Source organism: Centroberyx affinis, unplaced genomic scaffold (genome assembly GCF_046629955.1).
Source record: "Centroberyx affinis isolate AG114_WGS23_722 - 3 ecotype Tasmania unplaced genomic scaffold, CSIRO-AGI_Caff_v1 ptg001125l_1, whole genome shotgun sequence".
NCBI classification, from domain to species: Eukaryota; Metazoa; Chordata; class Actinopteri; order Beryciformes; family Berycidae; genus Centroberyx; species Centroberyx affinis.
In genome coordinates this window covers 1-59418 of record NW_027279664.1, presented here as the reverse complement: position 1 = coordinate 59418, position 59418 = coordinate 1, and the positions used below count along the sequence as shown (strand labels likewise).

Genomic DNA, 59418 nt, shown 5'->3' with positions numbered 1-59418 from the left:
AATTTGCTGTTGAATATGGCAATTTCAGTTTACCTTTGTTGCCACATAGACTTAATAAATTTGATAGTTTTTCCTTGGTCCACATTAATGTGATAAAGCGGGCACTAAAACTGTTTGGTAAAGATTAGGTCTAACAATTTGTAACAAATTACAATCAAAGAGACTTCATGAAGAGGCTCCAATCAACTTCATGAAGCGGGTATACAATAGTAAACTTTACAACACTTGTAGGCCTATCCATTACCACTCAGGGGAAATAGGTACTGAAGATGTGTTGTGGTCTTCAATAGGCCAATGAGATGCAGGAATTCTTACTTAAAGCAATATTTCAACTGCCTCCAGTATTAGCTGCCCATGAATCTGTATTCACCACCAGTGTTCAGCCTTTATTGATAGCTGCAGATATTAAAGATAATAGCTATCTTTAGAAACACTATTTACTTTGTATATAGGTATAGTTTTCAGACTAACAGAGGAAAAATTAAAGTGAATGACAGCAGCTAATATTGACAACTGGACTAACGAGGGCAGATAGGTGCCACAAACTACAATTATTATAGCAAAGCGAAATATCACTTTAAAGCTAAGAGCTTCAGCTCTGTTTTATCTATCATTTCAGCTCCGGGAAATCCTATAGACACTTACTTGTTTTTCCTTATCTCAGTTAGACAGATAAGGTAAATAGGCACATAAACAGACTGGAGGAAAGAGGATCCAGGTTGTGTTAAACACTCCTCTAACGCGACCAGAACAAGAGCTGAACCCAACCATAGATGCAGTCATAGCAAGTCTTTTCTCACTTCTGAATCTGACTAGCTAGTTGCATTATCAAAATGCCAATTTATAGTCAGATATGTACAGTACAAGGTAGCTGGCTAGCTTTGTTGGCTTAGCAAGTAACAAGTAACAAGAAACAATAGACCTTACATAAACGAAAGGAGCAAAAACATTGTAATTGACATATCCAAGAAACATATTTTTTGCCTGTGGTATCTGGCTTTAAGTTTAGGCAACAACAGTGAATAGCTAAAAAAAAAAGCGTGTGGCCCAATTTTCATCCAAGGTTGGGAACATGTTCTGGACATTTGGGTTCTATGCTGTTAAAACTTCTGACAACCATGACAACCCCATATAATGATTTCTATTATTTATAATTTTTGAATAGTCGTGAAAATGCTGCCAGAAAATCCAATTCACTTATGGTTGCATGGTTCAGTAGACCTTTCTTCCAACACACTTGGATGATAGTTACATGACAACTGTTCAAGCTGCAGCACATCTCAGAGTCAAAGGGCTAATGGTGTATGGCAGAGATGAAGGAAGGGGAGAGAGCCAGGCTGAGGGGAGAGGGGTTCAGGATGAGGAGTTTAGGATAAGGAGATCAGGATGAGGGGTTCAAGAGGAGGGGTTTAGGGGATGGGGTTTGGGATAAAGGGTTCAGCATGAGGATTTCAGGATGGGGAGTTCAGGATGAGGACTTTAGGAGAAGGATTTCAGGATGGGAGGTTTAGGGGATGAGGGGTTTGGGGGTGAGGAGACCGAGATGAGGGGTTCAGGATGAGGGGTTCAGGGGATGAGGGGCTCAAAATGAGGGGTTTGGGATGAGGATTACAGAATGGGGAGTTCAGAATGAGAAGTCAAAGATGAGGGGTTCAGGATGAATTTTGGACGAGGGGTTCAGAGGATGAGGAATTCAGGATGAGAAGATCGGGGGTTCAGAATGAGGGGTTCAGGATGAGTTTTGGATGAGGGGTTCAGGGTTCAGGGGATGAGGAATTTGGGATGAGGGGTTCAGGATGGGGGGATCAGCATGAAGGCTTTGGGATGCGGGGTTCAGAATGAGTTTTGGATGAGGGGTTCAGGGTTCAGGGGATAAGGAATTTGGGGTGAGGGGTTCAGGATCAGCAATTCAGGATGAGGGGTTCAAGATGAGGGGTTCAGGATGGGGAGATCAGGATGAGTTTTGGATGAGGGGTTCAGGGGATGAGGAATTCAGGATGAGGGGTTCAGGATGACTTTTGGATGAGGGGTTCAGGATGAGAAGTTCAGAATGAGAGGTTCAGCATGAGGGGCTCAGCATGAGGAGTCTTGGTTGAGGATTTCAGGATGAGGGGTTCAAGATGAGGAGCTTAGAATAAGGGGTTCAAGATGGGTTTAGGATGAGGAGTTTAGGGTGAGCTCAGGATGAAGGGTTTCAGGATGAGGCGTTCAGGGGAACACAGCCAAACCTGAACTGAGACCTGGACTGTGAGTATAATGCTAATTGAAAGACTTGACATGAGCAGAACAATTCATTTTTTGGCATAATTTCAGCAGTGAGCCCCATATCCATTTCCTGGCTGTGTTGCATTGTATTTCACCCTGACCATTTATTTACATTAAACACAAACATCTTTGTGCTGTTTTTTTATTACCTAAGACTCAGTGTATCCTGAGGGAATGGCTGGGGTTTGGGGCCTCTGACTTTAACCACTGGGATAGTATCAGCCATCTGAATTGCTAGGCCTGCTCCTCTCCTGTACCCTGTATTTCTTGCATAACAGATCCTAATTGAAAATGCTTGACATGAAAAACTGACATAACATGGGAGAAGCTTATTCTTATCTTTTCCTGCTATGAGAGTCCTTGTATGAGCAAAGGCGTCTGTTTTAAAATGGACCCCGGAACCTTGCAGTCACTGAGCCTTCTGCTGCTTTACGGGCGCTGTCCATTTCAGCACCACACACACACACACACACACACACGCGCGCGCGCGCGCGCACACACACACGAGCCTGGACAGCAGCAGAAGAGGATCAAATAACAAACATCACAGTCACTCTCTCGTCGGCGTACCATTACACCAGCAAGACACACACACGCACGCACACACACACACACACACACACACACACACACACACACATTGTGCAAAAACGCATACGCACAGTTCATAGCAAAAAAGAATAATCCATTATCCCAGAAAGAAGAATCCATTATCCGATCGGCTTGCCTCGGTCTGGAAAACCGTCCGTCCTGGTCGTGATTTTTTAGGTCTAATGCAGGCTAATAATACAGCAGCTGTTTCCACAGGCCCACTTGATAAGGTCCCTTCTCGACACCTAGGCCTATATCCTTCAATTCTGCAAGTGGAGGACGGTAGTCAATGTTATTAAGTCAAGACAACACTCTTCTTATTGTGTCTCGGTCTCCTGGGTTGCAGATTTCTTACAGGCAGGCTTCGCAATGCAACACCAGTTTCCACAGAAAAGACAGGCACACGCTGACATTTTCTCCTGTTTCCAGAGACGCAGTAAGAAACAGACTTGTTTACTCAACCTGCCGATGAAGCTGGGCCCAAACGCGATTCCATGCGTTTTCTAAAGGGCTAAAACATACATGTTCGTGAACAGAAACGCCTGCTTACCCACAGTAAGAAGCTAGAGGTTATATTGCGCATATAAGTGGCCCGCTACAACCAAATTGGCCAAACCAATTGCTGCAGTGGGTGGTTTCTATGTTGAAAATGTCACGCTGTGATTTGCAACCGTGGATTTATCAAAGTCACATGTATGATGTCAATATATCGCACAGTCCGTGCAAAATGTTATTCCTAATATTTCGCAAATGGGTCGATTGAGGGTTTTTTTTCCCCCCAGGATATTCTGTGCGTTTTGCGCGTAGCCTTGAAGGATCTGCACCACACCCGTGAAGCCATGTCGACTGCCAAATCAATAAGGGCTATATCTGTGCACAGATACATATCTAGACAGAAGCCTAATAATCACACACAGTCGTCAATATGAAGACAAAACTGAAAAAATAAGATGAACAGTCGATGATGATGCCACACGAAAAGCACCTAGAGGGATGTAAATTTCTTGGCTATTGATGATGGAGGAAGGAATAGGCTATACTCACATAGCTTCAACATATTCGAAACGTTATGTTGTATCATCCTGTAATCCGATGGATATAATAGTCGAAAAGAGTAAAAAATTACATGATAAATGTTGAGGTTTTTGGCTATCTCGTCCTGAAGCGGTCGAACGGCACCCTGCCTTTAGCCTAGCCTACAAGGCATTTTCTCGCGCAAGGTCTAATCAATGTCCTGGATGATCACCGAAATAATTAATCGAGTAATACCCAGCAATCACGATCTATTGATTGATGGATAGTTTTTGCTCTGATACAGCCGGATAGCCGAGATGTTCAGCACACGCAGGCATCCTCTTCAGTCCCCCCCCAAAAAAAGATGCAGGGCAGTGTGCGGCTCTGCGACATTTATGCAAGGGTACCGACAGGGCGAAAATTTACCTTTACCTACAAACATACGCTCTTTTCACAAAGAAATGTAATTTACTTACTTTGTAAGCGTTACAAGGAATCCAGAAAGGCGTTGCTGGACTGCAGATGTGGAAAAGATTGGGGAGAAACTGCGGTTGTCGCCATATTGTTGCTGGTATCTTCCCCCTCAGTGCGTGCAGTTTCCCTGCATAATTGATGACTCTCAGCAAAATGTAAGGGAGTGTCGGCAAGTGCGTTTCGTAAAATCACAGGTCATTTGGGCCTGTAGCCTATGAGCTCCAGTATTTGGTTCACAAAATATAGGGCTTGATCGACTTCCAAAAGACTCGCCGAGGCTATATGAGATTCTGCACAGACAACCTGGCCAAGGTTTATCTGACCTATGCTGAAATCGCATTGGCTCGCTGTGAGCTCAGTATTGTGAGTTTGTAGTGCAGGAATTTATTGGCTATCAGGCTATGGGGATTTAGTCAGAGACACCTTCGATTAAGGCCACTGCATGGCTGAGATGTAAAAAAAATAAATAAATAAAAAATGAATAGCATGGGTGAGCCCATACAGCAAAATTAAATTTCACATATGTTTAAAGATATGTTTCAAACCATACAGGAATTAGCCAAAAAATCAATTTGTGCATACTTGACATTTATTCCAAATATATGTTGGACTCTGTAAATAGGCCTACATTTCTTTCTATGCACTGATGAAAACATAGGCCTACATCCTATATCTATGGATAAGTACACTTACATATCCATACATTCTACATTTTGACCCCTCAAATTTTAATTCCAGTGAATGCCATCTACATGTATCAATACATTTTGGCCAATTTGTGCAAATTTTGAAACATATCTCGCCTCGTCGTGAGGTTTCCAGCACTGGACAATTGTAAACTATTATAATTTCAGTTGACCCAGTCTGCACACACTCTGCACTTCAATAGCACACACATGCAAACTGTCTGTTACTCTGGTAACCTGTTCTGTCCTGTCTCTTGTTATATGATGTGTGTATTCTATGTCTTGTTTTTAATGATTTGAATAGGCCCATGTGGGATAGGCTAAATACAGTTTTATGAAGTGTGATGTGAAATGTGATAACATGTAAACTATTGTAGACTTTCATAGGGGAGATTATTTAGGCTACAATCAAGCGATACGAGTTACATTGATTTGATATGGTATTTAATTATAAACCCATATAATATCTTACACAGTTTCTGCTTTCATTTATCTTATTTAGGCCAGTGGTTCTCAACGAGGGGCCCGGGGACCACCAGGGGTCCTTGAGGGGGTTCCAGGGGGTCCCCAGCAAATTGATGAATTGTTAAACTTCACCATTATTTCATTTACAACAAGTTAACACAATTAGAGAATGTAGAAGAATGACTGTTCTGATCATAGCTTCAGTTATTTCTCTACCTACAATACAGACAGTCATGGAATTCTGGACAAAATCATATCTAGCAATAAAAGATATCATCAGATTTGGGTCCGAGAGACAAAATCTCATCAAATGGGGGTCCATTGCCCTAATGTGGACTAAATTAGGGGTCCTTGATATGAGCCTACTTTTTCCCGGTGACGTCATAGAGTTCTAGTGTTTACTTTTGTTTGTTTACGGCCAAAATCCTTTCAGAAGTTAAAACTAAATGGATTGTAAAGCACTTCTGCTTTTTATAACTGCACTGCGTGTATTTTCAGAAGTTTCATTGCTCCACAGTGAGTAAAACCAAGGCAAAGACTGATAAAACTCCAGAACTTAGCTAACTAACTAAACTTAGAGAATGCTCAGCTATCAGTTAATCGCCATTAAAATATCTAACGTTAGCATGGCCGCTCACACACAGTTTCCCCCCTTTACCTCAACAGTAGGACTCACCTGCTCACTTACTGTCACACCACTGGCTCTAACAACGTCAATGACTGTTTCAAAAAAGGATGTGAAAGCAGAAGCCGTTTTCACTCTTTTGTTTTGCTAGCTTGCGGGCAGCGGCGCCTGGCCGGCCCCCCGGGCGGCTCTCGGGTCGTAGGAGGCCGGGAGGCTGGTGAGGGCGCCTGGCCCTGGCAGGTCAGCATCCAGCGGCAGTCCAGGCATCACTGCGGCGGGACGATCCTCAGCAGCCTGTGGGTGCTCACAGCCACACACTGCTTCCGAAAACACCCGTGAGTCACTTACACTCTAACTTCATGTGACTTACCTGCACCCATAACACCTGGTATAGAGTAGCGTTAGGTTACTCACGGTCAAACTTTATTTAGATATTCCAATGTTCACTCAACTTCCTATCAAGTGACTATAATGTGTCACTAAAAAGTCTACTGATGATTTTCAGGTGATAGGCTACTTGTAATTGTGTGAAAAGCAGTCTATAGATTCAATGTCTGGGTTAGGGTTAATTTTAGGGTTGGGGTTAATGCTAGACATAGGGACTGGGTTAGGGTTAGTGTTGGGATTAGACTGTAAAGTCAGGTTTTTGGGTTACATAGTCTGTGGAGATGCAGCAAATAGGCAAGTGGCACTTTGTTGAACATCTACTTTTTATCACCTGATAGTAAGTTGAGTATCAACATTGGACTATCCAAATAAAGTGTTATCTTACTCACTCCTTGCAGAGATCAATTTGATATATACCCCCTCTCTCTCTCCCTCTCTCTCTCTTTGTGTATGTGTGTGTGTGTGTGTGTCCAAGCTTTATAAATCTGTAACAACAAATGGTAGATAACATGGAGATATAAGGTACACAGATATGGACAAATATCAGTTGAGGCTGCTTTTCATCTCCTAACGTGCACACACACACACACACACACACACACACACACACATTAGAGAAGATGGGTAAATGTACACGCCAACTCCAGTTACCCACACCTGATATTTGCGCTATTTAGGAGGATGAGCTAATGTGGAAACCTGATTTGGACTGTAGAGGAAAAGGAGAGCTGGGTGAGAGTGGACAAGAAACTGAAAACCACAATGAGTCCAAGTCACTAAACAGTTTTATTTATCCTTGTGGCTAATCACTGCCTCTCTGCTTTGCTTCCAGTAAGCTCGGCAGGATCTATTTTCACGTGGTGGCAGGACTTCATGTGTTGTCAGCACCAGGAAAACACTCCCAGACTCGCTCCATCCATGAACTCAGAATCCATGAGAACTTTGATGCAGCAAATTTCAACAACGATGTGGCACTTCTGCGCCTCAGTTCTCCTTTGCACTTCGGCGACCATGTCCAACCTATCTGCACTATTGATAACGTGACCCATGAGTTTATCCTGAACCTCAGCCACTGTTTCATCACTGGATGGGGGAGCACCTTTTATAAAGGTTGGTATTAAAACACAGCTCCTGTTTAGCTATTGATTCTCTACAGCACTGTTATGAAATGCATGATCATGTTTTTTTAGCAGAGCCTGTGCTCTGAATTTACCTATTAGGATCAATACAGTATCACATAAGGCTGGGCGATAACTCAATATTATCGTTTATCGTCTTTCAGTGGAATCATATGGTGATGATATGGTGATTTTGGGATAACGTGACACAATTCTGCTGTCTAAATTGATGATAACAAGCAAATTTTACTTAAAAACTCTGACAAAATGAGGTATGATAGGAATATTATTTGAAAATTTCAGTTTCGTTTGACCTCACATTACTATTTGGTTCAGTTTAACATGTGATTTTTGCATATGTGAGCCATATCGTGATATATATCGATATCGAAAAATGATAATCGCGATATTGATTTCAGCCATATCACCCAGCCCTAGTGTCACATTATTATTCTTATCATTGTGCAACATGGTGGGTGTTGTCTAATTACTGCAGGTGCGGGTGTCACCAGGTTGCAGGAAGCTGAGGTGGAAATCATCGACACACAAAAATGTAACCTGATCAGCTGGTACAACGACTCCATCACCGATAGCATGATCTGTGCTGGATTAGAGAGCGGGGCTGCTGATGCTTGCCAGGTGATCATTTTTAAACTCCCTCCTCTGACTTTTACATTCACAGGCTATACAAGTCTCATTTCCATAAGACTTGGTCTGTGTCTGTTTTAGGGAGACAGCGGCGGCCCCCTGCAGTGCTACAGCGAAGATGAGGAGCGCTTCTTTGTGCTCGGAGTGACAAGTTTTGGGGAGCAGTGCGGACAGCCTCACAGGCCGGGGGTGTACGCTCGGACCAGCAAGTTCGCAGCCTGGCTGAAGACGACTCAGGCCGGATCCGTGTCTGCTGCACACCGCCTGAGCGCGAGAATCACCTCAGTGCTTTTCAGTGCTGTTTTGATGCTGATCTGAAAAAGCCAGACAGTGTCTCATCATTAAACGAGTGTGGGGGATTGTCCTGTAGTCCAGAAATAAGCCATGGTGTTGGGCTTTATCACAGGGGGGATATGCATGGCTACAAGGAAAACTGTTACACATCCTACATTTTTATAGCTGCCCTACAAAGATATCCTAAGTACTACACAAAAAATTAGATCTGAATGAGATATTTCAATTTACAGAGCTCAATCCCAAGCAGTCCTGGCTCTGTATAGTTCCTGCACTGTATAAGAAACAGCATCATTTGCACACAATATTTTAGTCTAGTTAAGGGACATTTTTTGCACTTTACATCCCCACCAGTGGTGAGAAATTATCAATAATCTAATCCCTCCATAGGGCCCCTACTCTATTATCGACAGTTGACTTTATTTGGATTCTCAGCTCGTGGAGACCTGAGGAAAAGTATCACTGATTAAATAATTTAACATTTTCAGAATAGGATGTGAGAAGTGAAAATGATTTGTTATTTTTAATGTTATTAGAATATGTATCAGAACACAGCACATTTACCAACTGCTAGATAGCAGGAAGATGTGGCCAAAATTGTCAGAAACTGGGCCGTGACGTCATCACGGAGCAAACGTCTTTCATTTCCACATAAGGAAGTAGATTGACTGACACCTGGTGGAAAGAAGACGCCACTTTGTCTTCACAGTAGAGCTGAATCCCGAAGCTTCCAGAGACATTCGCAAGAAAGAGCACAAGAAACTCTGACAAAGCCTTTTTTATTTTGCATGAAACACATCCAATGACAGTGTGACAGTGTTTTGCCAAGTAAGACATGTATGCCTGTTCTGAGTTAGAAGTTATCGCACCATTGACTATTTGAGAATGTCTTCGCTGCAGCTCGGCTATGCATAGTGTACAGACAGTTGTTGAGGTATACATTTTGGGCCCTTGAGTTTTGTGTGAAAGATCCTAATTTCATTACCTCACAGATACAATACATATTGTGCTTAGAATAATAACTTTAGAGGTTAGAAATATATGCCATTCTCCACAACACTACAACTTGAAAATTGAAATAAATATACAATGGAAATGGTGGGTATGTCAACTTGCAATGTCCATGTCAATTTGCTCAAGGATAGATTTTTGATAAGATCACAGAGTTGATGAAAATTAAGTGATGTCTAACAAATTAAACACAGAGTTGAGTAGTGAGTCAAACTATGAAAATGTTAGCATTGAAAAATAATGAGAAAATGACTTAGTTTTCACACAAAAGGGCAACCAGGAAGAAATCTCAAACTTTTTTTGTAATGACATTGGAGGACAAAAGTCTGTCAGTGTCATTTCTTATCTGAAACTCAAACTTTCTCTTATAGATAGCACCAATGTCTATTGAAAAGGCTTGAAGGCCAACACAAAATTATAAACCTTTATTAAAACTTGGAGTGAAACAGTAGCAACAAAGCAATTACCACATAATAGCTCAAAAGCTTCACTTGGAGTTATTTATGAGTAATTCAACCTTGCCCAAAAGACTGGCTTGCATACATGTCAATGTCCGTCACTGAATGGAAATATTGGTATATCAGTCTGTAGTATGTCAAACTACTTCTAAATCAAAGCAATCGTTTGCAGAAGTTGTGCAGTTTCAAAGAAAGATAACATCAGGAAATATTGATGAAACCCCTATAAAATATATTAAGTTCCAATTTGGATGGAAAGAATTCAAATACAGTGGAGGCGACATAAAAAAATGCAGATAACAAAGAAGCGTGCATTCGGAATAAAAATGGTTCAATAGTTTGGGATCGTTTTTGAAGGATAAACTTGTGCCAGAATAGCCGAATGTCACTATTAACCTGGACAAACACACTCACACAACCAGGTGGACACACTCACACATGTAAAATGATATTGGGAAAGTGCACATTGTTACTTCCTGCCAAAATAATTTGAAACATTTCTTCTTTTGCAATGTGATACCGTTAAATTAATGATGCAGAAAAATGCTGTCAAGTATGAAAGATCAGTCAAGTTTTATCAACAAAGTTCATTTCAATGTACACATTAACACCAGTAATACAGTATCTGACCTCTAAAATACAGTATACAGACAACATCCTTGCCCTCCGTAATAAAACCTCCATTTTCTTTTAAAGGAGGATTCTGCCATTTTTAACACATGGGCCTATTACAACAGTTACTTTGATTGTTGTTGATTCCTAATTAGAGGATTTTTTCAGTGTTACAGACATTTGGAAGTAATGGATGTAATGATGATGAAATTAGAAATACATGACTGCAAACTCAAAAGAACAAGACACCCCCCCAAAAATGTGATGAGTGTGTTTTGAGTTCTAAATTGGCATCCGACATGTCAAAAATGGTGGAATACTTCTTTAAATGCACAAGTAGCACAGCCGTAAATGAAGCCTTTAACAAGAAATAAAATTACTGAAGTTCCACAGGTTTAATAAGGCAAAGTTTTGTCCTCATTCTTGATATCTACTTTTTTAGAAATTCACCAGTCCATGATCACAAATGCCATGCTTCATGATGGTACAATACAAAGGCACTAACTTGCCTTCTGATAACCCACATTTACCTAATCAACCGTGATGCTAATGTTATTATGAAAGATGCTCTTTGCTTTAGCATGGGAAACTACACAAAGACATATACTGTAAGTTAGTGGGGCATTTCGATTCAAGCCAGCAAGCTGTGAGTTTTCCTGTGAAATCTGCCAGTCCTGCCTGAACATTTAGCATCGGCCCTCGTTTGTGACTCCTTGGCTTGACACAGTATTTCTTACTGTATGCATCAGTACAGTAAATAAACAGGCCCACATGTAGACATTGATTGCACCGCCAATTAGCATGCATACCTACACAGCAGTAGGTACAGCTTCAACTCAACTTCTGAAAATTGGTGAGTTTAAAATTTAGCAAAATTCATTATTAGTACTATCACAATCATAAGAACTATCTAACGGACCAACTTCTACTCACACAGTATATCAAGGATTTGTTTTTCTGTCCATCAAAAGGAACACTGCTCGTCTTTATGCAGGCTGAATGTTTACAAAGCTAGTCTTTCTTTTCCCACACCAACAAAAAATTCAAGTGTATTGTAGAACATTTTGCAAGTGTGAATGCCAATAGCATATCTATCGGCAAATATGCGATAGGTGGTGAAAGCCACGGTGCACCTGATAGGAAGGTAACAGCGCTGCCCATGTGGGCCGCACTTGCTGGTGGCACTTTAATACTGATGTGGATTTGCTCTTGTGAAGCAGCAAACGTGGGGGGTGTCCCCTCGGAGGTGGGCCGGGCAGGAAATGGACTCGGAGGTGCAAGGACTTAAAGTGCATGGGGAAAGTTCCAGCTCCTCTCAGCAGTTCCAGGCTGCCATCCTGCCTTCAAGGATGGCTGGGAAAAACCAAACAGAGAGGGTTGCATGATACAGGCGAGGCTAAAAACCAAGGAATGGAAGGAGGTGAGAAATAAAAGTTTCCTCTGTGGTGAAACTATGTAATTAATGTCTGATAAAAAATAAAAAATCATGAATTGGAGCTGTGAGGGAGAGGTGGGATGGCGAGAGTGGATGAAGAGTAATTTCCTCCAGTTGAGAGATGCATGTGTCTGTACTATCAAGAGGAGAGAAAAATCCTTTTCCCCCAGTGGCAACCTCAGTGAACCTGGACTGCAGTGATCCAGCAGACTGCAGCAGGGAAGGAACTGCAGTTTCTGAGAGGGGGACACTTGCTCATCACAGTACTTTTACTGTACTTTAATCCCCAAATGTGTGGTGCTTGCTTGTGTGTGTGTCTGAGGTTAAACATTGGGGTTGCTACTGTACGCACCCCCAGTCCTCCTCCCTCATGTCTGTTCTCAGAGCCTGGCTCAGTTTTCTTTGTATTAGTCGGCGACGGGTGTTCACATGTTGTAAGCCACGTAGATGGGATCCAGTTGGTCTGCCAGGAAGGAGTCTCGCAGGTGCATCCTCTGCTTCTCTCCTCTGGAGTTGATGGGGATGACCCCGGGGTCTACGATGACCACCACACCCACGATGAGGTGGTGCTCCTCCAGCACCACATTGGTGACCAGGGGCACCAGGTCCAAGGCCTCCTGCTCCGAACCACTCAGCTCAGCCACCACCACCAACAGGTTGGTCCATGTAAACACAGCACTGTGGAGAAACAAATGTTTATAGCACAGATACATGTAAAGAATGAAATTAAGTCATTTTCTTTGTGCTACTGCTATATAACAGTACTAGACGTGTGAATGAAGGCCACGGTGGATTTTAGTGAGTATAGCTGCTACATAAATCTCACATGAGGCACATGACCAATGCTATCTGAGAGCATAGACAGAGTGAAGAGCCTCACCTTTCTGCAATGCTGCGGTGAGCTCGGGACACGGAGGTCTCAATGTCGATGGGGTGATAGCGCAACCCCCTCAGCTCCAACGTTTCATCAAGGGAGCCCACCACAAACAAGGCATCATGACGGTCTGGAGGGGTGGCGGGAAAGAATTTGTAAGTATTTGATTATTCATAGTTATGGCTATGGACACTCAGCAAAACGAAGACCCCAAAACCAATCACTTCTGCAAGTGAAAGTTGTGATTTTGCCCCAATTTGAAACACAGATAATAAAAGAGATACCTCGCTAAAGTTTAGGTAGACAACCCTCACATTCAAGACATACAGACACAATTTATGAGATGGTCTTTTGTGAAGCGTCTCACCTCCGCTTGCGTCCAGTAGCTCGGTCCTCTTGACGAAGCCCAGGTAGCCGGTCCTGGCCCAGAGAGTATGGGGCTCCCCAAAGCTGAGTCTGGTGTTGAAGTGGTCTGCCTGCAGGCTCTCCTCTCCGTAGATGGTGTAGTAGCCACTGGCACTGTGGGGGCTGTTCACCCATATCTGGACACAGACAAACACACCGCGGGAAGGGGGATGAGTGATCCACGCTAACACTTTAGCATACACCATGTTGAGTGACAGTAGACAACTAGCATCAGCTCAACTGAGAACATATGCAACACACTTACGGTATGTAACCAAAGTATTTCAGGTTAACATATTTAATACTTTGTCAGATATGAGTACTGTTTTGTTTTAGCCTTGAATTTGCTGGTTACTATATCCAAAAAGCAAAAAAACAAAGGCCTCAATGCCTAGAAAAAAAAATAGTTTTTTTTATTTAAAAGGGTATAAAGACTTTTGATATCCACTGTATACATAAAATATTTTTGTTACAAATAAAGTCAACTTAGCCCTATTGTTTAGTCATGCTTAGTGTTACTACATTATGTAGTTACTAAATACTTTCACCACAAATTGAGTACAGGAAAAACGCAAGAAATGAGTCTAGAAACCACCACTTGTTTTTGGTGTACTTCCTTTGCATACATGTGTATTATTATAGGTAAAGAGCATTTCTCGTTAATGTCTTTCTGTGCATTGAGCGGTTAGGGATTTCCTATATATGATAATGTGGGGATTTCCAATGAGTTTACAACAGGTTGAACAGCTGTTTTGGTTGGTTTCATTATTACATCTCAGTGCTGCCTGAGGTAAAGCACTGAGCTCGAAACGCGTTGCAGATTCTGCATGTTTACCAGCCAATATACAGTATGTTCACCTGCTCATTATGCGCTGTTTACTGATGCGCTTCTGAAGCTTTAATAAATCATTGATGTTGCAAATGTAAGATGCTTCAAATCCTTCTACTTTCATTATTACACAAAATGTTTAAGACTCATTAGAGAAAATGACAAAGGAGGAAATGTCTACATGTCAGTGTCCCATGAGCCTTTCTGCCCACTCACCTCCCCAAGATGGGAGTCTCCCAGCGGGCCTCTGGTCTCTGGGTTGACTATGATCACCCTCACTCCTGGCAGGATCTAAGGGGAGAACAGAAGGGGAGAACAGAAGAGGAGAGTTTAGTTTGAGGTAATTCAACCACTCCTACTACTTCTCTAGGTCTGCGGCCAATACAAGCAAGTACTCAAATGAGCCTTACTTGTCAATAATCAATACTTACAGTGCCTGACTCCATGAGTGGAAGACTCTGTGGCGCCCCTCGTTCTACCAGCCTCACCCTGAAGGAGACACACGAAAGACTTCCTGTCAATTATCACATTCAGTCTGACTGACCCACTGTCTCAGGTCTCACCAGTCTGATCATGTGTCCACTGTTGCTGCCTGTGCAGTCTTACCTGTCATGGCGAAGAGACTTCATGTCAACATAGACAGTGGAAGGGTCCGGTCCAGATGTGCCCTGCAGATGGAAACACACAGAAGAACATGAGGGTGAAGATTAACACTTAATGAAGGCCGAAGCTTAATGTGTTCCTGTACATTGTCTCTATGTTATTAGAGTTAAATAAAACTGAAGCTTGGCATGGAAAAATATTTTTGCAAACTGGAATGAACAAAAAAATGAAGTGAATGAAATTGAAAAAAATATTTAATTACTGTATTTTCAATTTTAATCTCTTAGTCAAGGCCAGAATGTCAAAAGTACAAATTGATACGACCCATCTCTATATCTCGTACTCTCATTAATATATGTCTGTATCATCAGCAATCTATACACGTACATCATATTTGACATTAAATCCATAAAACAGCAACTATTCACAGTTTGCTTGGCTAAAACGCAATCTGAAAATAAATAATTAAAAGGCAAAAATAAAAAAACACTTGAACAAAGTAATCAAAACAAAATACAAAATAAAATCAACATCAAAAAGAACATACAGAATCAAAACGTATAATAACCCGGGTGTATGATGAGGAAAGGTAAAGATATGTGTAATGTGCTCATTTGTCAGTTCAATGCGTGTCCATATGGGGAATGAATGAAGAGTAGGTGTGGTGAAGCCGACCTGCAGGCAGATGGCCAGGTTGACCCTGGAGCCGAAGGCGGTGCTGACGGCCCGGGACGACAGACCCAGATCTTTGAACAGCTTGGAGAAGGACTGGGTGAGCGCCAGGCGAGGTCGCTCCTCTGCTATCACCACACAGCTCCGCACACAGGACAGGTTCAGACCGCGCGCCTGCAGACACACACTTCAAAAGTTATTCACACATCGAGGGTAAGCGTATACTGAGCTTGATACAAACATGCATATACCACTTTTATCCAAAGCGGTTTACCCTACCATAAAGTAGGCCTACAAACATTTTTAGCATGGTACCAGATTTCTGATTTTTGAATGTTTTAAATTCCTCCTTTTTTGCATTGTTAAAGTGTCATTATCATGTAACAAAATCTAACAAAACACAAATAGCTATTGCTCACATGCCCCTGAATGAATAATTACTGCTCAGATTTATCGTTTTGATTACAAAAAAACAAAAAATAGAGGGAGAAACAGTAGCCAGGTTCTCCATTTCTTCTTTGCATTAGGAGTAGATAGTATTAGTCCATTCAAAAATGTATAATTTACACCATTATATTTTGTTACAGTGTGATTATTACACAGTAATTACTGAAATGACAGAGCAGTAATTTCAAAAGGTTACCACAGGTGGCAGTCTGAGTGAGACTAAGTATGGGTGTCATCCTCACCTTCAGTATCTCAGTCTGGGTGCCCAGGCCCTTGGTGCAGAGCTCCATGACAGAGTAGGAGCAGAAGGTGTCTCTGATCTTGTACTGACTGAGCGTGCTCAGCCAGAGAGGCAGGGAGCTCTCCAACTCCAGAGGGGGGATAAGGATGGACTGGTGACCTGAGTAAACACTGGTCCAAAAAAAAACACTCGCTACAGCAACAACTCAACATTTGTATGGATGGTATGTAATATGAAATGTGATATTCAGTCTGTGTGTGTGTGGGTGTGTGTTACCTGGAGAGGCACCACAGGACAAAGCCCAGGCCACAGTACGGGTCCAGGCAGATGGCTATTTGGCGAGAGGAGTAGAGCTCACACTGCAGCTTAATGGAGCGGCACAGAGTGCTGACTGCCGCATGGGACATCTGACAACACACCACAAACAAATAAAACCGTTACATAGTGACTTCTGTTGTCGTCAGACCAGCTCAGTTAGACCATCCACTTAAAAAAGCCTTCTGCCTTCTTGCAATTATGGCATCCACTAAAATAACATTTATGTCCTGTGCCTAGTTGTGTGTTGTATGTTGTGTAATGTGTAACTGTCATAAAATGTGTCAACACCAAATGAGTACATCAAGTTCCTTGTGCACCCAATGAGCTTGGCAAATTAAAGTGATTCTAATTCTGATTTATGTTCATAAACTATATAGTGATATGAATTTTTTTCGTTTTTTTTAGGATTGCATATCAACTCTCATAGATTTCTAACAGGATATTAATGTTTTCAGGCTTGTTTTCTGCTTTTTCTGCTGCTGATCAGATCCCTGACTAAAGAGATTCAAGTTCAACAGAGTTTGCTTCAAGTTCTACAGCATGGCTTGTGAACGTATCTACCTTGACTCCAGTCAGCATGCCTGTGGTGGAAACGCTGAAGTCCAGGTAGGCCAGCATCTCAGCTGTGGGAGGCTTATAGATCTGTGGAGGCCGCTTCCTGGGGAGATCATCTGGGAGGAGGGGGAAGAGGAACATCACAAACAGAGCAGGAACATGACTTTTTTTATCCACTGCCCACAGCTAGTTATTGGTTGACAAAATGAATCACCCACTTTCACTGTTTGACCAGCCAATTTGATTTTCAGAATAGAAAGGAACATCAGGAAAATGGTTGTTTACCTGCCAAAGTGTCTGGCAGAGACTAACCTACCAGCCACAGTACAAACATGCCAGCATCTGGTTGGTGATTGATGGTAGTTACTTTCCTTGATCACAAGTCAAACAGAGTTCTACCTTTTAGTCTGAATAACTGGGACATCTACTCTCCTTTGGTCTCGTGAATGAGACAGAGGTAGGATCATATATTAGGACTGGGTGACTGGAAAAATACATCGGGGATCGGCAATGGACTCAATCTGTCACCAGTGGAAATTCCCATGCCAATTTTTTGCCGACTTCAAGTACCTTGATATTCAGTAATTTGAAATGTAGCCTAGTGCAAGACATTCAAATTGGAAAGCACAGGCAAGGGGACAAAAATTACACTCAGGTTGATTTAAAATTCATTTAGAGGCAACACAGAAGGAAGCCTGGACACGTTTCCCAGAGCCTTCCTCAGGATGCGCTGGTTTTGTCCCTGCCTGTGCTTCCCCTTCTGAGAGTCTTGTGCTACTGCCTCCTATTGGGAACGCCCCGCCACCTGATAATTGTTCATCAGTTCTCTTCTTGACAGCAAGGACCTATACTCTAATTTAAAATGTAAAAATGCCCCTTCATTGTGCATTTAAAAGCCACATTCCAGTTGAAGTCATCATCGCCTACATCACATGCAGTCACAATTCCAGTCATGGGCAATTTAAAAGCTACTAGTAACCTACATACAATTTATCACCCCTCTCACACCAGTGCACCCAGATGTGAGAGTGGGTTTGCAAAGACCTGCATGCATGCTGAAATTCTGAATTGACTCTGCTTTTTCAGATAATAAATTAATAAACAAAAATAAATAATATTTTTCCCCCATGGTGTTTAAGGCTAGGCAAAGGGCAAGCAGGACACCTTGTGGCCAGAAAGGGAATGCACTGTTTGGTCCAAACTTTTTGTGCTTGCTGTGCATCTGTGTCCCATTTGCATTTGTTTTGTTAATTAGGATGGTGTTATATATTACAGTGATTGGGGAACAGCTGTTTTGCATCGTGCCTAATGCCCCCCAGCTGTTTTAAAATCACTGTAAAGTATGGCCTCTCCTGGCTTATTGCTAAATTTGAACAGAGCTCCATAGAGTCCAGTACCCGTATCTATGATAGTGGGCCATGTCTTGATGTTGACGCTGGCAGCAGCCTCCCTGGACCTGAGGATCCTCATGAGGGGCTGAGTGGTTAGGATGCAGGCTGCTTTGCTCACCTGTAACACAAAGCACACATATACAGAGAAGTTCAATGAGGGAAGAAGTACAAAAAGCAGCTCTGCCTTGCTCCAGTAGAACTCTGGTGAAAGTCCTCCACTTCAAGGTGCTGCTCAAATAATTTAATTGTTCCCCTCCAGGGAAATCAGAGTGAAGGATCAACGAAAGAAAAGCACCACTGAAGCTGGTAGGGATTCAGTGTCTCGCTCAAGGGCATTTCAAAAAAGTGCACAAGTATTGTATCAAAAGTAAACATGTGATTCATATTCCTCACATATTTTAGTACTTGAAAGCAACCTGTCCTTCATTTATTAAAGTTATGTTAAATGGTTTAGTGGTGCACTTCTCAGACTTATTGCATGTTTTGTATCAGATAGGTGTGGTGCAACAGAAAGTAAAATATTTGCTTTAATATGTAATGAATTAAAAGTTTGCTAAAAAGGAAATACACAAGTAAAGTCCAAGTACCTAAAAACTGTAGTACCTGTAGCACAGTACTTGAGTCAATGTACAGTACATCATTACTCTCCACCTCTGAAGGAGATTAGCAATTAAAACAGATGTGCTATTTGTCATAGTGTTTCTCATTTTTGTCCATGGTAATGCCCCGGTGGAGTGCACTCACATCGATGATCATGCGCACGGTGGGGAGGGTAGCAGCCAGGTTCTGTGGGTGGGGCGGTCTCACCGTCACAGGGATGACACCCGCATACAGACAGCCATAGAAGGCAGCTATCAGGTCAATACCTAGAGAAGTACGAGAAAGACAGAAAACTAGTTAACTAAAAATGGAAAATGGAAATTGCGTGTTTTACTGTAGATTAAATGGAAAAATGAGGAAAGGCAGCCATATAAACAACAACTGTGAGGTCTGTCTGTGTGTGTGTGTGTGTGTGTGTGTGTGTGTGTGTGTGTGTGTAGATAGCTCACCTGGAGGATAAAGCAGCACCACGTTGTCTCCTGTGTTGAGGCCTCCCCTCTCCATTAGGGCAGCAGTGATCTTCTCTGCTCGCTTGTGGAGCTGGACGCACGTGGCTGTGCACACTGCTACCCCCTAGAGCGAAAACAGAGAATGTACAGCTGAAACGTCACACAACAAAATGGATCATGTGAAGGTGAGGAAAATGTAAGTACCATTACCGTATAAAATATTTTTACATTTTAAATATTTTTAAATTTGAAGTGATTAAACCAGTTTTCTTTGTATCAGTATGTGTGTCTGATACATCAATTCTTCATTCTTGATTGATTCCTTAGACTGATTATACACTGTACATACGTGAGTGAATGTGTGTGTGTGTATGTGTGTGTGTGTGTGTGTGTGTTCGATCTACCTTGGCATTGAGCAGCACATATAGAACATGGTCTGGGTCGGTTTGGGCTCTCCACTGCAGCGCTTCAGACAAGAACTGGTGCTGAGAAGGGAGACAGGAAGAGTGTGTCAGCACATGAGTTGCACTTCAGATATCCACCAACCAAGTAGCAGACAGTGACAGACAGTAAAATAAGCTCAGCTTGAACCGAACTGATGTGCAATAGAAAACAGAAAACGAATAATGTACTTAAAAGATATCCAATGACACTTTTGACTTTTGACCTCTAGCTAGCAATTTGGAGCCTGTAAGGAAAGGGAAAAACGGCACATCAAACGTTGTGTATGTACGTATTTTTCTGGTACACACAAGCACACAACAGCGGTATGGGAGTGTACTGTCCAGAGAACTATTTTTGCAATGGATCCACCATCAGAAACTAGCAAGCCACCGGACTTTCAAAGAAGAGGCCATAACAACTTTGCCGAGCCTTTGTCTGTTGCGTTACAATGGGAAAAAGATTTTAACAATCCAGCAGGAAAAATAATCTTAAAACTTTGCAATGGTATGAGGAAGTAAGAAATGTATCTTATCCAGCCTATAGGTTAGTCCAATACTACACACACTTTCTACTTGTGTAAAGTGAGGATTTAAAGATATCAGAGTTGTTTCAAGGGGAAAAATCCACTGGATATCTTTAAAATCAAATAAACAACATTAAATGCATTATTAGCCACCCATATCCTGATCAATAGTGACTTTATCTTGGTCTGGACAGAGTGACAAAACAGCAAATCGACAGGTACGGGAGCCAGTACCGACTCAACACACACAAGCTCAGGAACTAGCCAGTGCACAGGACAGGACAATATGTGACAGCAAGGGAGGCCTTTAAAGGCAGTGGGCAAGTTGACAGTAGGCAGCACATACAAAAACAACACTCAACACTTTGACATTCTCTGGACGTACACACACAGTATTTAGCAGTGCCACATTGCTGGCCATCTTAATATCACTGGCTGAAATCATCCTTAGTGCCGTCCCCTCTTTCAGTCAGGGAGTCTGTGCTCTGGTTCAGAACGGATCTGCAGCACAGAGTAAAGTGGCACATCATGCAGACCGGCTGCCCGGACCACTGATCAAGCCATGCCAGACAGGGGAGCATCACAGCACACACAGCTTTTGACACAGCAAGCAGAAGTGCACACGAGAGGATTCACTTAAACACCAGCATGGCCATATTTAATATTTCTATATTTCTTTGGATGTGGATTTTCATATAATGTTTTGAGGCTAGGACACTGATGATCCTTTGCTCAAAGTTTCCATTACCTCTTTATAATTAAAAGCGAGTCTGAATTTATATTCCATGGCCTGTGATCCATGTAGAAAAGAGACTTTCATTCACTTAGATGAATCCAAATGTATTGCTGAACCTTTGGTTTGGTTAAGCTAGTGGACTGCTGGCATATTTCTATCTGAAAAGGTGATGGCAGAGCGGGTCTGCTCAGGGACACTGATGTATGGAGAAATTACCTTCTTTTCATTTTTTATTCAGCATGTTAGTACAGGTATATTTAGTGTGTGGACCCCTGCTGACCAAGGAGCCAGCCTGGACTGTGATCCCTGCAGTTTAGGCCAAGCTGTTGCTGCTGGCCATCGGGTTTTCACGGCTACAAAAGCACATCTGACTGACAGAAGCAGCAGAAGCAGTGGCGGGTGGGGCCAGACTAGAGCCTTACCATCATGGTGGGCCACATACAGAGCTAAAGCCCAACCCGAGCAAAATAAAGGCAGAACAACAACAGAATCAGAGTTTTAGGATAAGAAATCAGCATCCATTTTCCCTGATAGCTATATAATCTCATCGTTAACTGGATAAACAAATCTAGTGCATTTCCAGTATAAACATCATCTTTATGGGAATGGGTTCATGTTTACAAAACGTTTGTAATGTACAATGACTGATGAATTCATAGAATAGAAACAGTATCACGCTGCTGTTGTGAAAAACTCATAACTCATAACTAATTTTGGTGATCTCTTATGATACTCTTTCAAAATCCGTTATAAATTCTACAATGTGTCAAGTTAAGATGGTCAAGTTAAGATCAAGGCTGTTTTGCTTCCTGAAAAGCTTTGGAGATACAAGGATTTCACAAAACAGCAACGATTAAGTAAGTTTGTCACATCGTCCAGGTGTTAACGTTAGAGTCACAGATGTAGAATCCCTTAACCAATCAAGGTAACAAAGTGCTAAATTTTCTATGGTCAGTGTGGTAAAAAGTGTGGTTTGGGGTCTGTGTGGCAGTACCTTCCTGATCAGATCCTGGTCCTCGATGACGCCCAGCTCTCTGCCTGCAGCCTGGGCGATCCGTTTCCCTGCCACCAAGTTGCCGACCATGATGGAAGCTGGACCTACACCCACTGCACACACCAGAGATTGTTAGAATCATCTATACAGAGACAGACTTTTCAAGTAAGTAAATCTAACTGGAATAATATTAGCTTCATTTTATCTGCTGTCACAGGTGAGATGGCTTGCCCGTCACAGTTTCACAAGCTCTTTAATGACATTTTTAAATTGTTGTTTACATTCTGACAAGCCAATACCATTGTTAGAAAGATTTGTGGCTCAGAAATGAACATAATTCTGCAGAGTCATACTTTGTTGTCAATTAACTTTTATTTATTACATTGTATCGTGGTTGTATCAAATCGTGAACCCCATATCCAGAATTTCCCCAAGGGGATTAATAAAGTGATATCTTATCTTATCTTATCTTATCTTATCTTATATTGCATATCGAATCGTATCATGAGATAAACATATCATCCCATCCCAGAGCATTGCTGGCCCACTGCCAGAGAACGGTGGCCTACCTGGCTGCTTCTGCCGTGGCTTGGGCAGGTTGGTGACGCAGGTGTGAGGGCACATGAGGATATTGCAGGGGTGCAGGTTTCCCTCCAGGAAGTTCTGCTTGGTCTCACAGATGTGGATGCCTCCGAGGGGCGTCTTTGGAAGGGTGTTGGCCGGGACGAGCGCAAGGCAGTACAGGCCGACCTGGTGGATACTGTCGATGGCCTGTGCAGAAAACACACATCAGTCAGTGAGTCATGTGAGATTTTAAAACGCCTATTAAAACTGCACCATAAAATAAAATGAATGCAGGCAACAACAACGAGGCTGATAAACCACATGCTCCAACTTAAATAATGTCAATATGGTAGCTCGATAGAAATATATAGAGATGAAAAATGGATAGAGGAAGGATGTATCAGAGAATGGATGAATAGATGAACAGAGGATGTACTGTATGTTTGGAGGGAGTAGTGCACAAACATGTTGACAATGCAAATCATTAGAGAATGTAGATAATACAACTACATTTGCTCGACGATAGCTGCATTTTCAAATACAACTAATGAAACGAGGAAGAGGTAGGTTGGTTATTGGGGTAAGATCTACAACACAATTATGATCATCATAACTAAATACTAGAAACGAAAAGCAAAAAATATTTATAGGATGTCCAAGAAGTGTTGAATTTGGTCATGACACTAGTGGATGTGTGCCCTACCTGTAACACTCGGCTCATCCACTGGAAGCTGTCCTCCTCACTGGCGTCGGGCCTCTGCTCCGCCACAATCACTATCCTCTCATCATAGAACACTGTCACTGAGAACACAGCGATCCTGCACAACACACAACAGAGGAGTGAGCACAATAACACACACACACTCCACATTAACACACACACACACACACACACACAGAGGGGCTGCAGGGTGGCCTTGTGATTAGAGACACCGTCCTTCAATAAGAGGACCAGGGTTCAAGCCCCTGTGTTAGCATGAAGCCACCCTGCTGAAGTGTCCTGGAGCAAGACACTGAATCCCTACCAGCTCCCTCTGTAGTGCTCCGACCCCCCTGAGCAGGAGGGCAAATGAAAGGAGAATTTTCCTCCAGGGATCAATAAAATATCACATAATTATTATCATTACTTATATGGGCACACACACAGGGAAAAAGTAAATTCCAGCAATACCTGCTGAACAGAGGGCAAAGATTTATTAGTAAAACAAACATGTTTCAGCATGTGGCCTTTGTCAGGGTTGCTGATCTCAGTAGTGAAAGTGTTGCTGGTATTTCCTCATTCCCAGTGTTACCTGTCTATTCAAGGCACCTTGTTAGTGGGTTCGGTTGTGCCAGAATACCTTTTCAACCACACTTACACACACAGAATAGTGAATCATGCAGGTCGGCACGCAGGCAGTAGTGAAAGGCTCACCTCCCCCTGTAAACTGTCTTGACAGGCTCCACTGCCAGTGCGGTGGCCACCAGGTCATCAGCGTTGTGTCTTCGGCCGCTCACCATCAGCAGCCCCTCGTTCTTCCCCACGACAAACACCAGGCTTCCCTGTGGAGCAGGCGGAGGTTTTACTCACACGACAGAACACAACAAAAGCCCCACCATTTTAATTTTGGTTCAGTTTAAATTACAACAAGCTCAGTGTTATATTTGGATGGAGCACAAATTTATTTCTGTGCATGTGTGCCTTACCGGTCCTACAAAGCCCAGCAGGCCGGTGCGAGTGAAGGGGATTTCTCCAATAGGGGCTCCAGCCTGGTTGACAGGGATCACCTACAGAACAGAGAGATAAAAGCACTACTTTAAACAATACTTTAAAATTCACCTTCACACCAGATCTCATAGACACACCATAAAAAATAGATAATCAGACACTCCAGTTCAGAGTTTAGCTTTAGGTTTTGTTTACAGCACAAAACAAAAAAAGAGGAATATAAAGGAATATAAACAGTGTAGATTAGACAAAGAAACCCTAAGGGTTTCTCTTATGAGAAGAGTCTGGGATCCTCCTAAAGGAATCAAATTATTTTACTAAGATTTGTGAACAGAGCCATCTGAAGCTTCCACACACTACGTGAAAGAGGAAATACTACTTAATGCAGTTGCTGCATGACTTCTTTAGCTCCATCTAGTGGAGTCATTTAAATCAATCCACTGTTCACTGTTTGGAGAAAGGACTACTTTGTTAAAGCATTGTAAGACTTTTGAAGCAGGGATTGATTTTTCAAGTTGCTGATTGCATCTCTACAAAACATTTCTGTAACAGCCACATCACCAACAATGTTTTTATAACCCGCTCGATGTTTTGGAGGAAACAAAAACATAAAAAAGGCTGAGCTAGTGTGTCAAACACAAAAGTCAAATGAGTCATATTGCTAGCTCTTCAAGTGACTAGGCTTGCATTGCCATATATTCTGAGATGAGACTTAGACAGGAATCCAGACCTCAAATGTGTTCTTGGTGACGCCCGGCAGGCCGTAGTACATGGTGCCTCCGGCCCGAGAGTTCAGCACAATCTCCCCGATCTCATCTGTCTTACACAGCTGGGGAGACCCGTCTGGTTTCACAATACACATCAGAGCTGAAACACAAACACAGGTCACAACATTAGTGCCAAATGCACATTAGGAAACTGACTTCTGATGTTGACAGAAGCAGAAAAGAAACTGACAGCAAGAATGCAAATTTGGCAGCAAAATCTGCTACTGCTGTTACTGCTATTAGAGTGCCAATTACAGCAAACTACAATGGCTGACCTCCAGGCATAACATGGCCCACATCCTGCACAGTGAGGGCAGAGTTCTTGTCCTCTGTGTTGACCCTGATCACCCCATGGCTCAGGCCGCCCATGGACAGGATGGCCCTGGCTGGCAGAGGAGCTCCACGTGCCCCAGGCCTGGAGAGAGGGCAAAAAAAGAGAAGTGATAGCGTGAGGAAAATGACAGGCTAGACAGGAAGGGAGTGAAAAAGTAAGACAAGGTTGAGGACTGGTGATGTCCAAAACTACTCTCCTTGTTTGCATGCGAAACTGCATTTTGTACTATGATATACACTCCAAAAAATTGAAAATTCTGCCAACGGGGTGAGATAAATCCATTTGTCTCCAATACAGTTTCATTTGTTTCAAGAATCTTCGAGAAACAAGTGTCAATATCTTGAAACAAGGCAGAAAGAATAAAGCAAATCACTCCACTAATTTCAAGAAAATGACTTTTGATTCAAGAGAATTCTTGGAATAAGTTGATTTGCACTGTGAAGAAGTGAAATTATTTTACCCTGACAGCAGATTTTTTCACTTGTTCTAAGAAAAATAAGATTTTAAGACAAAACTAGACTAAATGACTTGTTAAGATGAGATGAGATGTTTTTCGCTGTGTAGGCATATAAAAATTGAAAGATTAAGATATGGTGAGGACTTGAGTACAACACTACTCTTACTGTTCACATGTAAATCTGTAGTAGTTTTGTACTAAAAAGTATAAGAATGCCTCTTCTATGTCAGTCAGTATGGAGATGTGGTACCTGCGTATGGCCACAGTCAGAGCCTCAGGAGAGGAGGCACATGGACAGATGACCTCCGGCTTCAGACCGTGAGACTGGAACACATTCAGGAAGGCATCACATGACGACACAGACCCTGTTAACCCACAAAGCACAGAAACGTCACCGAGATGGAGCATAAGTGGCCGAAACACACAATCCTATGTATGAAATGACCATATAGTTCTTCATTATAAAGAGATCGTGTTTATGCGGGAGGAAGTGACTCACATGGGTTGGCTCCGTCAGCCACTATGAGCATGCGTATGGAAGACAGGTTGGTGTCCCTCTGGTCCCTGTGGGCCATCATGGCCCAGTGGAGGTCACGGCACTTCACCAAAGCCACACGTGCTACCAGAAGACAAGTGGGACACGTTTTTAATATACAGTATAGTACAGTAGATATTGTACTTAGAATTTGTTTCATCCCTTGTCATCTATACATTTTGTTATTGCTATACTGTTTTCCTCATTGAGTTTTGTTGTCATTTAGTTTCTGTTATCTAATTCAGTCTAAATAAACTAACTAAACAGCTGCTGTTTTTATTACAGATGGAATATATTATATTAAATTAAATTAAGACTGGACAGGGCTGAACCTTTGTGAATGTGGACCCTCTGCACCCAGGACATGGGACAGGCTTTCATGACGGCGTAGGGCACAGTGATGGTGTGGATTCTGTTCATGACACTCTGCAATGAAAAACACACATTTCATCACTGTCACATTGTGCTACATCTCAATAAGGTCAATTTGTCTCAATATATAGATTCTCCCCATTGTGTGTATCCCAACTCACCGTTAAGACGCCGTGCCACAAGCCCATATCTTTCTTGCAGTCCAACACGTTGACCAGTGTTTCCCCTGAGGTAGGAAAGACGTGCACACACACGCACACACACACACACACACAATATATACATTACAGCTAATTCTAGTTTGCACAACCTTTAGAATCTGGGTGGGGTGAAAGCAGTGTTCTTTTCTGGCCCATTACATTTAATATTTTCCTGTTGTAGTCAAGCTCCGCAGCCCCAAGTCTTTCTCATGGAACCCAATCGTCTCCGAGACTAGAGGCTAAAATGCCCTGTGTTTATAAGTGCCTGGCTCTGGGTAGGAACAGGTAAATTAGATAAATAAATGATTGGACAAGGCTGTCGGTGAAAGGGCCTTCTGCCGGGGAGCTCAGGAGTTCAGTACTGAGGAGCTATTGAACCTGGATCTACTCTTTAGACAAGGAGGTGAAAAACAGCCTCAACTGATATTTGAGCATCTCTATTAACCTTAAACCTTAATGCTATTTACCATTTGTTGATATAGACTTACAACAACATCTCAGTTAACAAACCTCAGAGAGAGACAGAGAGAGAGACAGAGAGAGAGACAGAGAGAGAGAGACAGCACTAAAGAACATACTGGGCTCTCACCTTCACAGTAGTTACAGGCCTGGGTGAGGGCTTGACAGTGGGTCAGCATGGAGATCTTGGACACAGCCACTCCCATCACTGTCCCCTCCTTACTGGCCTTGTACTTGGGTGGAAGAGAGAGACACACATACAAAAACATCAACAACAGAACGAGAACACCAAGAAAAAGGAGAAGACTAATATAAACAAATAACATTAATAATAAATACACTTTTATATAGGATTTATCTAAAAGCAAAGTGTACAAAGTGCTTTAGAAAAAAGGCATAAAAACAAGGAGTCAAAATATATCAAAGGGAGACAAAAATTGGGAAACAGATTCAAAAGAAAAGGGGTTAAAAATAAACAAAAAATTACAACAGTGAGCAAAAAGAGCGAAAAATCAAAACTGTTACATAAAAGCAAGACTACAAGGTACGTCTTACGAAGTGATTTAAAAGATGACACTCAATTAACTAAGTTAATTTAGTTAACTAAGTTCCTCACGCAGGGCAATCCACAGTTTTGGGGCTCTGATGGTAAAAGCACAGTCACCTTTAGTGTTGACTCTAGACTGGGAAAGTCAGATGAGCCCTGTAGATCTCTTAATCAGGGGATTAAGCGATCTACAGTATAATGTAGCTATGGGCCAGACCTAGCCATGCTTTAAACTGTAAAATCAACTCAAAATCTGACTGGTGATCAGTTTAGAGATGCTAAAACTGGGAATATATGGTCTGAACACAAGTACAGAACAGTACCTCTATGTAGGCGGTGTCTGTGTTGGCGGTGGGGATGTGAGGCTGCCAGTCTTTGGAGGGTTTGGTCAGGTACTTGGTGTCTGTCACAACCCATTTCATCCTCGGCCATCCTGGTGAAAAAAACCCCACAACACCATACTAAACATGGAGCATACAGAAACATTTTAGCTGACATGGACAAAGAGTCTTTTAGTTACACTCATGATGAGCAGCACTAAAGCAACACTTTTCATCTTTTAAACCCCCCTGCTGTTGACCAAAAACATCTGACTAGCCAATATTTTCCATCCACAGTGACCACCCAGCCACCCACACACACATACTAGACCTAAATTGGCCAGTGTACATCATACATTCCCTCTAATGAGTCTATCTAATGGGTCCCAGTGAGATTGAGAAAGAGATGACCACTGCTGAGCCAGCTGCACTGGGGTTAGCTGACCTTTGAACTGCATGATCTCTCCGTTGGGCGTCTTGGGCAGTCCTTTGAGACACACCTCGCTGGTCAGAGCCAGGCTGACCCCACAGCTGCCCAACAGGAAGCCAATCTGCTGGCTGCCTGCGTCCTATGGAGAGAGACAAGAGAGAGACAACGGACTTAGATACACAGAGAGAGGCATGTATACAAAACTGAGACAATTAAAATCCATACATACGTTCTAGGGATCAATATGTTAGAAAATATCGATTTATAATATGACCATCAGGTTACTTGAGCAATAAGCCATGACACAAGATGCCTCAGAGTGATTTTAGAATAGCTGAGTGCCATTTGTAAGGAAAGCAAAGCAAAGCAAATGGTCAATATGTATGTATGTTTTAAAGAATAATAATTTGATAATAGGCTAATAATTAAATGTTATTCTTCTACAAATATAGTTCTAGCAACAATTATGTTGTTACAGGTGCATATTTATCAGGTGTAGTACAATGACTTATGTATGAAAATCCAAACAAAGGATAGGAACCAGTGTCCAAATTTTTCTGGGCTCAACTGAGTGCTGGTAAACTAAAAAAAACACTGCCAGGAATCATTTGTCAGGAATCATTTTTATCAGTCAAAATGACAAACATTTTTCATAGAAATATGTCACCCACCCATCTTCAATACTATTCCATGTACTGTCTGCCAATTAAAACTTGCTGAGTCACTTATACAAAGGATGTACTTTGTAATTCATCATGAAGTGCTCTACTGCACTTCATGCACTCAATATAACTGAGGCATTCAAATGTTATAATCTCATAAATTTACCAGCCAGTGTGGTGGGTGACCCTTATTGATTTACCTGCCAAAGACAAATTTTACTGGCACTTGGCGCTTGCCAGGTGTTAATTTTCTGTCTGTTGTATAAAATGGCCTCACTTCCATCATACTCAATCGATTCATGGTCTGTTGCTGGACCTCAAAGAGCTCTCTCTGATTTTATATTCCTCAGTGCTCATCATAAAGCAGTTCACTCCCTTGTGCTTCCTCTGTATCAGTGCCAGCCTTACCTGCCGTGACAGCGGCACCTCTATGGGCACAGGGATGACCTCGGCCAGCAGGCAGCCATAAAATGCCACCCAGAACATGGCTGGGTCACTGTTGGGGTACACCAACGCCACCTAAGACACAGACAGACTCATTTTTATTGTCATGTCATTTTATTGTTATGTCCTTTTATTGTCATGTCCTCAGACAGACTCTTACCCGATCTCCAGGTCTAAGGACAGGCTCAGTCTTGGTGCCCAGTTTATTCAGCAGTGTGTAGGCCAGCTTCAGACTGCGGCTCCATAGTTTACCTGGGGGGAGAGGAAAAGATTGCCAGTCACCATGCCAACAATGGCACTGCAATACTCATAGAAGGAAAAAAGAAAATAAATCACCAACCCACTGCAGCTCCATACAGGAGGAAAAGTAGGTATTGTTTAAGTATTTGTTCATTTAAACCAGATCATATGCAAGAGATTGATCTCACACAACAACAGTCTTTGGGCTTTGTAAACTGAGGAAACACAGGTTGAATAAAAAGCTTTGCTGTTTAATGTCTACAGAACAGTTCTATGAGGTGAGGTGCTGCTCACCATATGTGAGTGTGTAGAGGGGTTTGCCGGTGATGTCCAGGGCGGTGAGAGCGGGGCTCTTGGCCTGGGTGGCCCCCCAGCGGGCCAGGGCAGCCTGCAGGGCCGGGGGCCAGTTGCTGACCACCCCCAGAGGCTCCCCCTTCACTGGGATGATCTGACGGCCCTCCGGCTTAGGGGTGTTGGGGTCCGGCTGGGGCACTGGGCAACGGGAGAAGTAGGGATGAGGGAGAGGGGGAGGAGATAGATGGTTAGAAGAAGCTACGAGAAAAGTTATAACCCTGCGTTCACACTGCGAGTAACAAATCACCCGGAGTCCATTAATTTCCTATAGAGCTGAATGAGCAGGGAAACTCCACCGATGTGTGGACAGTGAACAAGCTTATTGACCTAATTAGTGTTTACTAGCTAACTATGTTAACTCATCAAAACAATCCAACGTTGTGAAAGGCATTACCAAAGCAGCAAAAAATATCCGGCTGGTCAAAGCTTAGGTGCAAAAGCCTTCTACATGGACGCAATCGAAACCTCTTGCAGCTCCACAATCGAGTAAAATATCCCAATATAACTATGGTATAGTGAAATGCATATGTGCGTGTGCGTGTAAAAGAAAGCTCATAGGCTTATTTCAGTTCAAGATCATCACTTTTCTTTCCCCCACTTCTTTCTAATCAAAAAACAAAACAAATATACATGAACACTGTGTCTTTCACCTTCTACAATCTCCTCTGAGTCGTCAAGGAAGAACTCGCTGAGTGGCGGCCTCTTGGGCCGTTTGAGTGTGTTCAACAGCTGCTGGATCTTAGTAGACACCCTGCTGTTGACTGGCACGCCTGGACAAACACCAAGAACACCATCATCACAAACATATACAACAAATAAAACACCCACATTTGCGCACCCACACACCCACACATGCAACTCCATACCGACACAAATCTCTATTCTATCAGACACTTTCATACAGGCAGAACCCCACGGACTAGCAAACAGTCAGCATCAGCAGCAGGAAGAATTCAAAAGGGTAGTTTGTACTTGAATAGACGCAGACAGAGTGGACGACTTTATTGAGAATCTGAAAGAGGTTTCTACGTCTAGACCTATGACACGAGACAAACACAGAGACAGACAGACAGACACCAGGTTGGAAAGCAAGCTGACTGGGGCCTCTTGAGCGTCCCTCCCCTCTCCCCGTTTTGACTCATATTACCTTTTCTCTTTCCTTTTTTAAATGAAAGGCAAGACAGGGGGCGGATAAATGGACCCAAAAAAAAGAACAAACATAGCTGTTGTTAGCGGCATTCACAACATATTGGCTGAAATGAGGATGATGTTGAAGGTGATTTCTGATGAACATGAGCAGATCATTTCTACAATCACACCCCAATCAACCTCGTGGACTCACACTGCAATGTTATGGACAATACAGTTAATGCAAAACAGAAATGTGTCAATAAAGTGCCATGATTGCTACATGCATATGGTACAACAGTCAACACCTGATCAAAACTAGTACAGAGCAGATCTGCTGCAAAAAGATCAACCTCCTGGTTTGAAGTCATCACTCTTTTCATACTTAACCAACAGTGCAAACACAGCAAGATTATTTCTTGCCAGTTGGAACACAGAGGAAGAAGCTGAGTGAATGCATGGTATGCATTACTGCACTGTGTAATAGGAGTGGAGAGCCAGATGACATCAGCCAAGGAGACCACTGTCTTTATGAACATGGTTCAGTATTCCTACACACTTTCAATTTTGAAATTCCATGCCTTTTCCTATGGCATGGCCTATTTCATGACTGGATATGAGGACATTTTGTTGATGTTTCAGATAATTTATGCTGTTAGTCATATTGCCTAACCTCTATTAGCTATGCCATATCACTCTGTAGATGAAGATTATTCTTCACAAAAGCAAACATTCATAATGTGTACGATGATAGGCAGCCTAAAACCATTTTTTTCGAATAGCAAACTCTGGAAATTACCAAAACCTGGAAATTGCCAAATGTGTAGGGACCCTGATGAAAGAGCCTGGCTTGTATGTGCGAGTGTGTGTGTACCGTCAGCAGTATCCAGCATGCTGGAGCGGCTCTGTCCACGGCTCATGCCTCTCACAGCGGGGGGCAGGTCCACCCTGGACCCCCTCTCCTGGGGGGTGGAGGACGTCACATCTGGGGGGACGCTGTTTTCTGGAGGAGCAGGAGAGAAAGGGAGCATCATTAAAGGGGAAGTATAATCAACAATTACTGGGATTTATTTGTTTATTGATGTTATTTAATAAGATATTTAGTATATTTCAGTGGAGCTTACCAATGCGTGTGTGGGCCAGCACATCAGCTAACGCAGAAGCAGGCTGGGGCTGGGGCTGAGGCTGGGTCTTGGGCTCTCCATGGGAGAGGGTGGAGGAAGCAGAGGAGGAGGTGGAGGAGCTCTGGACGGAACGGTTGATCCAGTAATCGGGGCTCTGCAGGCTCTGGGCTAGCGCTGCACTAAGAGCTGCCTGTCTGCGCAGTGAGCCTTCATCCTCTGATGCAGAAGACGTGTCTGACGGGAAGAGAGAACACCAAACAAGAATGGGACACAGTCTTCTAGTCCTGATTCAATCCACTTTCATTAGAGTGATTTTAGATGGTTTTTCTTTTAATACTCTATTGATCCCTGAAGGACACATTTTTCTTCATAGGACAGTCTCCCTCATCACTACACCCAATGACTGTGATAAGTTTTACCTGGAGGTGTGCAGTTGTCTACAGGAGACTGGACGAAGGCTGAGCGTCTCTTGGTGGGCATGGGCAGTGCCATCTTCTCTTCTTTGTGTTTGGCCAACGCTGCCTGCACAGCCTCTGTGTGGATGTCTAGATATGAGGGAAGAAAAATCAGAGCGAGGCAAACAAGTGAGGAAGGTAGAAAGAGAGAGTAAAAAAAAAAAAGAGTGGCATAGACTGATGATTTGTTGTTGCTGCATGGTGTTTATTCGATTAGTTTCATGGTTTTGTTTATGTGTATGCCTGTGTGTATGTCGTGTACCTGATCTGTAGCGGTCGTCCCTGGCCCCTCCACTGCGGTGTGTGCGGTGGTGTCTGGAGGCTGAAGAGGTGGAGGGGCCCGGGGCCTCAGGACTAGGGCTGGGGTCCGCACTGTGGCCCGGGGAGAGCTGTACATCTGGCAGGGACAGATCCACATCTAGAGAACAGGAGCAGGTATGCACAAAGTCAATATAAACACAAAACAACACAACAGAACACACTCTTGCTTTTCATTATATCATTACAGCCACATGTAGGCCTAAATATTGTATGATCCACCAAAAAACAGTGTTCCTTTCTAAATTTAGCCTCACTACAAAGTCTGTGAACATGAAATGAAATAAGGACATATACTTGACTGATGGAACTTACACTCTTAACTGACAACATGAAACTGGGCTATATTCAAGCAACTATATTTTTAGTCAACTGTCAGTCTGCTCCTCCCAGTGGGCTTGGACCACAGGGCCCCTGTGGAGAAGATGGTTCAGATGGATAAGGAGACCTGCGGTGACGGGTGCTGGAACAGGAGGCGAGGTGATCTTTCAGCTTCAAAGCTCCCTAATACCTGCTTTGACAACCAGTGTTTGCTGCCAAAGGCACAACAGAAAGCAATACCCACAAACCACACTTGGAATTTTTCAAGAATGAAATCTAGGGATTTTCCACATGAGAATCAGATGCATGCAGTCCTTTTTAATTCCCCTAGTGTGTGTAAGCACTTAACAAATTATGTATTAAGTGGTAGCTCAAGCCAAAGCAGGCCAAGGTGGATTATCTTATTCATATAGCCTTGCAGGAAAGGACGCAAGGAATACTGCTTTTTTAATTAGCAGGGTGATTCTCTCATGGCTATGCTAATGTGGTGCAATTTGTCCTGAGGAAACACTGCACACTTGTGTAAGGCTGCTGACTGACAAAGACTGAACAGCAATAAGGAGAGGTGACCGGGCCACAGAAGTACAGTGACACTTCCCTATTGGTGCAAGTGCTGGTAAACCGCTGCTGGATTCAGCAAAATATAGTGCAGGTTCACAAACTGATGCACAAACTCTGACACATACAGTGTTATTCTGGGTTTTTGTGGTGCAGTCGCTAGAAGAGTTGTTAGAAGTTAAGTTTGGCCAGCAGAGGTGTAATTCCCATATTCGCCACTAGAGTGCCGCAGAAAGTCAGAAACCTCTCAACAGAGAACAGCCACACTGGAGTTGAACAAAGTTAAAACAAATCAAACAACACCAAGTTACTTTCTGTATATCACTCTCCATACAGGAGTGGAAGAACCACCAGCTGAGATGCTAATTCCAACAGATTCAAGTCACGCCTATAATCTCGATGGGTTTTGACGCAAATACATTAACTTTCCACAGCATGGGGTGACCAAAACCAAGAATGCAGACAGAGGAAGGAAATTAGGAAAAGAGAAGAAGAGAGAAGGAGGGGTAGAAGTCAAATGAGGAAAAGCAGAGAGCAGAGGAAGAGCTAGTCTTACTTGGCATATGGGGGATGTAGGGACCGAGCAGCTTGGCTCTCTTCTTCTCATAGCCCTTCTGCGTGATGTCACCTAGGAGAGAGGACAACAACACCACAGCGTTATGTTAGTCATAAGTACCACACAAACACCAGAGAACTGCTCACACACACACACCAACCAGATAAAGTACACAAAATACTGCTCTGACACACTGAAACTACACAAACGCACAGCCTCCACTTTGGATAATACATTTGCAGGGATTGAGTCATAATAATCCTCTTTAAACCAAATCTACTGAACTGTTGAACACATGTTGACGGCTCAGTCCACTTACAACCAGGCAGGAGATAACGCCATTGTTTAGCCTTACATTAGCCCTGGTGAACAAACATGATGAGTGCACACAGACCTCCTCGAGGCTACGAAACCCAAATATGATTACGGCACTGGCTGATACCCGGGCAGAGAACAATGGTAGCTTGAAGGCTATCGGGCACAGTTGGAATAGTGAGGGGAGCAAAGAGGAAGCCATGTGAGCCAGTTTCACATGGGACTCACTCGGTTACCTCACCCCCACCCCCTCACCCCTACCCCCTACCGAGCACCACCCCTTCCTCGTTCGGCCTTGGGACTGGCAGGACTCCCACCGCTACCAGAGTTTGTTGGAGAGGAACAGAAGCAAGGCAAAGTCCACTCAACTGGGGCCTGGGCACCCCCAAAAACACACAGTCTCTTTGTGTAGCAAGCATGCATGCAACACACACCCTATCCAGTCAAATAACATACTCTACTTATACAAATACAATCTCGCCACCGCACTCTTCTTCTTTCTCTCTGTCGAACACACACACAGACTTGATTCCCCTTCCTGTGTGTCCAGTGATAACACCACATGCGTTGTCAAGTGCAATGTGTCCAAGGACTGCTTAGCCTCAATCCCCTGACACCTCCTCCACACTGACTGGCGACAACAAGTAGACCCTCACCCAACCTATTGACACGAAGGGCACAGGGAGAGAAAGGCCAGGGGGAGAGGAGTAGAAGAAGGAGAGAATCAAAGAAAATGGGGGGAGAGAGAGGGTAGAAGTTGAATTAAGAGGGGAGGGCGAGAGCCAGGGGGATGAGGAAGATAAACACAGGGTGAGAGGCAGTGGGGAAGTGAGAGGGAACATAACCCAGTGTGTGTGAAACAACAATGGAAAGAAAACGAGCAGAGGGAGAGCCAAAGTTCAACAGCAGATGGGGGAAGAGGAGGAGGAGGAGGATGAGAAGGAGGTGGTGGGCTGGATAAGCTGGGACTGGGTGGGGAGTCCCGTGTGTGACTCAGATGCACTGTGTTGTGTCTTAAAGCTTTCTCTCTCTGTTTTTCTCTCTCTCTTTCTCTCTGTGACCACTATTCACTGGTGTGTATGTTTATCTGAGAAACAGTAGGATCAAATAACAAGTTCCCATAGGATTGAGCATGTAGCTAGCCAAGCCACTATGGTTATTACTAGATGAGTTTTGCAGACTTTGAGATTTCAGATCCTTTCAATACGGAAAACATTGGGGAGGGAGGAGGGGTTCAAGCCGAAGTTACAACAACAGTGTGAAACCATGAGAGATAGGAAGAAAGAAAAAAAGAGGGAGTGTGCACAATTCACAGAGAAACAGACAGTAAAACAAAGTCAACGAGAGTTTTACAGACAGAGAGGGAGAGAAAGAGACAGAGAGTGTGTGATTGAGTGCTGAGTGCTGAGTGCTTTGTCATTCTCTGTGTAAAAAAGCTCAACGGGGACAGCCAGCATTCAGCATCGAGTTCATGCCTGGGTACACACACTGGCCTGAGAATACACGATGGCCTGGAAACACAGCAGCAACTGCCTGTCTCTCTCTCTCTCTCTCCATCTCTCTCTCTATCAGCCATGCTACCGTATCACACAGACAAAACAGGCTTGGCTACAATGAGGAAAAAACTCAAATTTCCATACACACACACACAGCAATCAGCAGCAGATTTGACGGTAGTGGACTGGAGCTCCATTGTTGTTGGAAAGTGGGTTCTGTCCGGCCCAGTCCTGGTGCCGGGAGGAAGGGAGGGATGGGTGGAAAGATGAAGGGGGGGGGGGGGTCATTAACACAGACAGAGGAGAGTCTGTACTGGTCTGGGACACAACAACAGGCACAGACTGGCACGACCACACTGGCTCTGTGGTTGGCAGTGGGCAGGCAGAGTGGGCAGAGAGACAGCAGCAGCTCTGGGTCAGAATGCACCACAAGTGTGAATGAAAGAGAGCGACTGTGACAGCTGGTTCAAAACAGAGGAAAAGCTGTATGTTTTGAGAGCAAGAATGTGGTGTTTTGAGTGTGAGCATGAGCATGAGCAAACAGTACAGAGAGTGTGTGTGTGTATAATGAGAGGTCAGTGGACAGGATATGAGCGTTACCCCACCCTGTGTGTGCGCTGCCAAAATCGTCTCCCTGTGTCTGTCTACAGAAAGAGGAATGTGCTGATTGGAGAACACCCTACTAACAGAGAGGGCCAACTGGCCAGAGGAGCCAGCTCATTGGCCAAAAACTCCCCTGAGGCACAGGAAGCGAGTGTATCTGTGTGTAAATGTGTGTGTGTGTGTGTGTGTCTGTGTGTGTGTGTGTGTGTGTGTGTACAGCTGGTGCAGGTTAAGGGTGCTACAGTACTCAGAGGAATGAGTGCTGACTGAGCTTTAAGTGGAGCGGCATGGCAGGCCTTCTTAGTGAGATGTATGTCAGTGTGTCAAACCCAGCCGGTGCATGTGTGTGTATGTGCATTTGTGTTGTTGTTGTTGTTGTTGTGTGTATCCACATGGACCTCCAACGTTTCCTAAGCCCCTAGTTTTCTAAAGGTGGATACAGGGCTGCAGGGTATATAGAGGAAAGTGTGTGTGTTTGTGTGTGCGCATGTGTGTCTTTAAATGCACAACATCAATGGCAAAGGTTACTTCACTCCTATAAGCAATCTTCATAATCCTTCCTCCTGTCATCCAGCCTACTTAAACTTGTCTTTATCAAGCTGGTATTGTAAACAGGCCAACCAATATGGCCGTCCCAGAGCTCATTAAAGATTAGATGACGGTGACCCTCTGACTCTTCCTTTAAACTGCTGCTGTTGACCCCTGACCTCTGGGCAAGACATAGAGGGACATGATCTCCTCACAGCTGATGGCCCAGGGTCAGATGGGGGGCACACACACACAATCCCACCAACTAACCTCTCCCTTGCACATACACACAAATACACATCACGCCCGGTCAAACCAATCCATAGCTAGCTAAACCGCATTCTGACTTAAAGGGCTTTACAGTAGAAGAAGGCATCCATCCTGCCATTATTAATATTGACCATTTCAGTTTTAATCTGCAGTGAAATTCTCCAGCCTGATCCAGAGCATTAGAGCCTTTTGTGTTAATGCAGCTCTTCCATGCTTCATCTGTGTGGTGCGTATCACTCCAAGCTGAACTATGACCTTGGAAAGGTTTAAGCCATCACAGTATTTGAAATTTCCACCAGCCAACTGCTGGTACTGGTAGGGTTGTACATTTATAGCTGAAATGATTACCCTGGCTGATTATTGTACTAGTTATTGTGATGTTGATTGTAACTGTTAATGTCACTGATTTAAGAATAGATTTAAGAATAGTGCTTCACTGCATTTTTTGTATCTTGTATCAACATCTTGTTTTCACCTGCCTCGTTCTTTCTTAATCAAATTAAATGCTTCAATATTGCCAATACACCAATATACGCTTATTAATTATGGAAACGAAAATCGCAGAATATGATTATAGATGATTGATTGTCCAGTCCTAAGCAGTGCTAAAGTTTGGCTGTGGCTGATTAATCTGTCAACTAAACACTTTGGCAGATATAAAACCTCTGTTCAGTCAGTCATTCTATTCTAAAAATTCCAAAATAACGGAAACGCCAAGTTATATTAAGTTGAATGCCAATTAGCAGTATGTGCCAGGTTAGAATTTGGCTCATACTTGGGTCTGACAAGCACCACTTCAATACTTGAGTTCCCAAGAGGCCAAATAGTTGGTGCCAGAATTGCAGGTGCAGTGGTCACAAAAACTGCTAAATTATTTAATGTCTGAAATTCTGTACTGTATGCCAAATAGGACAAACTGCATTGGCAGGGAGGAACAGCGGTTGCAAGACGAAGCTCACCGACAGGGATAGATAGACGACCTTAACAAGATAACATACAGCCTCAAAAAATTCCCATCACCTCCTCACTCATCAGAACTGAACATCATTCAATCTTTATGGGACGTTCTGGAGCACAGAGTACAAAGTAGATTTCCACCTGTTCTGGAGGCAAAGCGCGGCCCTATTCCTTAAAACATGCTAGATATTTGTATATTGTTAGTTGTTTCCATTATTGTGTCCACTCCATGTACATCAGCTGCTACAAATTTACAGATGAAAACTGAATCCTCTGACCACTGTGGCTCATAAATTAAAAAAAAGGTAGTTTCATGTCTTGGGTCACCATTCATAATAACAGACTGAAGAGTTGTTTTTCTCAACTAAACTTGTAGACATACACGCACGTACTCGCTGTTACTGAAGAGTGATACGAGTGCAGTAAACATTCAGAGAGGGCTGGGGAGGAAGGGCTGGGTTTATGGTTACAGGAGCACACTGTAGGGAATTGGCAATGAAACACAAACTCTATCACGATCTGGGACACATCCTCACCGGAAGCACCTAAAACCCTGTGCAAACCTCCAGGTCATTCAGCACTGGGTGGAATTAATACAGGGATTAGGAGAGGACATGAAAGGAAGATTTCAAGAAAAAGAAAAAAGATTAAATATTGGGAAATATTTGGAGAGGTCCAAAGATGAAAAGAAAAACAGAAAAAATATTTTTAAGTTAATCTAAATGTTGGCATTTGTTGCACAATACTTCAAACGTAGCAGGGTCCTGTTTGGTTTAGGGAACTGAAAGAGCAGGTTGTACAACACACACTTTAATTCCATACATTGCAGCCCACCACTATTAGCAAACATTACTTCAGTACAAGTCTCATACACTTACCTAAAACTCCCACAACACAGCTAATGTGCTCCCTACCAACTCTTCATGATCAGAGTAACATCTTCTACCAAGTTTTCTACTGTTACATTCTCCATTTTCATTCTGGTTGTTGTAAATATTACGCTGCCCATGTATTGTGAAACCCTGCCTCTTCGCTGAGATTAGTTGGCTCACAAAAAAAGGGGTCCATATCATGAGCACTCCTAAAAAGTTAAACTGTTCTCAACGCTCTCTGCCTAAAAAGAGGCCAGGTGCAGCGCCTTTCTAAAGCCACTGCTTTCCATCCTATCTGCGGCCACTCCACAAAGGCCATTAACAGTTTGAAAAGAGCAGAATAGTGTGAACATGCCCTTGGTTGTTTTTAATGTATAGAGAAAACAGCCTGGATTGTATAATAATAAGAACAGTACAGGAACATGTTCTGCAAGCAATCCAGGGACCAGGCAATGAAAACACTACACTATCAGCCGGGCAGTAGAGTCTACAATGAACCAAAGCAATGAAAACAAGGAGGCAGCATAGCTTCGAAGGGTTTTGCTAGACGTCAAGGTTCAGTGCTGGGCTAATGCTTCCTATTCTGAGCCAGAGGGATGAGCTAATAGTTGATGCCAACAGACAGGAGAGAGTCCGGACAGGAGAGTTAACACTTAACCACCACTAACCCTCCCATGACAGCACGCACACACACACACACGCACACACACACACACACACACACACAATCAGATTAAAGTCAGTAAAGTGCATTAAAGTACACAGGCACTAGTTGGGGGGCCGTGTGACTGAATGGCATTAGCAATCAGCTGATTAGCCTCCAAGCAACGACAGCTTAATTCAGTGACATCAAGATCATGACCGAACAAAGCTTTACCCCCGACAATACACTATTGTATAGGCCTAGTTGGGCTGAATGAGTCAGTTTTTGACTTCTGTGTCTTGAGAATGTGGCAACAATACTAATGTCAGCTGATCTAATTTTGTTTGTGCAGTCCTATGTTTAGCTTGCAAACACACAACAGGCTCATGTACAGACCACCGCCTCCCTCCCACACACACACACACACACACACACGTCTTTATCGTCCCCGTGTTGAGCCACCCGTTCTGCAGTCAGCCCCCCGCTGAGGCAGCTCAGTAATTACAGCAGACAGCTCAGGCTGGCCACAACCAGCTCTGGGTGGAAGTGACATCGCCATTGTTATCACCTACTGTTTCCTCTTGCTTCACAGTATCAGTTCCTCTCTCTGTACACACAGAGGCACCTACATGTGACATGTCATTTGCTCTCACATGACTGTAAACATGCACATGCACACACACACACACACGCACACACACACACACACACACACACACACACACACACACACACACACACACACACACACACACACACACTTCAGCATGGTAAACTGCCTAGATTACGTCCTATTGGTGCAGAAGTAAATATCATCCAGCGTTCCTATTTTATGCTCTATCCTAATCTGTAATCTCAGATTACATCAAACCTAACAGAGGGTTACATCTGATTTAATAATGATCACATCTCTCCGTCTGGCCATGAAAGTGTGGATTTGTTAAAGGACAGATGACGAAAATGTCGGCACTGAGGCTCTGAATCCCACTCACAGTGTAGGACTGTCTTCCAAGGCTGTGAGGTCACGGTCGGGCTCCGAGCCAGTAATATTGGTTCAATTTACACAAAGCTGTCTTTGTGTACCAGTGGTTTATTGTCTGTGACAGTTGTATATTTGCCAGATATTCATGTACAAAGCTGTTTCCACTCAATCTCATGAAAAATGAGTCCAACAGAAGAAAGCTATTATCCCGTAGGGTCTTGATGAGAAGACGATGACAGTGAAGAGACACAGAGCAGCTAAGGACAGACACAGCACACCCACAAAACAAAAATACTCCCATAAACACTCCATAGTGTGCACATTAACATGAAAATACACACATAAACACAGGGGTTGAGAGAAGAGGAACTGGCATCACCCACAGAATCGTATTTATAGAGCCTCTGAGCTGAAACACACAACAACAACAGGCAGACTGTGCCAAAGCATGAATAAACAGCACATGGCAGGAAATGCAAATGAATGAGTCTGACACCAAGGCTGTAAAATGGAACCTACTTATTAGTTTAAGTAGTTGTTACAAGCTTATTCCCCTAGCTCATTCTCTGGAATGGAAGCAAATGACAGCAGCAATCAAGTTACGAGTACTGATTCCAACATTTGTGCATTAGTTGTGGGATGGGGTGAGAAATTCAATATATCGCAATACAAAAATGTGACAATACGTATCATGGGGCATAAAAATGAATCGCGATATTAGCTACATTATATTCTGCTGTAGTAGTCACAAATGAGGCAGCTTGCCCATCACAATTTCACAAGCTCTCCATCGGAATTATATTATTTGCACTTTGAAATAACATTTTTAAATTGTTGTTTACATTCTAGCAAGTCAGTGCCATCACTAGAAAGACATAATTTTGCTGTCACTAAACTTTTATTTATTACATTGTACTGTGGTTGTATTGAATCATGAACCCGGAATTGTAACATTGTGAGATAAGCATATCATCCCATCCCTTTTAACTATACATATGGACCATATTATATGTTTGACTATTAACTGGCCAAATATAGAACACTGACCAGGCTGTTTCCCAGGCCTCCCACCATCAGCACCATCATCTTCCACTCCAAGAGCAAGCATACAAGTCCTGTGGGACTCAGTCAGTGTAGGCTATGTGGGGGTTTCAGAGAGAGAGAGAGAGAGACAGGAAAGCAAGTGGTCTCTGGAGGGCCATGGAAAGCTGCAGGCCAGTGGAGAGAGAGACTGGGGGAGTGAAACTTTCACAGCCTGGGAAAACTCCACAAACAAGCCGAGTAAAGCTTGTCTGCCTCAAAACAAAAATACTGGTCAATGACAGAGTTAGTCTTAGGGCTACCTACTCTCCTCTTGGTGCACTACTGCATACAGAATCATATAATAATTATAATAATCATATAATAAACTATATTTGTATACACCTTTCTAAAACAGTGTTTACAAAGTGCTTTACAGAAAACAAAAGAAACAACTCAAAGAGATGGACAGCAATACAGGAGATAGTCAGTAGTACAAAAGACAGTAATAGAAAGCACAGGGCAAGAAGACAAGATTTAAAACAAGATAAACAATTACTTAAAGGTCAGTCTGTAGAAGTGATATTTCTGCATAGGGCATTCAGCATTACCAAGACTGACAGACAGGACCCGCATGTTAGCACAGAACCAGAGGCAGGTTACAACTACAGCCAAACAAATCCGTTAACTTGGAACATTCCCATGTGCAATTATGGCTTACAATCAAAGACATGTATCTCCTGTGTTGGCCTATCAAGATGATAACTGTAGATATTCAAAGGATGTGAGCAACGCAGAGGGTGTAACAGAGGATATGAGCGGTGCTGAAGCCTGAAAGTGAAACCGTGTGGAACTGACTGGCAGGAAACCGTGTGGCAGGAGTAGAAAGACCGATATATACAGACAGACACGCAACATACACACACACACACACACACATCAAGGCTCCAGGGTTACTCCCCTGAATGTAAGTCAATCAGATTATGAAGAACACCCTTCACCTTTAAAGCCTTACCAAGATCTTTATCTTCACCTCTAGCAAACAGACACACAGACACATGCAAATGAGCACACACAAACAAACACACAGGCGCATGCAAATGTACGTACACAGACACACACATGCATGCACACACACCCACACACATGGAAGAGCATTGAGGAATGTTTCAACCCTGCTTGAATCAAGCACGTAATCGTTTCATCAAATCAGGCCTTCCTCTTCAGGACAAAAACAATGCAGCTAAATTGTGTGGGCCCTAATAAGATTAAAATAAAGATATGGCCACTATGAGCTGTAAGTGACCACCCTTTTCTGTAGCTGAGGTACAATCAGACTAAACGGTCAGCATCCTGAAAGTTATTTTTGCCAAAGAGAAAACAAATGTTTCTTCCATGTCTTTAAAGCGTGGGCATATTTCTGTTTGAGCGCAGAGGGAGTGTTGAGTTCTTGCCCTACTTCCTCCATTACTTGTATTACATTGTGAATTCTATACCGGTTGGGATGGGATAGCACTCTTGGGCCAGCTGTGCGAGTAGAGAGGAGAGTTGAGCTGGGGAGAGTTACAGAGTGGAGAGCTAAATTGTACTTTCTGCTCCATCAGACAGCCATACTGGAGGAGAGAGCACATTCTCCAACCCCGAAATCCTGCAACCCAGCAAACAAAACAAAGCTTACTCTCTGTAAGCCAGGCCTTATCAGAGTTTCACTCCCTACTGCACCTTTCATCAAAACTCGACACCCGCCTCTCATCTATGCAATCATTCACACATAACTTTCCCACACCAATTTGGGTCACACTATTTCCCTGAGGACTAATACAGACCTCTGTTTCACAGTCTTGAGATGCAGTGATAAGCTGTTTTATAGATAAATCCACGGCAAGTTACTTCATCAAAGTGATAAAAGTGGAAAACAACTGTGGCTGGTATCGCTGAGTCAGACAATTTACGTCAGACAGGCACGATTGGTTTGTCTGTTACCAGCCAGGAGAGATAAACATAGTTGTTTCTTGCGTTAGGCTACCCAAAAGCACAATATAAACCTATGTGCCCTTGGCCAACAGCTCATGTTTTCGAGTCTCCCTGGTGTGTGGCATTAGGTGAGCAGATGAGAGAGACCATCTGAGGTGAGAGGCCACATCCCAGGTTGATTTCTGGTCAGACTCGCCAGCTGCCCTGCCACCTAGACTGATTAACATGTTTCCTATTCAGGTGGACTCAATCTCACACTGTCTGTCTTATGTCACTAGTAAGCCATACACTTTTCTTTCTTTCTTAGAGACAAGCTGTTATATTGGCCCAGGTAAGTTATTCTGTCACTGTCCACATGTCTTTTAACTATGACGGGTGAATAAGCAGGTCAGTATGTTGAGTCTGACTTGGTTCAGCGCACTGTAAAAAAAAAACACTGAGAGTCACTGAGACAGGCAGACAGGCTGGCTGGCTGCATGACAGACCAGTGTTTCAGCATTGCTGGGTAACCAGAGTGTATCAGAGCAGTGAGAGTGAGTGTGGGGTATCGGGTTTCACTGCGGCGGCGTTGTAGTGAAGAGATGCAGGGTCAGCGGTGCGGCACAGACCTGACCTGTAGGCCACTGGGCCACGCACATCAACAGCACTGTCATCTGCCTGTTCTGTTACCCATTAAGTTCAACATGCAAATGTTGTCAGCAAGTACACAACACAAAATATACATAAGCATGTGCCATAAAAAAAAAGAGCTTAGTTTAGGATTGGCCTCTCCATGTTCCATCTACCTATACATGACATATTCATAATTATGCTCCATGATTGTGTCTAATTGCACTTGGCAGTTCAATTTAAAAGAGGACATTAATGTAGAGGGGAGAATGTTAACCAGCCAGCTGACTCATTAAAATCGATATTAAAAGCTCATAACAAGCCATGAGTGGCCTTTGAGGAACACCCGCATCCAGGATGTTGAGTGTATCGCTGACAATGAAACCGTGTGTGGCAAGCCCATTGCCTATGTTTCACTCTCTGGACAGCTCATGTTCCTGACCTCCCACCTACATCTACTACACACAGTCATTAAACAGCCTGTCACCAGGATGGAAATCTATATTCACTGTGAGACTGGTGGCCCTAAAATCTATGGGCATGTTCAAGAAGGCGCAACATTACAAGAGCGTTTAAAAGAGAAATACACTCTGGTGAAAAGCAGGCTGTATAAGCATCTGTCAAGTTCTAAAATATATAAACCATGTGGAACTGGAGGTGCATATTCACAGGGTGAGAGGTAGTGAGATCATGTTAACTACAGGCTACTCACTTCCACACAATTAGAGGATTAGGGGAAGGTATTGTGATAGAAGAGAAGAGAGGGAGAAACTTGACAGTGCAGCCATTAAAACCATGTGTTCCTGACACAACATGCTGAGTCCTGTGAGGGACAGGTTCAAGAGTTAACAAGTGGAAGATCTTGGGCTAGCCTATAACGCCAGTGTATCAAAATAGTTTCATTTTGAGTGTTTCATCACTATTAAACCATCTTGATAACAGAGTTTGATAACATCCAGACAGTCATCATCAGTGTGTCGTCAGTGTCTGTGGGAGCGTATGATAAGATACAAACCTAGAGCGAGGGCCTACTACTAAGATAGGAGTGTGAGATATTCGGCGAGCCGCGCTTTGATATATGTTCTCATCACTCACAGTGACGCGGCTACTCCTTAGCTCCACAAACCATCATCAGAGCCTCTATTTCATTTAACACTAACATTACCAGATTTTGCTCAACATCAATCATGATACTACAGCTCAAGCTTACCAGCAAACAACCCATTTTAGCTCATCACCAGGAAATGAGCTGAACACCAGCCCGGCCGGAACCGCTGCTGTGAGCCTAACGGGTGTCAAAATATGAAGCTAATCCTTTCCATTCAAGGCAATGAATAGACAATGGGTGGACTTGCATTAGCCTAGATGCCGGTGCTATTGGCGGTTAGGGGTTAAGAGATTGAAACCACACCCATTCGATGTGTTTTTGTGGCCTTTGTTTTACCTCTTTCTCTGGGGAGTTGAATTAAAGGGGTCCATGACTACAAGCCGGGCTCCAACACAATGCGTTCTGAGGGGCCAAGAGGGGAGATACGGATCGGTTTGTTGCGAGGGCTTCCTGAGAACTTCTACTCACTGGGAATTTTCGATAACCCTTCAGCTCCGCACAAGAATTAGGAAGACAACCATTCAAATGCAAGGAGTCCAAGAGAAAACAACTCAAGGGTGATTGACAGAGTAAGTGGTTGGCCTTTCGAAAACCTACATTGTATATATACACAGTAGGACTGCCCTCCTACAGAGGTCTGGTTTCTTATCGACTCTTCCTGTGACGCAGGCCTGAGCTTTCATATATAGAAACTGACCAGCTGCTGAGAAAATACCCTGTGTTGTCCACGCCCTCTTCAAAGGCTGTAATGATCAGCTGTGATCAACTGTAGAGCCAAGAGAGAGAGAGACAGGGAGAGAAACAGGGTCAGAGAGAGAGAGAGAGAGAGAGAGAGAGAGAGAGAGAGAGAGAGAGAGAGAGAGAGAGAGAGAGAGAGAGAGAGAGAGAGAGAGAGAGAGAGAGAGAGAGAGAGAGAGAGAGAGAGAGAGAGAGAGAAAGAGAGAGAGAGATACACTAGGGAAAACATGAACTACAATAGACTGCAGCTAGGTTACAAAAAAGGTACCACACCTGTACAATCAGCAGCAGCTCCTGTGAACATCTATTTACAGTAAGAGCTCTTGTCATTTCAAAGGATTTAACAATTAGCATGCCTATAGCAACTTTCTTCACCGGGCCAGACAGTAGGCTGATTGGCCAGAGATGGGCAGTTCCCCGCAGGCCGCAGAATTTCACACACAGCCCATGGGTGTAACAGTGACCCACATGTGGCAGCCAACCGGTCAGACGTGGACGTGTTTACCACTGGCCTCTGCCCACTAGCCAGGAACACGAGAGAGACAGACACACACAATTAGGACTGACTCCTTGGGACTTGGAGAGGGGGGCCTCCACTGCAATAATGGTGGAGCTTTTGTGTCAAAGGGATGCTTGTTTTCTCCTCCTCAGCCATGAAAGCGAATTTGTCTTGCCAGCCAGGTCTATTTATATTCACAAGAGCATTCTTCAGCATTAGCACAGTCACATGGCCTCCCGGGCAGTGGATATAGCCTAGCGATAGCTTGGAGGGCTCTGCATCAGCTCCCAGAGTCTGAGAACAACAAGACAACACAACCAGGCTCTATTTGTGTTTTGTCACCATGGATGTTGTCATCAATGAATTCATCATTCAGCCAATGAGGCATAATTCAAAGTGTACATCAGAGTAGGGCTGGACGATATGGTTGAAATCAATATCATGATAATCATAAGGATTTTTCTCGATATCAATATATATCATGATATGGTTCATGTATGCAAAATCACGTTAAATAATCAAATTAATGTTCATCTCATTGAACCGAATGGTAATGTTAGGTGTGATGTCAAACAAAACAAAAATATTCCAATAATATTCCTACCATACCTCATTTTATGAGAGTTTTTAAGTAAAATTTGCTTATCATCAATTTAGACAGCAGAAATGTGTGTCACGATATTAAAATATCTTCATATCATCACGATATGATTCCACTGAAAGACGATAAACGATAATATTGAATTATCGCCCAGCCCTACATCAGAGTTGTTTTTTGGGGCCTCTCTGTGCTCCTCGTCAGTGCTAAATGAGTTGTAATGTCAGTGTGTGGCATGTGTTGGTTATGATGGAAGGTGTCAGTCGGCACATGCCTGGTGTGTCACAGCCCGGGCCTCTGACTAAATGACTGCAGGGCACTAAAGCAGTGAGTGGGGAAGGTTGCGCAATGCAACGTCAGAGAGTTGTTTCACTGTAGCCTATAGTCTAGATTACAGGTGGGTCAAGTGGTGTGTGAAGGTGGGTGTAAGAGCTGAGTGGGAGAAGGGGTCTGATCTCACAAAGCTCCCATTCATTCCTTATGACTCACAGTTTCATTATGAAAGATGGGTAACCCACCTATCAACTTGGTAAACAGCACAACGACACTGAAGCCGGGAACAGGTTCTCTCACTTTGTGGTGGCTGGATTGCCCTGGAGAGGTGGACACACCTAACTGCAGTGACTAATAGAGCCACAGCTAAGGGAGGATACAGGCTTGTCGTATTTCCACATACTGTTAGTTTAGCTTCGGTAGGATAAATATCACACCAAAGTCTGAGTGTTAGTTTTAATGTAATGTGATATTTTAGCACGGGGGCTTAAACCCAGACCTGAACTCAATTTCAATGGCAGTCTCCCTACTCACTATGCCACTCTGGTGTGTTGTGTCTCCTTTGACTTCCACAACACAAGGTGGCAATAGGAAATACAGAGCCCCAACATCTCATGGAAGCTTGTTCAACAAGTTGGGCATCTTCAACTGTAGAAAGTGAATTACAAACACCAGAGTTGCTCACGGGCTTCGAGGGTTGGTGAGTAGGATGTCAATACATCTCTTGGCACTGATACACAGAGGTCAGGTTGTTTCCATGCTTCGACTTCTACCTAGGGAGCAGATAGAAGTCACGCGCACACACCACCTACAAACACACTCCCACCCACACCCACCCACACCCACACCACACCACACCACACGGTGAGAGGGCTGTTGGATAGTGCCAACAACCTTGTGTCCTGGTATTTAATGAGAGCATGTGAATTATTCAGCCTACTATTGGCCTGGAAGAGGAAGGGGACTGCAGCCATCATTAACTATTCACAGACACAGTATTATGTCACATGCACGTGCATGTACATACACACATCAAGCAAGACCTTTGCCAAAACTAACCAAGCCTGATGGAATATCCCATTTCCCATCTGCTCAGGCCTAAGGCCTTGGCTCTGAAGCTACAAGAAAGATGATTTGTCCCTCTTGGGTTCTGACCTATTGGGCACTTCACATGAGCCGAAGAGTAGCCTAGGCCTATATTACCCAAATATCAGAAAACTAGGACTTGACTTGAAAACTCTGAAGACTACACACAGATGATTTGAATATGGTGAGAAATGGAGAAACGCCCCATGTTGCCTTGCAGGACAAGTGCTTGTTTCACTAACATCTGGTGGAGCAGTTAACAGGGAATATACTATCAGGCCTTCAGTCAAAAGCACTGAAGTGATCTTTGGCAGAAGTTCCAGTCATACATAATGTAGTCATTTACAACATTTCTCAGCGTGAAATGCCCTTATTCCCCTTTTTGCCAGCATGGACCCCCTCCTTAAAAGCATAGTTCTGCAACCCATCAGCTGAGTTAGAGGAAGTCTATCACAAGTCTGTAATCTGTCTCAAAATAAGCCCTTTGCCTGACTACAGAAACAACAGTTTGCTGTTCATCCCATTCATAAATAATACAGAGACAGAAGAGAAATGTTATCAGACCTCCTCCCTGCCTGGGAGGAGAGTCGTCCTCATGTGTCCATCGAGCTTTATCCTAAATGCTGTCACTGATGGCTATGGTTGGGAGGATGGATGGCTGATACAGACTGGGTCCATTTTTGTGCTGCTGCTGTCTGTCCTCTACTGCTGACCCCACTCCCTTAGAGCACAAATGAGCACAGCCTGTTTCTGCTGCATCTGAATGCTGGCTGGCCTAGATAGCAGGCAACTGGCAATAATCTGGATTCTCAATCACACTGATCAGAGATGCAGACACAGACTAAGGTTGCATCTCTCATCACAAGGCAGTACTACACAGATATCCATGTGCACCCACACACCACAAACACACACCTGAAAATGCTTCCTGGTTATCACTTTAAGAAGCTGACTGGGAGGAAACTGTAATAGTTTCAGGTTGCAGTATTTTATTGTCGACATAGCTGATTTGGCTGCACGCTTGCTACACCTTGACCTGGACTGACAGCTACTAATTCATTCTCAAAAAACTCCCTGCTGACACAAGCAAAATTCCACAGAGATATCATGCTTCTGTAACGTGCTTCACAGATGCAGGGGGGATGTCAACCAGGTAGTTACAGGGAAGAAGAAGCAGACACGCCCATTTACTCCTGACCCAGCTGAACAGCAACAACACAAGAGGCAGGGGAGGGGGGGCTGAACCACTCCCACTGAGTGTAGTACACACTACACGTCATCTTGTATGTATGACCAGTCACCAGCCCCTCCCTTCCTATGGAGGCAGCTCATTCCAACTTGCACACAAAGACTGAGTTCAGTTGAATGGCCTAAATGGCAGCAGAGCTCCTGACCACGGTGGCTCAGACCAGCTGAATGGTACTCATTGTGTCCCCATGGTCACAGGGGGCTAGCAGAACTGGGTTGTTATTTAAGAGGCCATTTGGCAGGCCTGTGTTCTTCTCCGGGCAACCCAACAACAGGCATTTCCGCTTGGTTCTGCAGAGGGCTTGTTATGGACTTGGGGGAGAGAGAGTAGCCTATAAGGTAGTGTGGCACATCGCAAGCACTCAATCATACAGGGACTAGCTGACATGCACCAACCTGAAACACTGCACACACAAAATTATTCAGCCATTATGGCTAGATGAGCTTAGCCAACTCTTAACAGGTGAGGGCAACGCACCAGATATCATTTGGTCTTCCTCAAATAACCAAATGGCAATTGGCATGGATAAGTAGACACTGACTGGTCATTGCTCAGGATGATTGGATTCGGTCTCCTCAGCTGGAGGTATGCAGCCCAGGTGTTTAGGGAAAGGGGGGGCTGGCAGGGATGTGACAGCGGGTGTGGAGCAGGAAAGGGGCTAACAGCTGTTCTGGGGGGGAGGGAGGTGGGCTATGCCTTGAATGGTTGACATATGTGTAAACTACAACAAATACACACATCCATCCTCACTCCCATGAGCTTTCACACAAAAACACAAACACGCATACAGACACATACAGCTCACACAATTTGCTGACCACAAGGGTAAGTGTAGTGTAACACAAGACAAACAATTCAGGTAAACCTATAATTCCAGTAATAGTTGGTTTACACAGGTGTGTGACGCCCTGTACGCATGTCTAACCATGGAGTTGATGCGCATCACTTCATTTAATGTCACTGAGGTCATGCACTACGTTTGATTATGGTCTTGGTAATTATTGGCAGTCATTTATAACAGACTGCATCTTCAGGTGAGATCACTGTAGATGATGACTGTAGACCTTGTCATTACATCTCAATACTAGTCACAACCCCACACACTGACTCACAGCATTCAGTTTTGCAATAATTTTTTTCAGCTGAAACCTAGACACTGATTCCAAGTGAGCGGATCAATCATTCATACCGTTTAAAAATGAAACACAATGCTGACAAAGGCTTTTATGATGGAAAATTGGCGGCCAAGGTCGTAAATATATCTAGTTCATATGATAAACTGGAGATGACACAAGAATGGGCTGGAGGAAGGGTCAAGCTTGATAGCCAGACCTTGCCTCTGGCTAGCCCAATCTGTCAGACAGACAGACACACACCGGGCTAGGTATGGCTTTGACATTCAATCGCACAGCACACTGAGAGATTTGATACAGAACCATAATAATAACCTATTATTCAATCGAGGTTTTGCCTTTAATGAGCCATTATATGGTGCGAGACAGAGAAAGGAAACACGAGGCAATGGTTGAGCCTTTATCTTCCTTGTGCTGCCTGTCATGCACTGCTAGCTCGTCTGCCAGCCGGCTATCACATCCTGTACTAGCACAAAATAAACTGGGTGGCACAGCATTTGCTGAAATACTATGCGTCCTTCTCTGTTCTCACTACCGACCCATTCAATTACACGTTTTATAAATGGAAAGTAGACTTGGGGGAAGTACTGGGTTAATCGATACCGGTAGCTAGACAGCTGAGATGAATAGCTAGCTTGAAATCTGCTGTAGCATCCCCCGTCACCCCTCCTTACCTTCAGACAGCTCCAAATCCAACTCCGCCAATTGGTCTCTAACCTCTTTTGGTAGGGCGGACAAATCCACGCCACGGTCTGCCATGACTTAGCAGATGAACACAAGTGTACTCTAATTGAAAAGAAGCCGGGTTATTGTGAAAAATACCCCCCCTTCAAGACACAAAACAAGCATCAGAGTGGGAGAGACAATCCATTCGCACGACTGGCCCCTCCGCCATAATGGGAAAAACTCACCAACGGCAATGAGCGGTCACGTGACATCATTTACCTCGCCTGTACATTAATTCACTGCATCCAGTCCAAACACCAAAGCTGTTGCTCCCTCTTGCGTTACAGGCAAAAAGATACATCCTTCATTGGTAATTAGCGGATATTATAAAGTGCGTTGATTAGCTACGAGCTTCTCAAACTTTCTCATGTAATAGACCTCCAAAATAGACAAGCATTAGACGGTTTGATATGATATCCACTCCCACAAAATTTGGTCCTAAGGAAGATTTTTGTTGTTAGTGATGATTTTGTCTAGAATTGCATAGAGGTCTATACCAAAGATGGGGATGTAACAGAGTGTACAGTGGAAATTATGAACGAAATAATCATTGTACAATGTCATACTGATGCATTTTCTCATTATCTAGTGAAATAGTGAAATTAAACTGTTCTTCATGTTCCTGCAGACCCCAAGGAACCACTTAAAGGACCCCTGAAGGGCCCTACACCCCGCTTTGGGAAATGCTGTGGGAACTAGCCTGTGGTTGTAACCAGGGGAAGCTGGATAGAGGATAAGGCGGATACACATTTTTAACCTTTTAGTTGTAGTAGGATGTTTAGTTTTTGTTTTATTAGACATGCATTTTTGGGCCAAAGCTTTTATCCCACATTTTACCAAGACCTGTCATCAAGTCACCAGCCTCCACTGGTTATGGCTGTGTGATCAACAACTCAACTATGTGTGATTATTTTGGATCTACACTGTAAACACAAATCATGAAGAAAAGCTTGTAATGTCCATTAAGATGTAGTTTCTTTAATTAAAACTGCAGCACTGTAAGTGTAGTATTCCACTTGGACATGCATGGAAAAGTAAATATATTCATATAGTACAGATATGTACAGTACAAGGACAGTTTCTGAAATCATCAGTCCAACAATGGGAGTGTGAAAAACTATTAAAACACTATGAGCAATTTTCACATTGTTGCATTCTCATTAAATTGCTCTTTTCGCAACAATTCTAGTTAACGTTAATATGTCAAAGACTGTTATGACGATTGTTATTAGACCAATTAAAAAATAAGTTACACAAGAACAGTCAAAAGGCATGATAGAATCTTAGAAGATACAAAGGGGATAAGTGTTTTTTTTTTTTTAAAAACAGGACTAATGAAATTTCTGTTGAGAAAATAAAAACAAATCCATGTGTTAAACAAATTAATTTCTATATTCATCAGTACAATGAGACAGAATAGAAGCATTATGACAGCAAGTTGAATAGTGCTGAAAATAGCACACAACAAAAGAAAACAAGAAATGAAAGAAAAAGTGCCAATGACAATTACTAACATGAAAGCAGAATATAGTTTGAATTTTCATTTTCATACGAACAATCGTCTATAAGGGACTGCCAGCAAAATATAGTGCCAGCTGAAAAGTACAACACAATGCCAGGGTCACCATTGGGACTGTAGGACAAGAGGTTCAGTCAATTGTGAGAGGTGTTAAGGAGTTGCTGAGCAAATTCCCATTCATGTATACAGTACAGATACGAGAAAAATAAAGCAATATTCTGACATCACTGAAAGAGACCTTGTGTCAAGAGGACAAAAGGTCTGCAGAAAATTAAAATGAACAGAAAATACAAAGCAACAATAAACTTGCATCTCATTAGTGCATAAAGGCATGCCCTTATGTTCATGGACAGATATCTTATTTTTGCAACATCTCATATTGCAAATACATGCTCATATCAGACAAAAGAGGGACAGAGATACATAGAACTAAAAAACAAGAAAAGGAAACCCCTTGTTTAGGCATTTATGTAAAAATATCTTGTATCTTGGTAAAATGGGGGATCCCTGATAATTTAAGCTATTCAGAGACAGCCACAGGAACTCTGAATTTCATTTCCCCTCAATGCTTTTTACCACCGAAGATGTCTTTGCTATGTCTCTCCACCAGATGACAGACAAGTATTTCATCACTTTTTATCACTGACACAGGGACTGAAGGGCAGACTAACCCTGATTTTAAAAGGCATCTTCAACAAATTATTAGGTCATCTGTTCCTCACTGTGATGGCTATTCATTTGGTAAAACAACCAAATTAAGACAAGGATGTTTTTCCTAAGGCTCCATTGTTTTTCACACAAGCAAATACATATTTGAGTGGGGATGTCAGAGGCACCAACGTGATCTTAAGGCAAAATTATGAGACATAGTGTGTGAGACTGTGTGTGTAAGTGCAAGTAACAAGCAGTGATATACTGTATGGTGTCACTGTGAGCTCTGAACCACAAAGTAACAGTCAGGTTATTTACATCCTGCCCCAGAACCAGAACCACAGGGGTCTTTGGAGATTCAGAGATCTGATTTGTTGTAACTATGGCTTAGTTTAGGTTTGGTAACGAGCAAAAAGACTAAGGGGTTCATTACACTCCGACAAGCAGCAAGGATGTGCAACCATCCCGTGAAGAGTGAAAACAACAGTTACAGTAAGTCTAGGACCCACACAGAGAAACACAGCCATTAGAATGGTTTCATAGAAGATGGAAATCACATCCACTCAGAAACCAATAAATACTAAAACTGCCTGGTGAAGAGGAAACGTGAGAAGGGGAAGAGAAGTTGAATACCCTTCAGGCCAGAAAAATACAGTAAAAGATGCTGACTATTAAGCCAGAAACGCACTGGAAGCGTCAGACGCACGTGTTTTCAAACGCAACAACTGTTTTCAATGGCCAAACACGTGGAACTGCCTTGACGCATCACTCTGAACTTGGTTCAATTTTGGGAGCATCAAGAGGACCAGCATGGCTCATTTTCATGGTTTCAGAAGCCGCAGAACAAAAGGAAAAAGGTAAAACAATGATGTTTTTTTCCAGAAGGCGATATTCAATATACATCATCATCTAAATGGGCATGTCCATGATAGATTTTTATTAATTTCTCGTAGACAGTCTTTTATTACAGGGTGTTTTGGGGATTTTGTTAATCAGAACCCTTTGGCAGCTTGTCAAGTTGGCTAGTTTGTAAAGTTTTACAGAATAGAGACACTATATACCAGATTATAGCATTTATTGCACGCGAAAATATACTAACCACATCGCAGTGCAAAGTGCAAATCCCAGTGCCTTGGTGTTGACGCTTCACATCTCCTGCCTGCAGTGCGCCTAGAAGCGTCAAACAAGGTGCGTCAAAAGACACGTATCACAAGCCGTGTCCAGTGCGTTTGGGCCTTTACTGAAGCTGATTGAAACTGATTCTAAGACACTATACTGTCTTGGACAACATTATTTTGGTTCTACGGTGCAAGCTGGGAGGATGTGCCAATTAACTTACAAGATAGCTGCACGTCAAGAACATAACAACCTAATAGGAAAAGTCACATGCTAACAATATAGCTATTAGTGTATCAGACCATGAATAAGCAAACTGCTATGTTCTGATGTACATAAATATATACACACACACAGCCACTCACACACAGTTTATAAATTTTATCATAAAGGGGTGTAAATGAGGTAAGGTTTTTGGGTGCATGTTGAGATTACCTTGAGGTGGAACCACTTACAAAAGTTTTGGGCAAATACTTGAGATCTGATCATCTGAGTGATTGAAGTCTAGACAACTATTGCATCTTTGGAGCCAAGGATGTATGTGGATGTATGCTGTGTGTGTGTGTGTGTGTGTGTGTGTACGGGTAAAAAGTTGATGGCCGCAAGGCACTATTCCCTGCTGCAACAGTGTGAAGCCCTGTGTGCTGTGTTTGGTATTTTAATTGATTTGAGAATGTTTATGCCTGTGTGTTTGAAACCGTGCAGATGTGTGGTATTTGTCCACATGGGAAGTTCATTTCGGCAGTACACTCGGAGCGATGCAGTCCTACAGTCCACTGAAGAGTCATTTTGACTGAGGGTGAGGAGAGATGAGCGAGGAGGCGGGGGGGGGGGGAAGGGGGAGAGGGAGGTTGGAGTCCAGCCCCTGTAGTCTATGGCAAAGTGAACAGGAAGCTCTCTCAATAGTCTCAGTCCATTCCCAGAAGGCTGCTGCTGAGCTCCAGGCCACAGCAAGATGGCTACATTGGAGGGGCAGAGAGGGGAGAGGAGCGCGGGGAAGGGGGAGGAAAGTGGTTGGGACTTTTAGGAAGTCCTCTGCTCCTCTCCTGCCCCTCGGTGATGAGTGTGAGCCAAGTCTGGGCCGTGGTGGCATCGCTCATCATCTGGCAGCAGGTTGGGACTGTGCAGCCATGATAACGTGAGAGGGTCCGCTCTCAGCCCTCTGCTGCTGGCCCATTCCTGCCAGCACAGACATGGCCATGGCTTCAGCCGCCGCCCGCGAGCTCAGGCCGTTGTGCCCCGCCGAGGGGCTGTGGGCCAGGGAGCTGTGCTGGATCACTGGAGCAGGGGAGCCCGTCGGTTCTGAGGGGTCTTTCATACTCTCCTCTGCTGCTACACAGAAAAAAAAGGAAATAATTGAAGAGTTATGCTCATGCAAGCTCAAAGTGACAAGCATTTCACTCTCAACCTTCAATGCATTTCATACCTGCCTGAAATGCTGAAAAGCTGAGGAAATCACGTTCAATGTTCAACAGTTACAATGTAGTTGAACTGAAGAACAGTATCCACACTGCATTATGCCCAGAATGGATTACATGAGTGAGAAAGTAATGTAAGGGTCCAACCAAGGGAGAAACAGCATATGCAAGGCTCACCTAGGTAGGCAGTCTTCTTCTGCAGGGTGGTCACAGGACAGTCCTTGTGGGCCAGCAGCAGCTGCTTCAAATGAGCCACCTCGTTTCGCAAGAGAGACACCTCATTCTGACAGGACAGAAAAAAAGAGGATCAACACTTCTCAACAATTCATTCCACTGCTAAGTCAGAGAGCTTCCATGACCTAAAAACGTAATTCCCTCCTGGTTTGTTAATGTTGTTTTTCAGCTCAGAAAAGTTCTAAAGGGGTAAACAGTCTGGTTTCCACTCTAGCTGAGCTAGCTGTGGAGAAGTGGACAATGTAGAAAAAAACCTGAAACCACCATCTAATGCAATGAATATGTGAAACAAGTTGTAAAATACATTCTGCTATATTCCTGTAACCTGACCCATTTGTAAAATTCCATGATATTCCCTGAAATTGCCAGAGAATTGATCAAATTCCCTGGCGTTCCCTGTCTAGTATACACCTCCATAATCCAATAATTACTTAATTACTATTACTTAATTATAATGTGACCAACACAAAGACGGTAGCATATATGCATACACTTACAGAGGATAGACAAGCCCCGCCTCCACACACCTATATTCACACACACACACACCCCCCCCCCCCCACTTCTCCAAGCCCACTCACCGACAGCGAGACGTTCATGGAGCTGAGCTCCTCGGCCTTCTTCTCCAGGGAATTGACCCACAGTTTGCGTTTCTGTCTACAGCGCGAGGCCGCAGCCCGGTTCCTCTCCAGGAAGCGCTGCCTCCGCTCGTCTGGGTCATCCTCTGCTGTCCGCCGCCGACGCCCACCTGTAGGCTGGGCCGGAGATACCTGCAGGGAGAACGGGGTGAAAGAACGAGAGAGAGACAGACAAACAAGGGAGGGGAGGGGAGGGGAGGAGAGAGAGAGGAAGAAAAGGGAAGTTTGAGTCATAGTATCATTATTTTAGTCAGAGTACATCATAGTCATCTCACTACAGCATGTACACGCCTAATTTTCTGTAACTAAAATAGGATGATATGGTTGATATGTTCTATATGAAATAGATTTTGGCTCAAGTACTTTTGGTTATTTTTAAGATTTCCACGTTTACAGTATACTAGACCGTTGAGAGCAAAGGACAACTCTAAACAAAATCACAATATGTGTTTAGACTACTGGTCCAGGTTTTGAGATGACTTACAATAATTAATTATGTTGGTTAACAACAATATCACAAGAGCAAATCATTGTTTGTAGATATATTGAATATTCTGCATTTCTACTGATACTGGTATCAGACTCTAGACTGTGTATAGATGATACAGTGTACCTGAGGCTGTGCAGGCGATGGAGCATCTGGATGTTGGACTAGCAGCTGGCTCTGCTCCGCCCTCTGGGGCACCATGGGGCTGCCGCCCATGGCCATGCCCCCCATGCTGTGTCCCGATGGGCTCTGCTGGGACAGCGCCGCCTTCAGACGCTACAGGGGAACAATGTCATGCCCAACATAAATAATAAATAAATAATAAATATACAAGACAAAAAAAAAATTTCAGCAGGGACTCTTGACAGGTTAATCTTTCAGTCTGGGTGTAGCATGTTCTGTGCCAACGCACATGATCTATACATGGAAAAAGGTCAAGACAACAACACAGCAGTTCAGTTTCTGTGACCAAAATATTACCAAAAAGTTTTGCCAACTGTGGGACTAGCACTTGAGAGTATTTTTTGCCATTATTATTCAAACATCAAAGCAGTAGTATAGCAAGAGAGCCATGTGCATCATAACTGTACTAGCAAGCTGGCCCCATGTTAGCCCACTGAGTCATTTATATCAGCTAAAATAACTTAGACTAAACCTTG

General features: G+C 43.4%; 3 protein-coding genes across 6 annotated transcripts; 1 reads left to right on the top strand and 2 right to left on the bottom strand.

Annotated features, from left to right (window-relative positions):
- The first annotated feature begins 4830 nt into the window (after positions 1-4830).
- Positions 4831-8591, top strand: LOC139647846 (transmembrane protease serine 12). The gene is made up of 5 exons (XM_071523830.1): positions 4831-4834; positions 6272-6455; positions 7352-7617; positions 8122-8264; positions 8355-8591. Exons 1-5 carry the CDS (start codon positions 4831-4833, stop codon positions 8589-8591), a joined length of 834 nt encoding a protein of 277 aa, XP_071379931.1.
- A 664-nt stretch (positions 8592-9255) lies between these two features.
- Positions 9256-52853, bottom strand: dip2ba (disco-interacting protein 2 homolog Ba). 4 transcript variants are annotated; one of them, XM_071523826.1, is made up of 40 exons: positions 52645-52853; positions 35018-35089; positions 33527-33682; positions 33229-33354; positions 32810-33043; positions 32560-32688; positions 31705-31716; positions 31208-31327; positions 30498-30695; positions 30124-30215; positions 29928-30038; positions 28873-28996; positions 28431-28540; positions 27691-27793; positions 27063-27127; positions 26862-26955; positions 26494-26613; positions 26245-26359; positions 25479-25618; positions 25167-25303; positions 24415-24495; positions 24143-24270; positions 23432-23546; positions 22734-22935; positions 22165-22277; positions 21593-21616; positions 19872-19952; positions 19468-19591; positions 19163-19284; positions 18425-18536; positions 17034-17143; positions 16431-16561; positions 16156-16324; positions 15470-15640; positions 14798-14859; positions 14623-14680; positions 14408-14482; positions 13325-13499; positions 12964-13087; positions 9256-12761 (listed from the first exon to the last, which is right to left on the bottom strand). In XM_071523826.1, exons 1-40 carry the CDS (start codon positions 52727-52729, stop codon positions 12509-12511), a joined length of 4773 nt encoding a protein of 1590 aa, XP_071379927.1. In that variant the 5' UTR covers positions 52730-52853; the 3' UTR covers positions 9256-12508. The 4 variants fall into 4 exon arrangements, with proteins under 4 accessions (XP_071379927.1, XP_071379925.1, XP_071379926.1 ...); XM_071523824.1 differs by lacking the exon at positions 21593-21616; XM_071523825.1 differs by lacking the exon at positions 31705-31716.
- Positions 52854-54863: 2010 nt separating this feature from the next.
- On the bottom strand, positions 54864-59035 carry LOC139647852 (cyclic AMP-dependent transcription factor ATF-7-like; the record flags this gene model as incomplete). Its single annotated transcript, XM_071523837.1, has 4 exons — positions 54864-57314; positions 57578-57683; positions 58216-58404; positions 58886-59035. Coding segments are annotated over 4 exons (678 nt in total), but the record flags the coding sequence as incomplete, so codon positions are not given.
- Positions 59036-59418: the final 383 nt, after the last annotated feature.

Coding starts and splice junctions, on each gene's coding strand:
- LOC139647846 (XM_071523830.1), top strand. Junction 6,456..7,351: donor CACTGCTTCCGAAAACACCC/GTGAGTCACTTA, acceptor TAAGCTCGGCAG/GATCTATTTTCACGTGGTGG. Junction 7,618..8,121: donor GGGGAGCACCTTTTATAAAG/GTTGGTATTAAA, acceptor TAATTACTGCAG/GTGCGGGTGTCACCAGGTTG.
- dip2ba (XM_071523826.1), bottom strand. CDS start 52,729: ATGGCAGACCGTGGCGTGGATTTGTCCGCCCTACCAAAAGAGGTTAGA. Junction 19,592..19,871: donor ATGTGCTGCTCAATGCCAAG/GTAGATCGAACA, acceptor TTTTCGCTCTAG/GGGGTAGCAGTGTGCACAGC. Junction 18,537..19,162: donor CCGTGCGCATGATCATCGAT/GTGAGTGCACTC, acceptor TTTGTGTTACAG/GTGAGCAAAGCAGCCTGCAT.